The sequence below is a fragment of the Nymphaea colorata genome, chromosome 9 (genome assembly GCF_008831285.2).
Source record: "Nymphaea colorata isolate Beijing-Zhang1983 chromosome 9, ASM883128v2, whole genome shotgun sequence".
Lineage (NCBI taxonomy): Eukaryota > Viridiplantae > Streptophyta > Magnoliopsida > Nymphaeales > Nymphaeaceae > Nymphaea > Nymphaea colorata.
The window spans coordinates 8,846,047-8,900,016 of record NC_045146.1 but is presented as its reverse complement, the minus strand read 5'-3'; the positions used below and the strand labels follow the sequence as shown (position 1 = coordinate 8,900,016).

General features: G+C 37.5%; 1 protein-coding gene and 2 long non-coding RNA genes across 7 annotated transcripts; 2 read left to right on the top strand and 1 right to left on the bottom strand.

Annotated features, from left to right (window-relative positions):
• Nucleotides 1-12,431: 12,431 nt before the first annotated feature.
• LOC116261020 (uncharacterized) lies at nucleotides 12,432-25,211 on the top strand. 4 transcript variants are annotated; one of them, XR_004174227.2, is made up of 4 exons: nucleotides 12,432-12,901; nucleotides 13,554-13,628; nucleotides 17,897-18,014; nucleotides 20,731-25,211. It is a non-coding gene; the product is annotated as an uncharacterized LOC116261020 (long non-coding RNA). The 4 variants fall into 4 exon arrangements; XR_004174226.2 differs by having other exon boundaries at nucleotides 12,432-13,188; nucleotides 17,892-18,014; XR_007574199.1 differs by lacking the exon at nucleotides 20,731-25,211 and adding an exon at nucleotides 18,126-18,941.
• Nucleotides 25,212-25,222: 11 nt separating this feature from the next.
• Nucleotides 25,223-26,408, top strand: LOC126410357 (uncharacterized). The gene is made up of 3 exons (XR_007574201.1): nucleotides 25,223-26,122; nucleotides 26,195-26,267; nucleotides 26,363-26,408. It is a non-coding gene; the product is annotated as an uncharacterized LOC126410357 (long non-coding RNA).
• A 7,456-nt stretch (nucleotides 26,409-33,864) lies between these two features.
• LOC116260295 (probable apyrase 2) lies at nucleotides 33,865-48,123 on the bottom strand. 2 transcript variants are annotated; one of them, XM_031638522.2, is made up of 9 exons: nucleotides 47,304-48,123; nucleotides 46,760-46,888; nucleotides 46,506-46,562; nucleotides 46,272-46,364; nucleotides 36,211-36,416; nucleotides 35,444-35,535; nucleotides 34,722-34,936; nucleotides 34,431-34,620; nucleotides 33,865-34,340 (listed from the first exon to the last, which is right to left on the bottom strand). In XM_031638522.2, exons 1-9 carry the CDS (start codon nucleotides 47,883-47,885, stop codon nucleotides 34,228-34,230), a joined length of 1,677 nt encoding a protein of 558 aa, XP_031494382.1. In that variant the 5' UTR covers nucleotides 47,886-48,123; the 3' UTR covers nucleotides 33,865-34,227. The 2 variants fall into 2 exon arrangements, with proteins under 2 accessions (XP_031494382.1, XP_031494383.1); XM_031638523.2 differs by lacking the exon at nucleotides 46,272-46,364.
• Between the last annotated feature and the right edge of the window lie 5,847 nt (nucleotides 48,124-53,970).

Sequence of the window (53,970 nt, the reverse complement as noted above, 5' to 3'; positions counted from 1 at the left end):
AAGAATTAAAAAATAAATAATCTGCAAAAATGAGAAAAATAGAAGATACCGTTAAAAAAGGTAAAATGTTGCCCTATTATTGGTTTTCACAACCTTTAAAATCAATAAAGGTCTGCCAAATTCTACTGCTTGTATAGTTAGTTTTGTAAACGTCCATATATTATGAAAACCTTTTTAATAAGTAGTAAAGGTCTGGGCATCCTCTTTTTGAAACGGCTAGCTTTATCGATTTTTGTGAAAACTTTTCAATTGTCCAGTAGCGATGTGCGTAGTTTTCGCTAACAAAGCTAGAAGAGAAAAGCCTGAAAGAAATTACCTGAAACACGGGTGCAGAATTGGTTGGGTGATCCAAGTTGAATCGCTATTTTCACCCAATCTGACCGATTCTTGAAAACTCAAGCGACTTTCTACACAACTCGAATCGGCTCTTGTAGCGAACAGATAGAAGACCGATTCGATTCCGATTGGCGGATTCTCATCAATTTTATAACGCTGCAAATACCCATAGTTTTATCTTCGTCCATATGAGCGGCTTTGTGATGCGATAAGCATAGTCCCATGAAAAGCAGTTGGTTTATTAATTTAGAAAGAAAAGCTGAAAGAAGAAAGACTTTTTGCTTTATAAATACATCTATACACAACCCTCGCTCATTTTCAATGGCAGAGGCAGAAAAATTGGCTGCAGGGACACTTGTTTAAAAATACTTATATTTTGTGCGACATATATATATATATATATATATATATATTTTAAAAGACTTGTGTGGGCAACAGTCACCATGTGACTGAGTCACTGCTCGTTCCCCCTTTTGTGTTCAGGTAAACCTCGCCTAACCTTTAGCACTATTGTTTTTCTTTAACCCTCACTCGTTTATCATCCATGTACCTTCTTTTCTTCTTTTGGTTTGCCTTTGTGTTTATCATGTTTTTTAACCTTGTGTTTTTTGTTTATTATGATCGATTCTTTAACCTTGCATGTTGTCATTTTGTTTATTGACAGCCTTGTGAATCACAGAGAAGGGGTCATGCTCGATCAAGTTTTTTTTACCTTGCTCAAAACAGGTTTTTATAGTCACAAGCAGCAGATTCTTTTACCTTGTTTCATCTCATCCATCTGTTCTTTTTTAACCTTGCATTTTTTGTTTATCGTGATCGATTCTTTAACTTTGGCATGTCGTCATGCTTGTTTATTGCAGCCTTGTGAATCACAGAGGAAGAGCCATGCTGAAACATGTTTCTTTACCATGCTCAAACAGGTTTTTCTAGTCACAGGCGGCACTTGAAATATGTTGTTGTTTTTGAATTGCTGGAATCATTTTTTTCTTGCTTTTGAATACAATGTGTTGCACTTCCACTTTCTGTACTGCTGTCATATTGTTTCGTTTTTTATTTTCTCTGTTTGTTAGTCCATGCGTTAGAGAACTTGACCTAATGTTGCAAAAACATCAAATTTACATGTGCTAAAAATACAAATGAATTTGGTTTTGATTGGAAGTACAGCAGAGGGAAACTTAAAAACCCAAACAGATTAAGGTGTTGTAATTTTTCAGGTGATGAAGTCGACCACCTCACATTCAAGTGAGCTCCATATCTATGTTGTTCTTTGTTCTGAAAGATTATTTAAGTAGAGAAACTTCCTCATCGTATTCAAGTGTGCTCCGCAGGACCAGCCAAATATCCAAACAATACTTCTTATCAATTTGTAACCTAAATCTTATGACGTATTTGGCTTCCTCATAACCAAAGAATATTGAATAAGGGATAGTGGAAAATATAGCGTGTCATTACTGAGAACCAAAGAATACCTGTCAAAGGGATAGTTACTAGTGGTAGCTTTACCATGCGTTTTTTTTAAATGTTGGCTGTTATAAGTTGACTTTCACATTGGTTCTCTCTCTCTCTCTCTCTCTCTCTCTCTCTCTCTCTCTCTCTCTCTCTCTCTCTATGTGTGTGTGTGTGTGTGTGTGTGTGTGTTCATAATTCTTTTCATGAATTTGAATGCTCGTGCTATCGGTGTAACTGTGGATCAATTCATCAATATGTATAGTAAAATATGGCACAAATGCTAGGAGACATTTTTACTAGTGTGAAATTATGTAATTAATGTTAATATTCTTCTTCGAATGTATGAATGTGTGACTCATCACTATTAATTTGTTTGTTTATCTTATAAGGAACAACAAAATTTTGCCATTTTTCGATGATGTTATAAAATGGATGGTTCATGTGTCATGAAGGAAGACAATCTGCGTTTTTTGCTCAACAAATTGGAGGATGCATGAAAGAGATTATATATACGCAATGGTGAAGTTAGTCATGCATGGAACCATGATGAAGAGATAACCGAGTGCTGAAATCATTTACATATTTTAAATATGAATTTAAATATGAACGAGTTAGTGTACTTTTATGTCTAACATAGACAACTATTATGTAATTTTGAAATGAATAGCCGAGTATGCAACTCAAAATTTTATATGCTCTGATTGTTATTTGATATCTATTTTTCTCTACAACTGGAATGAGCTCGTGCTTCTCTTCATTTGACCCTTCAAGATGTTGACAATTCGTCCACAACAGCTCCAATAATGTTTCCTATTCAATATTGCCATTAGTAAAATGCTCCCTTTTATGTTTGGAATATTACTGTTTCCATCCCTAGTAGTTTACTATGGAAACGCAACTCAAAATTTTATATGCTCTAGTTGTTATTTGATATCTATTTTTCTCTACAACTGGAATGAGCTCGTGCTTCTCTTCATTTGACACTTCAAGATGTTGGCAATTCATCCACAACAGCTAAATAATGTTTCCTATTCAATATTGATATCAGTGAAATGCTCCCTTTTATGTTTGGAATACCACCGTTTCCATCCCTAGTATTTTACTATAGAAAGTTGAAGACATTACTGTTGATTATACAAGTTACTCATGTTTGATATTTCAGCTGGTCAGGCGAATGATTGTTAGGAGATTAACATGTCTTTCCTTGAGATAGAAGTCCCATGGGGATCAACTTCTTCATTATTTGTGGCCTTTTAACAATAACCATAAGATTTTGAACAAATAACTCTTAATCAAACATTATGTATCCAAACTGGAAGTGAGATGTGGATAAATGTCTCATGCGAATGATAGTTAGGAGCTATTTTGATTTGTCAAAGTGTAAATGAATCATCGATCTGGATTTTTGTTATATATCAATTGAAAAGCATATTGGTTTTACAAACTGGACAATGACAAAGTATTTACCAAATCAACGTTGAAGTGCTTCTTAAACATCTTTGGTGTGAAAATATGTCACAAAAGTCTCATAGGATGTCATGTCATCGTAGATATGGTTTCATAGTCAAGGCCTATCTTGATTTATCAAAGTAGATTGACGTCTCTTTCCATGTTAGTTAGGTGCTATCAAGTTAGGAGATTAACATCTCTTCCATGATAGTTAGGAGCTATCATGGTTGAAGCTATAAACTGTAAAATTACAAATGTTAGACACCTTATTGTCTACATATAAAATTTAATTTACATCTATTGTTGAGAAGAAAAGAAATTAATCAAGCTTTTTAAACTCAACAAGAAACACATTCTTCATATTCTTCAAGCCCTACAACCAAATGGTTAAGTTTTGTAAAAACAACATAGTAACTGAATAGCATGTAGTTCAAAAAAAAAGAACACAAGTATGTTTACCTTCTTTACCTTTGTAGGAGTGAAACTATGTGGTTTAGAAAATAGCAAAACCAATGTCATGGAAGACCACTGATTCCTATAGGTATAAAAACATACAGTTCAAAAATATCAAAACCAATATCATGGTGTAAAAACATGTAGTACAGAAAATAGCAAAACAAATGTCAATTAAGTACCTATTTCATTTTGAACTTCATTACACATGTTGTTGTCTGCTACAGATTTCAATTGCAGGTAATTCCTTTTATCATTGTCAGTTCCTTTACATGAATGACATACCTATCATTTCGCAATCTCCCCGTTAGTTGAAGTAGTCTTATAAAGACATCAAATAAGTCTACAAGATCACTTGCATAAAGTATATAAATATGAAGTATAAAACTTTACCTTGATTTCATGCTTAATGGACATGTACGAAAATCATGTCCAGTTCCATTGCAAGCCAGACAACGTCTGTACAGCTTACTTTATGGATCCTTAATTCAAGTTGCTTAGAACATCCTATTGATTTCCCAACCAGGATCTTGCATTATATTCACACTTTCATGTTCACTTTGAGCACACATATCACTGTCATGGACCTCCACACATTGATCATTAACTTTGTTGTGAATTGATTCTAGGTAATCAATTTTTAAATTTTCCAAATGTGCAATCATCTAATCCAATCCATCCACTGCTTCCTCATAACATGCATCAGATGACAATGTCTTTGTAATGCCCCTATTTGCCTTCAAGTGAATGATATTTTTCTTCATTATAAATGATGGTTTTGCATCTTCAATGCTTGCATAGAATCTTCACACTCTTATTTGTATCTCTCGTCCATCTTTTAAGTATCTAAGTAGGTTGGTAGTCTATATATCTTTTTTGCAATAAGTACTGTAAGCATATGACAACATGTAACGCCCACAAATTTCCATAATTTACATCGAGAAGTAGTGAAAAATTTTGGTTTATTGGAACAACTAAACTTCTCTATCTATATGTTTACCTTCATTACTTGGGTAACAACTTATACTTTAACTTCACCATCAAGTTGATTAAGTGAAGTAATGCAATACGCAGTAGCTGCCAACTCTTCTTGGAAGTGCTTCTTAAACATCTCTCGTGTGAAAGTATCTTGCAAAAGTTTCATAGGATATCATGTCTTCATAAATATGATTTCATTGCTCATTTTGAAATTCAATTATTTTTCATAGTATTAGTGTCTACCAATGGCCTCAACATATGTTAGAACAAATTAATTTAAAGTTGTATGTTCATTTACCCAATTCCTAAAGTAGTTGTTTATGCTTTCATTACATTGTGTCGTAGATATTCCCATCATAAAAACATCACTTGAATATGGTAGATTTTTCCTTTTACAAATTCATAGCTCAATACTTTCCAATTTGGAAAATAAGTGGATTATCTTGTTCTATCTATTTTCAAAATTTTCAATTGATTTTGATTTAAAAAGCCATGTATCCCACAGTTGTTTGAACTAACAATTATGTTTATACAAATCACTCATATATGTTGGCACTTTCTAGAATATATGCCAATTGCAACATCTATTCATCGTAGATGGAAACACTTCCTTCACTACAGCTCTTGTTACAAGATCTTGATCGGTTAGAATTGAAATGAGAGGTTTATCACCTGTTGCATGTACCCATTGTTCAAAAGCCACTTGAATGTTTCTACATTCTTATCAGCTATAAATGCACAATGAAAAATAATGTTTTGCCTATGATGATGTACACCTATGAATAGTGAAAATGACATGTGATATTTGTTCTTCTTATATGTCATGTCAAAAGTCAATACATTCCCAAAATAATAACAATCTTCATAAATTATTGCATTTAATAATCTTCACAAACTGTTGCATCTACTCAAAAATAGTTCTTTAGAATTCCAATTTCAACAGCTTGGAAAGCATAAAAAAATTAGGATTTTCATCAATCCTTTTCTCGAAATAATTAAACAATCTCACAATCTTTAACCATGATAAGTGTTTGTCATTTTCCTTAGATGTTCATACAACTGATTTTAGGTGAATTTCATGTGTTCCAAGCCTCAGCCTCATGTGCAAGCACATCTATAACTTTTGATGGTCTCATTCCATATTACATAATTGTGTTTATAACATTCTTCTAAGGGGTGTTAACCTGTTTGCATTCCAAAATTTAATTTGATTTCTGGAGTGCTTTAGAAAAATAAATCTTTATAGGAAAAAAAAGGGACTCGCTCGTCGATACGATGATAGCCATTTTCGGCGCTTTTACCAGGGTAACTAATCTAATGGCTATATTTATTCTTGTTGCATTTTATTTTTACTTAAATATCTTCTTTACCCTAACTACGGTGTGGTGCTTGGCAATAGTTTTTAAACATTGATATCTCAAAAACTTTTGGATGAAAAAATTTTGAAGAACCATTTGAGGGAATAAACCATTTTGATTTGAGAGATTTTACAATCAAGAAGTCTTTGCATGTAGTATTTGACAATCTTTGAAAGCTAATGTTCAACATTTATTTTGGAGTCAATTGAGTGTTCCTTTGAAAGTTTAAGTAGGTTCTAGATATTGTTATAATTCAGGTATTACCTAGCTAGAGTTCCACCTCGTCTTGCTTAAGTTCTTTAGAGAAGTGTTTGTCATCATTCATGAAATTCATATGTGATTGTAAATTCATAAACGCATTGATTCTATATGATTGGAAGTAAATTGTTCATTTTTACTAAAATATTCATCTAAAAGCATTCCCACCATTACATAAATCTAGATTTTCCTATAATTGTTTATGTGTCTTCTATCATTTTATCAAAATATTTTTGTAAAAAGAAAAATTAAAAGTAGAGTGAGATTGTAGACCATCAACCATGACTTCAACATTAAATGCATTACTTGAGTTTTGGTCTTAATGAATTTGATAAATGAAAATTAAAACTTTTTATGTCTTAGAAGAGAGACAATAGGAAGAGTGAAAGAGAGAAAACGAAAGAGAGAATGTAATTTTAGAGAAAGATATATATATATATATATATATATATATATAGATGAACATTCGTAAAAGAACATTTTAAGTCAAAAGAGAGAGAAGAGATACACGCACACACACACACATATATATATATACAAGAAAGTTTATAAAAAGTAGATTTAAAGTAAAAAAAGAGAGAAAAGAAGATTTAGAAAGAGAGAGAAAGATAGAGTTTTTAGATATATATATATATATATATATATATATATATATATATATATATATATATATATATATATAGATATATATATATATATATATATATATATATATATAGATATATATATATATATATATATATATATATATAAGAACATTTTAAATCAAATACAGTAAGAGAGGGAGAGAAAGATTTTAGAAAGAGAGAGAGATAGAAAAAGATATAAATTTTAAAAAGAGAGAGATATACACATGTATTTATATATATACATATATGAAAATTTATAAAAGAAGATTTTAAATCAAAAAGAAAGAGAGAGAGAAAGATATTTTAGATATATATATATATATACATTATATATATATATATATATAAATGAAAATTTATAAATAGAGACTTTAAGCAAAGAGATATATAAGTATGTAACGACGATAGTTATTTTTACTTGTTTTCATCTATTACAAGGAAACTTATTTCTTCCACCATTGAGTATAGGAGAAAATAGTATACATGTCATCGAAAGTTAATAACATAAGAGATGTCTTTGGGATCCTTAATGGGGTGAGTAAGAAAAATAACCAATGCTAATGTAGGAATGTCATAAACATAGACAATGCACACATTCAATAAGCAAAGAAAAGAAAGAAACGTATTTCAGGCTTAGAGGGAGAAATGAAATTTTATTTCACCTTGCTCATGTTTCGGTGCACTCAAGAGTAGCTTTTAACTTTGAATAGAAGACTTTAGAAATTTCTTTTATGGCCATGGGGAGATGACGAAGGAGAAAAAGAATGAGAAGTTGACTCCATGCCTCTAAGTAGAGTGTTTTAAGAAAATGAATCTTCTTTCTCAGATGATGCCGAAGCCTTTCAAGTGACACTCTAAGAGGTCGTTTGAATACATTGGACCACCATGGAATAGAATAAACGCATTCTGTTTAAACAAAGTCGACGTAAATGTCAAACAGAAAACGATTGAGACACGCAGAACAGAGAACAATGAGTATAAAAGGCTGAAGCGTTCCAATGTGTTCTGTCGTTTACCATGGAACAACACCAAAAGAATACTCTCCTTGCAGTCTTTCCTGACCCCGAGCTCTCCCTTTCTCTTTCTTTCCTTCTCTTCCGTCTCCACCCCAAGCTACCCCATCTCCTCCGTCTTCGGCCCCGAGCTGCCCTCACCCTTTCTCTTTCTCTCCTTGTCCTCCGTCCGAGCTGCCATCGCCCTTCCACTCTTATGAAACACCAATGAAAAGCTAATGAAAAGTGATCCATAGTAAGAGTTGATGAGCAGTTATATAGGAGTTTAGTTGAAAAATTAATGTACCTCACATAGACACACTCATATGTCATGCTCTCACTTGGTTTGATATTAAGGTTTATGCATTTCCCATCAACATATCATTTTGGAGCTGCAAAAAGGATCCTCAAACTATGAGATTTGGTACTAACCTAATTCCAATAAGTTAGTTGGTTTTCTTTCTACGCTTAGGTTGGTTTTGTTAACAACAAAAGCACAAGTGAGTTTGTTTTTACCCTTGTCTTGGAGGTTGCAATGTGGATGTCAAAAAAACAAGAAACTGCAACTCTATCATCTTCTGAAGTAGAGTATGCTGCTACAACTGCAAGTGTATGTTAGGAAATCTGGATTCAAAAAAAATTTGTAGTAAAAAGCAAGTCAATGCAATAGAATTATTCCGTGATGATTTGACATGACAAAAAATCCAGTATTTCATGGAAGATGTAAACACATTGAGTTACATCATCACTTTATCCATGAACTTGTTCCTGATAGAATAATAATAATGAAATATTGTTCAACAAATGATGGAAGTTGCAAATGTATTTACAAAAACAATCAACCATTCAAAGTTCTTAAAATTCAGATTAGCTCTTGGAATATCAAATTTTGCATTGAAGGGTAGTATTAGAATATGATGCAAATGCTTGGGCATGCAATGAGTCCAAAACTAATGCTATAGTAACACACAATACTACATAAGGAAGTAAAAAATTAAGTACAACATTATTGTGTGGCAATTTTATTTGTTAATATGGTCTAGTTATGTCAATATGAGTTACCAAGGGTAATGGCCATTATGGTTTATATTTAATTCATGTTTTAATGTTATTTTAATTTTTTTAATATCATGAATGTAATGTAGTTTATATCATGAGGTATACCATCAGTAGGATGGAAGTTATGGATCATGAGTTATGACCATAAAGGTCATATAAATAGGTGTTTGGGAGTGTGCATCCATGTATACCAAGTGTAGACTGCACCAAGGTGGTCATGTGTGTGTTGTGAGTTATATGAGTGCCTTCTTTCTTCAACACAAAAGTTGTTTTGCAAGTTTATTTTGTGCCACATAAAGTACGATATTTCCATTATTATTTATTTTCTAACATATGTCTATGTTATACTAACCCAATTTGTCAACTCCTGTCCATGACTTTACACTATCTCCTTTTGTTGATTTCCTACTTTGGCATTACCATTCAGATGTAATCCTTGGTCAACATCTCCCACCCTGCCCTTGCTGGTCTTGATTAACTCCAAGTTTTCATCTGAGATGGACAATCTAAGCACATCCTAAGGTCTTCTTACATATTTTTGTCACATGCTTAGACAGTGGAGTGTGTAGGTCTAACAATCATGAGGCCATCTGATCACCTATATAGTGGTAATGAAGATGTGCTTAGAGAGACTTTGACGAATCATATTTGTTCTCAAATGACGAATCATATTTGTTGTCAAATGTAAAGCCAATAAATTGTCACAATATATCACATGCATTTGACATGAAGTCATTCCAATATCCCTTAAAGTATATGATATCCACCTCATTTTTGTTGCTCCTGAAGCTAAGGCACAATGTTCCTCTTTGAAGCTTGATCATGCTACCGTGGTCTGTTTGTTAGCTTCCCATGAACTGCAATTTGGCCCAAGAAAGATGATATACCCTATACTCAATCAATGTGTGTTTGGACAGCTCACCCAATATGCATATGGAAATCCTTGGAGAAACAAAGAATTTGTAGATTGAATTTGAATACAAAATGTACGGTGGCCTTTATATATCTTAAGATATGTGTTACCAATTGGAAGTAGAACTCCATAGGCACTTGCCTATGTTGGTAGAGGAAATTAGCAATGTGCACGATATTTGGTCTTGCGAAAGTTTAGTACTGTAAACTCCCAACTATGTTTCCATAATAATTTGGATCTAAAAAAGCATACCATAGCTGCTTACTATACGGTGAGCCCCTCAAAGGCTTTCTGCTTGATCTGCAATTTTCCATATTTGCTTTATTAAGTATCTCCTTGGCATACCATGCCTGGTTTAAAAACATGGTGTTGCTTTTTTCTGTTCACCTCTACACTGAGGCAATGATGTAATCCAATGTCTTTTATAGCAAAAGTGTCATTGGTGGAAATGAACACCTTTAAAACATCATTTTTGTCACTTGTAATAAGTATGTCGACCTGCAATAATAAAAGTTATGCCCCTTTGGTTGTTTTTGTAAATTAAAAACAGTGAATTTGCATGGCTGCAAAAGAACCCGAAAGTTAATAGGAAATCAGTAAATTGGTCAAACCACAATCTTGAATATTGTCGGAGACCATATAAACCCTTCTTCAATTTGCAAAAATAGTTGGATTTGGATGAGTCCACAAACCCGAGTTGTTAATCCATAAAATTGGGTTCGATTAGAATCTCATGAGGGAATGCATTTTTAATATCCATTTGATGTATTGACCATCCTTCAATTAGAGCAATTGTGAACACAACTCTAATTATTGTAGGTTTAATTACCAGTAGAAAGCTTCAGCAACATGAAGGCTTGGTACCTCGTTGTAGCTTTTGGCTGGAAGGTATGCCTTCAAGCAATATAGTGTCCAATGTGCTTTAACTTTTGCTTTGAAGACCCATCAGCAAGCCTATAACATGCATGTCTCATTTTTGGGGCACAAGATCCCTTGTTTGTGTTGCATGTAATGCAGTCATTTCTTCTCTAATTTTAGCCAGCCACCTCTCATCACCAAGAACCTCTTCAACTAAGAATGGTTCTTGTGGAAAATTCGTAGTAGAAAGCAAATGTTTGTAATTCGATTTTACTATCCTATGCATCAACCTGGTCTCAATTAATCTAACATGAGCTTGATTTGAACTTGCTGCCTCATTGCCTTGTTCACCATGATTTAAATCTGTTATCCCGTATTCTTGTTCTCCATTTTCATTGTTGTGCCTTCATCAACATTTGAAGAAATACTGTGTAAACATCCTAAATTTTCTGTGATACATCTAATTGATAGGGGCAAAGTGTTTTTTTTTTTTAATGTTTCTGAAAGCTTGCTTCAAAAGGGTTTGCAATCCCCTTTCAAAAGTCTCCTGAATAGTAAGGCTAGTTGGCTATGTATGAGCATCCAATGCCTCACCCTTCATCCTCTTTCTAATGATACCCATTCCTTCTTCTCACTCTTATCCATGCTAATTTGACAAAGCTTTATCTCTCACATCCAAAATGGAGAAAAGGGTGGATGCACTATGAGAGATCTGATTTAGTGTCAAATTCAATCGAATCGAACTCAGGTTTGAAGAGTCAAACTTCATATTGATTGAAATGACTCATAAGTCGGCCAAATCTACTTTAATTTGGATGAATTAGTTGCCAAATCAACCCAACCGGCTATGAAATGTCCTGGTTTAGTCTAAGAACTGGTAGAACAGCCTCAGAATCGGTCAAACTGGCTTTGTGTCAACTGAACCGGTTTTGAAACGGTCGAACTGCCTTGAACCGAGCACTGGACTAGACAACCCGTCTCCTAACCAATCGAATCGGCCCTTGAAACAAGAGAGAGAGAGAGACCTGTTTCTCAATGGGGCCTCCCGCTGTTCATTGACGTATCCATTTGGATGCTGGTGTCCTCTAAGGCTGGGCGTCGGGCCGGGTCGCCGCCGGCCCTGCCCGGCCTGGTATGGGCTGGGTTTGGGCCGAGAAAATCCCAGCCCGGGCTGGGCTCGGGCCCGATTGCCAGGCCCGGGTCGATCCGGCCCGTTTAGGCCCGGTAAGTTAAAAAATATATATTTTTTTTAAATTTTTTTGTTTTAATAATATTTTTTATTCTTAATAAATATATTTTATATTAAAAAATGTTATGTTATAATTAAAATTATATTTTTTTAATTTAAATGGGCCGGGCCGGACCGGCCCGGCCCGATACCCACCCTTAGTGTCCTCCCATTCTCTTCTGCTATTTGCTAGCATCTGCTTGGTGTCCAATTCTATTTGATGTCTACTTTTGTGTTGTCGTACCGTCGTCTCTCCCATCAGTTGACATTCCTATGAAAGTGGCTCGCCAATAGGGTTCCACTTTTAAGGGGTGGCATCATCGACAACCGTGGATGGCCATCTCTCCATACAATACTTGCTAGTATAGGCCCCTCTTGAATCTCCTAACATTAGCCCTTGGCTCTAGCTCTTGCCTATAAATAGGCACATCTTGGTGAGCCTCTCCCGGGAGAGAGAGAGGGAGAGGGATTTTTAGCTTTGGCCTTCTTTGATCTTACTTGGCTTCCTTTTCTCTCCTTCTTTGACTATGGTCATCATTGGATTCCATCGATCGTTGCTACTTTTCCAGCATCATCCCCTCATTGATTATAAAGTTTGTTTGGATAGAAGGGAAAGAATTTCTAAAATCATGTTTATTTAGACTACATAAAGGAAAGGAAATGATAGAATTTATATTATTTTACAATAATGCTCCTAACATTCAATTGTAGAGGTGTATTGGGAACACAATGAACAGCGGCAGCCCACTGTCCAACGGCGGCGATGGTGACCCCGGTGATGGTCGGTATGGTCTGAATGAGAAAAATTACCATCCAAGTCTTGATCAGTGGCGGGAAGGGAGAGACAGACAGACTCGGCACCCATCGTAGTCTTGACCAACGGCGGGGAGGGAGAGAAAGAGCCACGCAAGGTCAAGGGTATACACGGCAAAAATAAATAGGTTTTTCCTTTCCTTCCCAATCCCTCCAATTTTGAAGGGATTGGATTTACATTAGAACATTCTTTCCATTCCCTCCCTTTCTTTTCCTTACCTTTGCAACCAAACAAATTTTTTACTTTTCTTTCCTTTCCCTTCTTTTTAATTAATCAACCAAACAAATGATTAATTGTTCAATCTTTTCCTTTCCCTCCATCCAAACAAGAAGTTTAGTTCCCTTATTTGCTTTTCCAATGCCCCTACTACTTCTTTGGCATTGTCTCCTACCAACCAGGACCCTCAACACATAGGTAAGCCTCGGTCCTTCTGTGATCTATTATGTGTTCATTTTTTTTTTTAGGATTTTCTTTTTTTCTATGCCCTCTTTTTTGCTATCACTATTGTCAATTTCCCGACGATTATTTTCATTCTTTTAGTTTTATATTTTAATTGATCCATCGAGTTATCTGCTATGTTACCTTTCTTTTGTGTTGATGTCATCAGTTGATTGCAATGCTCCGACCTCTTGGTGTGGTGTGTCCTTTCGTATTTTCTGCTTTTTATTCTTCAGTTGTATGTCGGCTTTAATTTTTCCGAGTTCGCTATCCTATCGGAATTCATTCTTTTCATTATTTGGTGTCATATTCCTTACTAATATTTGCTAATGTCATTGCAGGCTCTCTAATTACCAGAAAAACTCATGTCATTTTAAATCTTAATATTCGTTTCAAAAGAGCATGCGACGTTTTATGTAAGTCCTTTGATTTGGCTTGACAACCAAGTACTTATCAGTTTTCTTACGTTGATGTTGCTTATTTTAGGACATATCAAAGCAGAATGTTCGCTATGTTTTTTTGTTTCCTATGATTATTTCTGTTATTTTATTTTAATGCACCGATTATCTTATTTTTGCTGCTTGTGGTTTGGCCCACGTGTCACTTTCGATTCTCTTGATTAGGAGGATGTTCTTTTCTTTTGTACATGTTTGCTAATCTTGTGCAAAACTCTGATCTTATTTTATCAATTTTCTGAACACACATGGTGTCACATGTTTTGTGGTAGCTTATGGAACCTTTGGTCATTCATGATGTATGTGTATCCCTCGTGTTGCCAATCTTTATATGTGTTCTGTATTGCAAATGGGGTATATGAATTTGTGGAACAAGGTTTAATTTGGGGCTAACTAAGCCGGGGACATGTTTGGCAGAACTTGTTTTTTTGTATTTATTAAGCCTAATCAGTTGCATGTCTTTGGTTGCTCATGCTTTAAGTAAAATATCGGATATTAAATCCATAAATCCGATACAGACTCTATGGTGTGCATGTTTATGTCTATTCGTGTGAGCGAGTGTATATGCTGCAAATCCTAGAATTCAACCCATTAGGTAGAGGGGTGTGCAATGAACTAGCTTGCATAGCCTTGACCTGTTATTCCTGGACGGCTGGACCGTAGTTTTGAATAGAGCGCTAGTCTGAGTGCATTCTCCATTGTATGCATGCAAAATTTGAACTTCCTCCACCCGCAATAGGGGAGGACATCTTATTACAAAATGGAGGGAGTTTAAAAAGAGAGCGAGAGAGAGAGAGAGAGAGAGAGTGGATGAAAGGTTTTAAAGAAGTAATTCGCCTGAAATTTTCAAAATGCATGACCAAAACAAAGGAGATGGGATCTGCATCTTGATATGAGGTCAAACCATTTTTTATGCCTTTACCAAGGATAATCAGTTCGAGGGTTAAGTTATGCCTCTTAACATTTAAAATTATCTAAACATCCATGAGCAATCAACCAAATACAGATGAAATTTTGAAAAAAATGAGTTTTCAAACCCATGAATTTATAAATAATTTTTTAATCCATGATAAAAAAATAAAAAAAAAACTTTTGGAATTGCACTATCAGTAGAAATACAAGGGTCGTGATATTTTTACTACAGTTGGATTAATGACTCATTCAGTGATGCAGAAATCAATCACAAAGCTTCCTAGGAGAAGGTGTTGTGTGCGGCCATTCATGTTGAACATGAGGGTAAGAAGCGTGTTTTGTAAACCTATGTGGCCCATGAATGAAAAGTGATCTGCGAGTCATTAATAGGGTGTATTGGATTTGGTTCAAATTTCAGATTTGAACCAGAAATTTTGATTGATTCAGACTAGAGACATTGGATGTGAATTTGAATCTAGGATAATGAACCAAAACATCTGATCTGTCCTACTCTTGAGTGATGGATTAGGTTCAGAATTAGAGATCTAATATGATCTGGTCTAAGATGTTGGATTTGGATATAGATGAAAAGTCTAATATGATCCGGTCTAAGATGTTGGATTTGGATATAGATCAAAAGTTTAATATGATCTCGTCTAAGATGTTGGATTTGGATAAGAATCTGGATCAGCAAACTAATCTGATCTAGTAAAAAATGTTGACTTAGGATATGGGATTTGGATCAGATGTCTAATATGATCATGTTCGGGATGAGATTTTAATAGTTGGATTAAATGTCCGGTTTGATCAGACTTATAATGTTGGATTGGGATCTTAATCATAGGTCTAATCTGATCCGATCTAGGATGTTTGGTTAAACTGGTTTCAAATAATTCCCATAATTTTGAAGGTTTGCTAAAATTCAAGGGTAAAATGGTCATTTGGTAGAGTGGTGACAACCTAGGTGAGCCCAGTCTAAGTTTAGGTGCCTATGTTAGATGGGTCTAGCTTTGGTTCAAGTGGATGGCCCCTATGGTTGAAATGTTTTTGGTAAAATTGGTTTAAAATCAAATTGTGAAGAGTAAAATGGTCAATTGGATATGATGGAAAATTTGAGATGCTTACATATTTCTTCTCTGATACTAAGCCGGTGAAAGTTGTACTTAGTGACAAAGATCAAACATGCCAATTTTTGGGGAAAAAAATTCTAATTTTGTATGTGATGTTCAGATGCACAAGGACAAGGCCTCCGTTGCAGAAAAATAAAAAGATATCTCAATGTGAGCACTGGTGTAACATAGTCAAAGATGCTTGTTCTGAAACATTTGTTCAACGCCTTGTTTGAAATGAAAGATGCCCCCATGTGAGCAATGGTGCAACGTTGTAAGAGATGCTTATTAAGACATTGTTCAAAAGGTGCCCCTCTATCATCTGATGAAAATTTTTGCCAACTCCAATTCCCCTCGAGAGTTAGAATCTTCCCTTATCATTATCATCAAGCTTTCTAGAATGAATTTCTCTCTGTTTCCAAAATATAAGTTTAGGAGCCATTCTCAATGTCATGGAGAATCTCATAAAGGAGCAGACACTAACTTGGTTGCCTCATAGTCATAGCAGACCTTGCCATCTTTATGTGAGAGCTTTGATCCAAATGATTCTTGCCTTCTATGGAGACACTATTTCCTTTCATTTTTGCAGTTTATCCTTTGCTCCTTTTCTTCTCATTTCACATTTTAGCTCTTGATCTTTTTTTTTTTTTTCCTTTCTTTTATCTCTGACCTTCACCGTGTGGAGGAAACACCTCACCATCCCACAAGCTACTAGAAAGCGCATTGCTTTGGTAATTCTGTGTAACTTTGTTGACCTTTCAACCCATTTAATTTCATGGGTTCGCAATGAACAAAATGTTCAGAAGTCAATTATTTGTACACCTTGTACTCTGGATTTGTGATTTAGAGGAATTACTGTACTTGCCCCGAGCCCAAATATAGCATTCATTTTGCAGTGCATAGCATGTTATGCTCAGGTCAATTTTGAGCTTTGTTCTCATCTAGATTCTGCTAGGTCCCTGCTTATACTTGGCTATCAAAGTTAGTGACATTTCCTAAATTTTGATTCCCTCAATTTCATTGATAGCTACTTGTAGCTTATATTATGATCTTATTGAGACCTTCATTATTCATTTATTATCGATCACTAATCAGAAAAGATTTAAAAAAAATATTGACATCACATTGGCACTTTCTTGACCTGGATACAAAAATGTGATAGATTTGTAAAGACCTTTTAGCAAATGATGAAACCAGATTTGAAACTCTTGGAAATTTTGTATGCTTGTTGCATGAGTTATTTTGTGCTTGTAGGTACTATGATGCTTGTGATATTTGTGTGCACCGAAGCATGAAATTCACACATTGAAGTGTGTGTGCCTATGTGAAACAACACGAAATTAATGCACTACAGTGCATGTTCATGTACATGTCCTAATTGTTGTTCTATAAGCCTATAAAGCATCATAATTGTTTCATGCCAGTCAGCCTGTTTTCATAGTTCTTTCTATGATTTAGATAAAGATTGCATTTGTGGCTTCAGTCTGGCCATTTTCTTGTGTATAATGTGGGGTAGAGAAATGGTACTTAATTCTGAACTTAACACAAACATCTTGTATTCTTTTGTTCTTGAAATGGGTGGCACTGTCAACACAATGTTATATGGTAGTCCAAGCCTGCATAGGATGTCCTTGTGAACGAAAGACATGATGTGTTTCTCTTCTACCATTCTGAGAGTGGCTACCTCAACCCATTTTGTAAAATATTTTGTTGCAAAAAGGAAGTATTTGTGACAGTTAAATGCAAATGGATTAATTGGACCCACTATATCAAATTCGCACATAAAAAGGGCTATGGTGAAAATAAAAAGTGTAAGTACGCGGGTGGAGCATGGATCGAGCCAGCGTGTGTCTGACACTTGAGGTACCATTTGATATGCTTATAATAGTCTTGTTTTATGGTTTGCCAACAATAGTATGCTCGAACTTGCTGCTTAACTAAGGTTTGGCAGCCAACATGGATGGCCACTCCAGATCATTTCATGTGCTTCCTCGCCTACTCGTTGTGCCTCCTCTTTGTTGTCTCTCCTATATATGACTTCTATTAAAATGAAATATATCTTCTTCACATCCTTTGAATGGTCTTTTGCTCTTCCTTTGGTATGTCTAGAGGGAATTCTCCTGATTCCATGTAGCTCTTGAAATTTTGGTGCTAAGGTATTTCTTCTAACACAACCTTGTTAACATGTTCATGTGTTTCGTAGGTCAGCCAACTAAGTCTCCCAACCTTAAAGGCCCTACATGGCTATGCTCTCTTAATTGTGATGATCAAGTCTAAGCTGGTCATACCACCTGCAAACTAGTTGAACTCTCTTTTGATATGAAAGGTTTGGAATTCCTCTAACTGTGCAACTAGCATCCTAGCAGCTTTATGGTATGACATTAACTTTGGATGTGTTTACTTTCCTCTCCTGATTGACTTGGTTTATGATCAGCAGAGAGTCACAATATGAATGCACCCTCTTGACTTTGAAGTCCAACAGCCTCTTTAACTCATACCATGTTATGAGTGCAAGTTTTAACTTGAGATAATAGAGGATCATCTCGCTTTCCAGTATGAGAAGGAGAATGTATGTACTTGTTCCAGCCATGTTTTTAGATCCACCAAAGAAAAGAGTCCATACTATACTTGGGTTCACAAATACGACATTTTATATAGGAAACTGTCCTCAGCTTTTAACTCTTCTGCTAGAACAAACTCTATTAACTGATTGGCTAATGTTTGTCCCTTAATGAATTTCTATGAGATGTACTCCAAGTCGTATTGCATAAGGAGTACTTGCCATTTGGTGATTCTGCTGCTAAGAAATAATGGTTACAAAACATCCTTGAAAGGCCTTAACTGAGAAATTACTTTGACTTGTAATGCAAATTGATAATGTCGAAGCTTCTAACACACCAGATGAGAGCCAGACAAGTCTTCTCCTATATGCAGGTCTTGTTAACATAATATAACATGTTCAATCTTGCAGCCTGCTTTGTATTGTATCATCATCGACGAGCAAAATTATTTACGGATATATAACAGAAGTTGTGTTCCCAACACTGGCGGCAAAAAGACTAGAGGGTTAATTTTGAGGGCAAGGTTAAGAAATGAACAGCCTAATAACGTGTATTCTACCTTGTAAGCTGCATAGCTCTTTGAGATTAGTTGGGACTGGCATGTGTATATGACATTGGTTTTGGCTCAATCTACTTCTACCCTTTTCTTTGTGACGATGAACTAGAGAAGTTGGTTGACTCGATACCAAAGACATTTTTTGTGGACTTAACCTCATCTTATATTGTAGTAACTTGTTAAAAGCTAGTGTCAACACCCCAACATGATTTTCACAGGTCTTGGATTGACCAAGATGTCATCTGCATAAGTGTTCATGAATTTATGCTTATGGTCATAGAAGATAGTGGTCCTTGCCCTTTGATACAATGGTCCTCAATTTTGTAGCCCAAATAGCATCACTGTATAGCAGAAAGTCTCTTATGGTTTGCGGAAACAAGTCTCAAGCTGGTCCCTTGTTGACAACTTCATATGATTGTACCCAGCATAGCCAACCACATCCACAAAGGAGGATTTTTCATGGCCAATAGTACTGTCCACCAGCATATCAATGTTCAGCAATGGGTGGTCATCTTTTGGTGTGACCTTATTAAAACTAATATTTACAAAGAAATTACATGAGAAAGATAGCACTAGAGACACTTTTTTTTTACTGAAAATGAAAAATCCAACAACACAATAAAATTTGAGTTTTTAGTGGGTCAGGTCTCAAAAAATTTATGATAAATTATATATGACTCAAAGATTCTCTAGTTTGGAGCATAAACTCTAGACCTAAAATCTAACTACTCAACAGAAATGGAGGCAAAAATCAAAATATTGCTATAAAATGCCGTGTGCATTGCTATAAAGAACAAAATCCTACAGACTCTGGTTAGATCTGAAAAATAAGCGAAACAGAGGCTAAACTAGTGAACTGACACAAAAAAAAAAAAAAACGTACACGTTCTAGAGATTACTCGGACCAAAGTTTCTATTCTTCTTAAATCATTTAATAATGAAATCAATTTAAAAAGCGAAAAATGAAAACAGGTAACACTGATGAATAGGTTTTCAGAGATATATAGAATGAGCCCTCTTCCAAGAATTGTTATAAATCATGGGCAGCTCGAATTTCACAAAATTTAATCCATAGGCTCTTGCCATATAAAACGACTTTGGTCTGAAATTTGGACAGAAGATTCTACTTGATACCTCAGAAAACAACAATTTGAAGTTCAGCGTTTTAGTGAAGGTCCTGGAGGTGAATCAAGGCGCAAGAAGGTGCTTTAGCTATGCTATCAATTTCTTGAGACATCCTCCAGATTGTTTTCTTGGCTACCAGCTTGTGGGGGTCGTATCTCCCTGCTCATAGTTCTGTTATGCCCATACTTGGACAGCCAGCCCAAGCCGGAGGGAGTTCACACTCAACTTTGGTTGCTCATGAGCAAACTACTATAGACCCAGATCTTGGCTGGCAATGAATAACATAGTTTCTCGGTCAATGGCTGTTATGCAGCAGCTATATTTTGTGGATCTTGGGGATCGATCATTGAAGGGTAAAATTCTACAACCATAAGCGAATTGTGATAATCTTGGGTTTGATCATAATTCTTATTGGTGTTAGAAGGGTTCTTGGGATGACTCACGTTGGGGTTCATTAAGTCCCGGTTTCATGTCCAGCAGATAGTTCTTGCTGATTTTTAGCCAAAACGGGCTGGGGTTACCCCTGATCCATTAAAGCTGAAAGAATTACAAAGATCAAAGAATAAAAGAATGAGGCCTCATGGCCCAAATGCCAACATGCTAAACATCAATCACTTCCTGCTCCACGAGCAAGGAGACCACCTGGAGGGAAAGAGCATCATTATCAACATACAAAAAATTGTAAACCATTGCCAAAACAGGAACTTCTTGGTTCCGTCAATATAAGCAGCAATCCTTTTCCGTAACCATGAAGTCCATCGATCTGAGTTGGCTTTGACAGCAATTCTTGTATCCAGCAGGGAGTCCAACAACAAAACTTCATTCTCGCCCCTACGACCAGCAGACCAGCAAAGCCCTCTTCAAGCACATGATTTACCATTTTTGTTCTCCACAAAGACCAGCTCAATCAGCCGTCTGGGAGGGTCTTCGATCTGCCACAATGGAGTCAAAATTTTTGTGCAAAGCCACAATTTGATTGCAGTCGCAATAGGAGAAGGCCACTGTTGTTTATAAAATACCTCAGTACATGAATTCCAAACTTCATGTTTGGCATCTCTAAGGCGTCTGACAACTCCTTGGTGTTTAGCTTGGTGCCTAAAGCACCAGAGTTTCCAAATGACTATATTGAATACTAGATGCCAACATTTCCATAATTCTTTGCATCTCATCTTCCTATGGAACTACCATGTCAGTTCAGCACAAACATCTGAAGAGGGAGTCCTTGAGATGTTAAACCAGCTAGTCACAAACTTCCAAATATTGGCAGAAAAAGGACAAGAAAACAAATTGAGCATACAAATGGAGGCTAAGGCGAACCTCCGCAATCTAGCATCTATCGGGAGCCTACCAAAGCTGCTGACATTGGTGAAACGGTAGTCACTGAGAATGGAGCCAGAGGTCCAAATCAATCTCCTCCAATTCAGAACTGTACTTTCCTTTCTAATGTATCCCCAAATTTGATTTCTTGATTTAATAGCAATGTGGCTTAGCTTCCAACATAGAAGATCTGCGCCATGACTAAGCTCAAGATCACAGCTTTCTTGAATTATTGGAACTGTTCCATCTAGGATTAGATTTATATTAGAGATTGGAGTATGAACTGTCATATTAAGATCTGCATCAACATATGGAACATCATTGGCATCGATGCATTGAATTAAAGGTAAATCCTTCCAAGGATCTACCCAGAATTTTGCTTTCCTACCATTTCCAATTTGCCAGTTAACTTTGTTACATATTCTTCTCAATGCAGCCATGATGTCTTTCCATAATGGTGACCATCTCTGGCCATAGGATTTAGTCCAGGCACTCCTTTTTGTTTAAGCACTTGGCCTTGCACATGTTATCCCATAAAGAATACTCAGTTAATGCAACACAACCCAGGAAGACCAGACATGATACATTTCGCTCATAAAGGTTGACATTACCTATGCCTTCTCTATTGAATGGTTTCGAAAGGATAGTCCAGGAGACCAAATGAGGCAGCAAGTTGATTCTGCATCTCCCCATAGAAATGAGCACATGACATTTTCCATCTTTTTAATCACTGAAGTGGGGCATTTTAGGACTAACATCCAGGAAAGAGGGAGCATAGAAGTATTGACTTTATGAGATAAACTCTGCCTGTGTAGGACAAAAGTCGTCCTTTCCAGCTAGAGAGTTTATTTTGAAACTCAAGGATCGTTGGATCCCATACGCCATTGCATAATCTGTCAGGCGATAGGAGCAACCCCAAATATCTAGTTGGAAATTGACCTTCATTCCATCCTCTTTGGATTAGCATATCAAGTATCCGCTGTCCTGAACCTGATATTAAAAGGAATAGAGATTTTTCAGCATTGATTTTCATGCCTGACCCGACCTCAAATTCTGATAGAAGCTGGAACAATTTCCATATTGATTTCTTATTGGATCTTACGAAAAACAGGACATCATCCGCATAAAACAAGGAGCTGACCTTGCCAACTGTCTTCCAAAAAGTAGAACTTCAATTTTCTATATATTAGCTACAAATTGAAGACTTCTCGAGAATATTTCCATAACCACCAAAAATAAGCAGGCAGATAATGGATCTCCCTGTCTTAGTCCCTGACTGCTGGTCAAATAATTTTCATGCCTGCCATTAATGATTAGTGCATATGCAGCATTAGTGACACATATCATAATTCTTGAAATCCAATCAGGGTGAAAACAGAGATGACCCAAGGCAGCTTCTAGAAAAGCCAGTTGACCCTGTCGTATGCTTTAGACAGATCAACTTTAATGCATACAATTTCAGCCTTGCTGGTCCACATTGAATGTAGCATTTCATGAGCCAACATGTAATTCTGATGCATTAGTCCTATTGACCAAAAAGACACCTTGATTATCAGCAATGAATCTGCATAGAATTGATTTCAAATGGAGAACCATAATACAAGTAATAAACTTCATTATGCTATTTTCAAGAGCAATCGGCCATAGATTGGAAATATGCTTAGAACCACCTTTCTTTGGGATTAGCACAAGAGAACTCCTGCCAATTCTTTTGAATAATTTGCATTTGTTAAAGAAATCATTAATAGCATTGCTGACCAAATTACCTACTAACAATGTTTCTGAAAAATCCCATTGGGAAAGCCATCTGGCCCCAGCAAGCTTCCAGCTTTTGCTCTCATAACAACACTGGCGAAATTCCTCATTAGAAACAGGTTTTAAAAGTTCCTGATTCTCTTGTTGAAGAACTTTTGGTCCAGCATGTAATTCAGTTGGAAGAGCTCCTGTAGAATCATCCTTATAAAAGAAGTGCTGAAAATATTCCCAACACCTAATATGGATTTGAGCAGGATAAGAAATGGCGCCCTCATTAGTATCAATTTCCATAATCTTCTTCAAATCTCTTCCTTTAACCATGTTATGGAAAAACTTAGTGTTACCATCACCTTCACTGAGCCACATAGCCCTAGCTCTACGTATAGAAAGAAATGTCTTCCTCTTCAAGAGCTTCAACCAGTTTTTGACAGATTTGATTTTCTTCGCAGTAGGTTGTTTTAAAATCATTTTGTTGATGAAGATTTTCTAATTGAAGCTGAAGTCGGTTAACTTTCAGCTCAACTTTCTCTAGCATATTTTTGCTCCATTCCTTCAATCTTTTTCTTACGCTTCCTAATTTGGAGCAGAGTTGAACCATTGGGCAGCCTTGGTCTTTCAATATCCAGATTGTGGCAATCATTTGTCTGCATTCGGGATATTTCTCCCAATGTCTGGAGTATCTAAAGATCCCCTTTCCCACCATATAAGTTCTTTGAGAGGTGTGAGAATATACAAGTGCAGAGTGATTAGAAGGTCTGATTAACACTTTAAGGTGTGAAAGACCGCAAAATTTTTCCAACCACTTTTGCAGAAACATTGGTCGATTTTGCTCATTATCAAATCAACTCCTTTAAGATGGTTCGACCAAGTAATAGAGTTCTGTTCATCAGCAATTTCCTGCAGCCCAACATAATGAATAATGTATTGAATGCTAAGCAAGCTTGAAGGGTTGGGGCCCTCCCCAGTTTCTCAAAGTTTTGCCGAACAGAATTAAGGTCCCCTATTGTCAGAACTGGTTTATCCTTCAGTGCTAAAGTAGCTCCCAACATAACAAACTGATCTCTTCTCAATCTGAAATCTGTATGAAGGTATGTTCCAACAACATCAAATTCAGCTTTTTGATCAGCCAAAAAAAAACTACAATCTATCCAGTAATTGTTATATCTACAACTTATTAAAGTAATTTCTTGCTTTTTCCAAGCAAGAACGATCCATGTCCAATTTCTATCTGCTTCCAGGTTAGATTTAATCTCATAGCAATTAAGTCTCCCACTGAAAATCTTCATACGATCCTCACTCAGCATGGTGTCTAGCAAGAAAATAATGTCAGGCATCTGTTAACTTATCAAGTTCAAACAGTCACGCTGGCCCGCTTGATTGGCAAGTCCCCTAACATTCCAGCTGCACACTTTCATTTCAAATTTGAAGATACAGACTTTCCACTGGGTTCCAAACTGGCAGCCGATGAATTCTCCTTACCATGAGCCTTTCCTATACGAACTGCTTTTTCTTTTTTCTTTTGGACAATCAATAATATCAACATTCTCTTTGATTCCAGATTGTGAACTAGAGGTGCCACCGTTTTTCTTTATCAAGCTCACCTCTTTGTTCTTAAGTGTCCTTTTCCAACTGACATTCGAAGGCTGGAAATTCTTTTCTAGTAGTTGCTCTTTGTCTAGCACCATCTCCATGCTACCGTCTTCCCCAAGGCATAGTAATCAAGGCTAGAGGGAGCACCTTGATCCAGTAACTCCATCACTTGACCAAGATTAGAAGGAGGATGGTTGTCAAGATCCTCTCCAGCACTAGATAGGATCCTTTTAGAATCACCAGACTACACCTTCAGTAATCTCCATGTCCCGATTGTGGCAGGATCTTCTTGACCATCATGGTCTTCCATTTCAAGAACCGAAAATTGGTTTCCATTAAGCATTGGTTTAACATTCTGATTACTGTTGATCTAGGTTTCCTTCGTGTGATATTAACTTGAGACCAGCCATCATTGGACATAGGCTTATCCTCTTTAGTGACTGGTACTTCCACCATCGGACAAGCATTCATCCCATGAGAGGTGAGACCACAGTTGTGAGAGAACTTGATTTTGTGCCCATATTCCACAGTTTGTTCAAACACATAATCACCATCCATAATGCACACCAAACTATCTGGAACAAAATCAAGGGGAACAGAAATGAGAAGCCGTGCATATCCATACCTGGTCAGCGATTTTGTGTAGGCATCGGCGTCAATGAGGCATCCAACAAGCAGCTTTGCAATCCCTGCAAATATCTTCCGATTCCATGTGTGCATCGGCACGTCTGGAAGCCGAATCCAAAGGGGAACTCTAGAGACGCCTCGATTTTCAAGGATTTTCCATGCTCCCACTTACATGCCACCAAAAACTTCCCACTGACACGCCATCGCCCTGAGATCAAAATTTCTTCCAATGCTGCTTCCGAAGAGGCAGGAATCAAGAAGAGTCCCTTCTGTAACATGGTGAATCTTATTATAATCCCCAAATCGCTCCATTGATTACGCAGATCCTTGAATCTATCTGCCATCTCAATTCGAACCCTAAGATTGCCCCCAATAAGAGAACCAATAGCTGACCAACGAAAGGGGTGAACAAGCCTTTCGTGTTCTTCCATTGGTATCACCAGTGCTCTCTTGCCATTGATTTCATGAACGCCAAGGTTCGGCAAATCCAAAGCATATTCCCATTCCAGGTCGTTTTTACCTTCAGCAATTGACGCCCAAGATTTCTTGGGGGCAGAATCAGTTTTTCATCTTGCAGTCGATCCTCCTCCTTCAACACCTGCAACTCCTGGAGATCTCCATTTGCTGGATCGATCAACAGTAGTTGGTGACGAGGATGGCAGATGTCCAAAACCCTCATCAAGCACGCAATCGTTCACCCAAGCCCTTCCCAAAGGTTCAAACATTCTCTCTCTTTCGTGTTCCACCAAATAAGTTTCAGCGGATGTTCTTGCTAAAGTCTGAATTTTGGTTCTTTGTTTTAGAAGCGACTTATATGCGACAAGTGAGGATCCATACCAGGGACGGTGTCAACCTGTACTACACCAGGAAGCTTTGTCGACCCAGCCATAACCACTGGATTGAGTATGTTCAAGAAGGCCTTTGGCGGCCCTCAATTTCCCTCCTGAGCTTCATCTATCTCATCCATGCATGCAGGTCCACGTAAAACGAAGAAAGGAATTACTTGCCACCATTCAAGATGCAAGATCCTAAGAGAGTGGAGTCATTGGTACAGTCATTTCATGATATGTTTACTAGGGGGATAAAAGGTGTCTGGCAACTCATTCATGGTTTTTGATTTGGTCTTCCGTTTTACTCAAACAGACGAAGAAGGATTGGAACGAGCACTCACAGCGCAAGTAACGTGCCATGCATACGTGTGACGAAATGAGGTAAGAGATCCCTCAGAAAATAATAAAGGGGGCGAAGAGAATTTGTGAGTCCGTCCTGATTATCTTTCATTCTTCAACTGTTTGTCTCTACAAATGAATTCCAATCTTAAATTTCTCACTCCTTCCCCAGTTAATCATCAAGGTACATTACGAGGATATGTAGGAAGAAACAGAAGTGCTAGGATGCTTTCCAAAAACTTATCTGCAGCTTGAAAGGATAATTGTATAAGAAAAGATATCTCTAAAAAGAATCAACTTAAAAAAAAAAAAAAACAAGACATTATACCCACCTAATGATTTGAAATGCCAAATAGATCATATCGTGATAGATGAAAAAACTGCGTTTAACGAGCAAACCTTCAAATGGGCAACTCTCCACAAACACTTTTCCCTTTGGAGCCATCACACTTCCAAAGTTATGTAATGTCTCATAGTTTTAAATTTCGAGGAAATTCTTTTAACACCAGTGGGCAATAATTTAGTTTCTGGCTAGTGACGCCTAAAGAAATCATTTAAAAAAATTAAAGAGCAGTTGTGTGCTCAGTTCCTAGCCATTCAAGAAGGAAAACATTGGCAGGCCCTACAGCCTACACTGACAAAAGAATGAGCCTAATCTCAAAGAAGAAAGATTGGCGTTTCGGGGCGTTGGGCATGGAGCAGGGTTCAGATTCGGACCCGTAGTGCACCCGCGCGTGAAGAGCCGTGACGTCGAACCGTCGTTGCTGTTTCGGTGTTCGATGCATAAGAACAGGAGGCGGAAGAAGAACAGGCGGAGGTCGATGGCAGCAGAGGGACGGAGGCGACGCGACTCACCCTGCCTCTTCTCGTTTTCCTTTTTCTGTCTCTCCTTCTCATCGTTCTCTGTTCTCTCTGGCTCTCTCCCCCTCTATCCCGTGTTCTCCCTAGTCCTCTGCTCTGTCTCTCCCGCCAGCTTTCTGCCGCCCTCACCGTCTCTCGCGCTCGCTCTCACGCTGTACAATCTTCGCCCACTCATTCGCTTCACTAACCCTCTCGAGTTGTCTCTCAACTGAACCCTCTCTCACGGACTCTCTTTGGTCTCCCGCATTCTTCCCGTCGTCTTTTTTGTATTTTCTTTGCCCTCATTCTCACCCTTTTGTCTTTTTTATCGTCATACATTTCTCTCACTCTCTTTGAGTGCCGTTGAGGTAGATTGGAACGGGGATTACATCTTTCCCCTCCTACCAACCAGCAAATGGAGGGTGTTAGAGACGACCCATATAATCTTTTTTGTGTATCTTTGTATTTGTGTAAGATCATTTGGTGGGCCGGCATATGCTTATGAGAAATTTCAAACATTATGACTGTTTTAAGGTAAATATCCGCTTAAGTGATTGCGTTTTGGGATATTACGTCATTTTAGATAGTGTGGAGTAATTTTGAAATATATAGATACTTGTATGTAATTACGGACGCTTTGATGGGTTTAATCCGTAATTACCTTTAATATAAAATGGTAGTAGTCGTGCAATGGTTGCTTGAAATGTTGGTTTCTAGGGTTGTCTCTTCTCCATCTGAGAGAAATCTCACGTGCGCCGCAAAGACCCTGGAAGATCCTACCACGATCTATCGTCCAGTTCCTCAAATGGATTCAAGTACGCTTCCGCTTCAGTTTAAGATTTTGTTTTTTCAATGATTTAACATGAACATGATCCTGTTTAAGGTATATACGTTTGGTTTTGTATATGCACGAGGGAGAAATCCCAACAATTGGTATCAAAACCAATGTTCATTGTTCAATCGTTGATTTTGGATGATTTTTGTGTGTTCTTCGCGTTCGGATATTCCCCATTTGGTTCTTCGACTGCAAGTTTTTCAAAAAAAAAAAAAATTGGCGAACAACGGAAGTCGTCGGGCTTCCATTGCAGCCACCTAAGGAAAAGGGAAGGGGACGCACGGATCGGCGGGCGTCGGTCGCCGTTTGGCAATGGCGGACCTCCAGCCGTTGGGGCGCGTCCCTGCCGGCAGCCACCCATGTCGTTGGGTGGCCTGTGGTGCCCTCGACGCCTCTGTTGCAGTCGCAGAAAAGTGAAAGGGACGACAGGGAGGAGCGACGGGGTGGGGGGGGAGGGGGTAACGGCTGGCGAAGGGCGATTGCCGGCGACATTGCTGTCACCGGACGGGCCCATCAGACCCGCCAGCGCCCACCCAAGGTTTTCGATGGCCTGCCGGTGGCTTTTTGGCCGCCGTTGTAGCCGCCCAAAGTCAGAAGCGGGCGAAAATTAGGCAAGGACCAAAACCGGCCAATTATGGCTGGTTTTGGGTGCGCGATGGCCGGCCATCGCAGCGGGCGACGGTCGGTTGTCCTGGCGGCACCCTCCGGTGGCCACCTACGGAGTTGGGTGGCCTGCCGGTGGAAGACCATTGCCCGCCTGCCGTTCGGCGGGTGCACGGTGGAGACGACGCCCGTGACCGCGCGCGCGGCCGAGCGGGTGGGTCGGACCGGGTCGGGTCTTGACAGACCCGATCCGATCCGATCCATCAGGCTTTTTTAAAAAAAAAAAATTTGTCCGCCCGCCCGCCCGCCAGCCCGCTTTAAGTTTTTCAGACCGGGTCGGGTTCGATAGGACCCGACCCGTACCCATACAGTTTGTTTTCATTAAGTTTAGAACCGATTCCGCTTGATTTAGAACCGGTTCCCACCTTTCTGAATCGATTCGGACTCTTTTTTAGACCGGTTCAATTGTTTTTCAGATCGGTTCAATTGATTTTCAAACCGGTTCATGATTTTCAGAACCGATTCAGTTAATTTTCAAACCGATTCAGGGCATTGAGGACTGGTTCATTCAGTTTTTAAACCGATTCTAGCCATTTCCAAACCGGTTCAGTGGGTTTTGGAACCAATACGGTCTAATTTTGTATGGTTCGTTTAATTTCTAAACCTGTCCAGGCCTATTTAGGGCCATGTGAGTGGTTTAGTTGCGGTTTAAGAACGATACGGGCCATTTTAAGGCTGATTCAGTGGTTCTTGACCCATTTAAACACAATTATTGTACCAGTTCATAAAATTTTGGACTTTTTTAGGTCTATTTTATTGAATCATTTGGTTTTGGATTCAATGTAAGACAATTTTGTATGTAAATTTTAATGTATGTATCATATTTTGCATGTTATTAAAATTGTGGGTGTACCATAGATGAATATTTGGATTATGAATTTGATATTTGGCAATGTCTATTGTTTTAAATGAATAGGTTTGTACTTTATGTCGCCAAAATAACCTCTGTTGTACGAATTTGCCTGTTTTGAACATTAGATGATAGTATGCTTGATTCATGCGAGCAATGATCAACCCAAAGAAGGATTGTTGCTTGGTCAGGTTTAAGTATACAAGGCAATGAATATGTAATAATTTTTTAGGTTTCCATGCGAATAATGAGTCAATCCAAAATGGACTCGTTGTTTGACAGGGTTAATTATCTATATTCATTGTTGACCAAGAATACCAGTTGCATAGTTAATATTTCAATCCAAAGATTGAATATTAGCGTTGCACCGGTACCTTGTGAAGAGATTTAGGCCATTGTATTTAAATTCATTTATATTTGTTATTTCATCTTTGTACATGTTTTGATTGTGAGCATGTTTGGTATTTTTGTTCTTTGTACAGTGAGTTCTGCCTCTATGATACTTGCAAATTTGAGTACTATTCCTGAGTTAAATGATTCGATTTTTATAAGAAAAGAAATACTATTAAAGAAGTTGTAGTCGACCAGTCACTCATTAAGAAGCAGAAGAAGCATGAGAAAAGCCAATTAGGCTGCTTTTTTTGTAAGGGTGAAGGTCATATAAAGAAGAATTGTACTAAGTTTTACGCATGGCGTGAAAAGAAAGGTACACTTCTCACTTTAGTTTGTTTTGAGGTTAATTTAACTTCAGTACCCAGAAACACTTGGTGGGTAGATTCAGGTGCTACTACTCACATAAGTATCTCTATATAAGGCTGTCTAAATTGTCGAACGTCAAATGATGCTGAAAGATTCATTTATATGGGCGATGGCAAAAAGGCGAAAGTTGAAGCCATAGTAGATTTTTGGTTATTGTTAAAGACTGGTTGTTATTTGAATTTGACAGAAACTTATGTGGTACCGTCTTTTAAACGGAATTTGGTTTATATTTCCTCATTGGACAAATTTAGTTATTATTATTTATTTGGAGGAAGTATATTTAAATTGTTTCTGCACTCAAATTTAATAATCACTGGTTCGTTATCTGGTAGCGATAACTTTTATTTGCTTGATACGGTTGCTTCATATCATGAAACCTTGCATGTGTTTAGTGGTATTAAAAGAAAAATGGCCAATAAGAATTCTGCTATGTTGTGACATAGGATTTTGTTTAAGATTTTGTTTTTTCAATGATTTAGCATGAACATGATCCTGTTTAAGGTATATACATTTGGTTTTGTATATGCATGAGGGAGAAATCCCAACAACTTGGTCATTGATCGAGCGTTTGGGGTGGCTACCGGAGACATAGTAGCCAGGGACACCTACAACCATGCCTAATTTTACTAGTTTTTTGTCTTACGAATGTGTATAATAATTATCTTTTTTAGCATGATGGGTTAATATTTAAAGCAGATAGAGAGCAAGGAAGAGATTTTGATAATGTAGAAAAGGTTTAGGACTCTTTTAACAAGCTCTTGATGCATATTATTTTTTATATGAATATTACATCGCTAGTGGGGAAAGAACATTTGTGTTGGGTAGCATGTAAAATTACGATTTGATATGACGATGGAAAACAAGTTATTAGGGTTCAGACGTGCGACAATAATGTTTGTTTCATATGGATTCAAATTAATTTTATGATCTTACAATGAGTTAATGTTGTTGTCATTGAATTGACAAAGGAGAAACATAATTGTTGTGATGATGTCTCATATAAGAAACAAATAGAGAAACATACTACTCATAGGTTGCATTGAAGTCTAGGAATCTAAATCTATTGGTCATGACTTCGAAAAAATGGGAAAAACTTCTTAGAGGGTTCTATAAGTTGATTCTACCTTTCGTCACTCTCTTCAGAAGATAGCCTATGCATCAATGGTCTTACTTCTTACCTTAATAGATTTTAAAGTGAAGTTAATAGAAAAACTTATCGTTTTTAGTTTTTGCAATTGGACTAAGCACATCGAATAGACCTTGAGCAACATGATACGGAGCTCGAGGTGATTTTGGATTTTCGTGGAGACGCGTGATAGATATGACGGCATTCTAAGCAAATCTCTTTCTATGGCCAAATATCAAGTGTGTGTTATGTTTTCAAATGTTTTTTAGGATCGATGAGTCCTATGATTATGTTTTGTTTGAATGATGTATGATATAACTTGTTTATTGTTATATGCAGGGGCAGAACTAGGATTTTTTTAAGGAGCGGGCCAAACGGTCCGAGGGTCGGGCCAAACTAAAAAAAATTAATTTTTTCAATATAATTTTTTTTTCATGCCCTCACCCGGGCCATGGCCTAGGCTGGCCACCTCGTCCCTCCGCCCTTGGTTATATAAATGCATATGTGATATTGGTTGATTGACTGTTTTAAAAATATTACGCGATGATATATGCATGCAAGTAATTATAATTGTTTAAGATAGATTAGGTGAGGTATTTGCATATGATAGCTACGAGCTAATCATGGGTCAAGACTACCCTTCATAATTCGGCTAAGTTTTCGTATGAAGTGATTGTTATAGTTTGACTGTTGTATATGTTATGAGATTTTGTTTCGTGGCCATTGAACAATGATTCAATTGAATAGACTTAATGAGTCTAAGTTTTTATAAAGTATGATCTGACTAGCTAAGAACATTGATTGAATGTGTGACTCTTTTATAGAGACATTTAAAGTATAAGTGTGCTTGTGAAGTGAACTAATCTCATGTGTTAGATTGTCCTATTGTGAATATGCTCTCATAATGATAAGTTCAGAAAGAATAATTGATTTGAGGCTAATGGGTGATGGCAATATGTTTGGGATACATCTTGCCCTCACTACTGATCTTGCCTGTTCGAAACGCAGATATTGCAAGACCCCATGATATCGTTATGTGATGTGCTTGAAGCGTTGGGCTCCCGCCTTTTTAAGATGTCCTAGGGAAGACTGAACAACTCTTATTGGAATTCACACATCTATGGTTGATTGTTCTACCACCGTAGCATGAACAGATCCGTATAATTTCAAGCCACCACGAGGGTTGTCTCCCCACTGTAGGTTACTCGTGGTATGCATGCGCCTATGTTTTGCACACATAAGTTGTCAATTCACTAAATCGTATATAAATTAAATGAATGCAAATGAAATGAATATGAATAAAATGAATGTGCAAGAAATGAATATGACAATAAGTGTGTCTATTGTGGCTATTAAGTGGTCCTTATGTATTGGAGAATATGTGAGGGACTCCTATGACAAATTGTATGATTGCGTGCATATATCGTAATATCATAGTGATTACGTTTCTTTATATGTTAGACTCTGAATTTGAGCCTTTACATTAAAAGATTTAGGGATTTATCTACTTTATTGTCATATTACGAAGGCTGAGCCTTTTGTTTATTTTTTTCAAGTTTTGATGGACTCGAGACTGCAAGTTGTTTATTTTTTTCAAGTTTTGATGGACTCGAGACTGCAAGTTGATCAGAAGGTTCCGTTCATATTCTACTGAAGATATTTTGGGTCTATTGTCATGTAGGCATGTCATGTTTTGTGTCATTGATGTTTTCTTTTTTGTCTAGACATCAATGTCATATATGTCATTTTGTATGAACTATTTGTCAATTTGAAAGGGTAATTGTATAAGAGAAAGATATCTCTAAAAAGAATCCACACAACAAAAAACAAGACATGATACCCACCTAACGATTTTGAAATGCCAAATAGGATCATATCGTGATAGATGCAAAAACTGCATTTAACGAGCGAACCTTCAAATGGACAACTCCCAAACAATTTTCCCCTTGAAGCCATCACACTCCCAAAGAAATGTAATGTCCCATACTTTTAAATTTCGACAAAATTATTTTAACACCAGTCGGCAATAATTTAGTTTCTGGCTAATGACGTCTAAAGAAATCATTTTAAAAAGTTAAAAAGCAATTATGTGCTCAGTTCCTAGCCATTCAGGAAGAAGAACATTGGTAGACCCTACACTGACAAAAGAATGAGCCTAATCTCAAAGAAGCAACGAGCCTTAGACAGTCAACCTTCAAAAAGCCAAAGACATTTCGGAGGTCCTCCCTATTGATTTTCATGAGAAAAAAACCTCATACGTTCGCTTATGTATGCCAATTTTATAACCAATACACATTTCAAGTGGATATCTATATTCAGGTCTTGAAGAAAGAATTGGAAGAATAGACGTATCCGTTTATGGACAAAAGAAAAAGAAAAGATTAATCAGTCCACAAGATAGTGTAGGCCTTGAATTTTCCTTCTTTTTTCTCTCAAATGTTTGCTCTGCAAGTATTAAGCCCAAGTTTTCTCAGCATCAAAATTACAGAAGGCTGCAAAGGATCAAGTCAGATTCCTCGCTCAGCAGCCATAAGTATGTAAACTTCTAACACTATTAGCAAGCTAAAAAATAAAAGATGGATTACCCAACGGAAGGCACTTTATTTTACCCTCACATGCACGCTGCAGGTTAATGGAGGAGAAAGAATATCGCTCTCCAATGTGAGCAACATTTTCCACCCACAGCCATGCCCAATATACACAGATCCCAAAATTAGTTCAACGCAAACAAATATTTCCAAGAAGGTACGAGCCAGAGTGTGTAGCTCAGGATGCTGACATGACTTCTATGGCACTACCTAATGGCCATGCAGCTTCTACCAATGAGTCTTTATACTTCACCTTCTTCACCAATGTTATCTCTGTTGATGGATGCAAGCCTGTGTAAGCAAGCAGCAAAATAATTTAGCACTTGGAGGTTCCATAGGACAACATACATTTTATAGAATCGAGGAATTTTGGAAGATTACCAAAGCCATCAACAAGCAGCGTGTATTGGTACGCTAGATCCATACATAAATAAGGCAGGTGGTTCTCATCAACCTTTGTATACTCATCCGCAGCATCTTTAAGAGTGGTTTTGCATACTTTTTTAGCTGCAACTTCAAAATCTTCAGGTTTAACCATTGAAATAGGATGATTAGCATCAACAAAGCCTGCCTGCATGGGGAAGTCTCATAATGAGTTCATTAACAAAAGAAACAGCTCTAAAAATTGAATTGATGTCCTTTGGAGAAGGTGAACAGTTTGTGTGATACAACCTCCACAGCCCTATCAAAGAAAAATGATGCAACAAAAAGACTCTTTTGGCCATCTCCACCACCACCATTCCATATGCCACCAAAACTGCACTTCAGATGAGTACATGTTTCATTGACCCTAAGGGCTGCCTTAGCAGCTAACCTGCAGTCCTGGTAACTTGATCCAGATGGCAATGCGGATGCCTTCAAGCTAACTCCACCATAGTTGTATGATCCTGCAGAAAATATTACAACCTTGCATAATCACAATGACTTACACAATTGGAGATCTACAAATTGTTTGCTAAACAGAGTCTTTCCTAGAACAGTTGGTTGGACTAAAATTGCACCTAGTGATCTACCAAGACTTTACCCAGAGAAACCGACTAGAAATTTCATGTGCACAAAGTGCACCTTATGTATATTCAACTCTTAACATCCAAATTGTAGTCTAAGTCCAAGGGGGAATGGAGCTCATGTTACCTCAAGAATATCACATTACAAGAATAGCACTAATATTACAAAAGAATCATACACATACGAATAGATATCCCTATATGAGATACGTAGACTGTTTTGATTCATCTAAGTATTTGTTTTAGGAGTAGAAGATAACTCCCACACAAAGATCTAGTTTGTCATTCGGTTTCAGGTTATCTGCAACAGAAGCATTTGATGTGGAAACAACAAGGTGGGTATAGAGTATGTATGTGTGCCTATGTATCTTAGCTTCTGCAACATACCATCAAAACCTTTCAGAACACATGGATGCCCAGTGCTTTTCACAGATTTCAAAATCTCTGCCCGAGCTGCCAATAATCCATAATGCAAGTAGCTGCAAAATCATACACATGAAGGATCAACATAGTGACTAATTCCTGAAAGACCACGATTTTTTTCTGTGAAGTTTTCTTTCTCACATTTATAAATCCATAAAAGCAAATAACTTAGGCAGTAAATGCAATTTAAGTAATTGGGCATGCCAAAACTATGTCACATGTGTGCGGGGTGCGGGTGCTGGTGCCAGCGCCGGATGTGGAAAGTTCCAAAAAAAAAAATTGGGTGAGGATATATATATATATATATATATATATATATATATATATATATATTATCTGTTATATAAGTAATTTTATTCGTCTATATTTTTAAACTTTTTTTATCAAGGTTACCTTAATCTCATACAAAATTCAAAGTTTTATTAAATAAAATAAGGGAGAAGAGAGAGAAGAAGGAAAAAGGAAGAGTAAAAGATAGGAGAAGGAAAAACAATGAAAAAAAAGTGAAAAGAAGAACGGGTGCGGTCAGCAGCACGCGATTCCGTTAGACTAAGTCGGGTGCCGTGTCGGGCTGCACCCGCACGGACGCGGGTGCACCACCATATTTGGCACACCAGTGTGACTTAGTGCCAAAACTATGTTCACATCTGGTCCACTCAGGAAAGCACAAAGTATCTCACACGAATTCACATTATTAGGACTAACATCCAACAAGAGTATGGAGAGAGAACCTGTGAACATAAAGATAATATTTGGTTCCTTTAAGAAAGAGCTCCTTGACATAAGAATACTGCCCATCCGAGCTTTTTGGAGAACTCAGAGCTTCCTTCTTTGGGATAGCATATGCCATTTGGACAGATCCACCTCCAAGATCAACGATTCCAACTGTATTTGCATAGTCCTTTCCCAAATTATCCATCAGATAATTTATGGTAACCTGCATAACAAGTCAGACCAATTTAAAATCTCAGTACTTGCAGGGAGGGGAAGGGGAAGAAGAAAGAACCAAAGCATGCTTTAATTGTTCTTTGACCAATAGAATAGTGGTCTGTGATTATAAGGGTGGCTTTCCCCATGTGGAAATCCTTATTGGTATAAATCTTATGTATCCATTCACAGACCAAAGGTTAAAGGTCCTCGAGTTGCCTAATCTTTTACTAATATCCTAATTAATTAGTTATCTACCTATCTTGTGCATCCAATTGCAAGATAACTTGAATAACAAGCTCCTGTTCCAAATTTATTGTAAAAGGGAAGTCATTAAAACAATCAAAGTAGAAAGAGCTGTCGGTAGTCACGTTATCAACAGTGTACAAAAAACATAATATCCATTATAAAATAAAAATAAGGGTTCATGGCAGCCCCTTTTCGAAACTTTCCCCATTGGTGCTTTGCAAGAATAAAATTAAGTTCATGGAACCTACCCTTTAAATATAGGAGATATCACACTGATCCGAACAGATCAGCTTCAGCAAAACCTACAAATTGCCCCATAACAATTTGTTCTTTTAGGACACCATGCGACATCATCATTTTATAGCTCCTAACTGATACAACTTTCAACCTTTTGCAACCCTCAAACTATGTTACACAGACTCTTCAAAAAGGGTGCAGCCCCCTCATCGCGTCCGGGTGCAGATGCGGCTCCAACTCGCACCCCAACCGCATCCTATGTCTCTCCCTTTAAAATAATTTTTCCTTCTTCTTTTTTTTTCTTCTCTCTCCCACTCTCTTTCTTTATTTACAGTAATAAAAGTAAAAAATGACAAATTAAGCTAAGAAACAACCATATAATTATATATATACTATGAATACCCATACGCACTCTTGCACCCGATGGGATGTGCCGCACCGGCACCCTACATCCATGTGACATAGGTCTCAAAATAGATTACATGCTTTCCTCACAAGCGTATAGTACAATTTCCAATACTTGTAAGATTTTAATATCTAATACCGAACCACCGAATGAAGTTAGATGCAAGAGGAGGAAGAAAGAAGTGGGCTGAATGTCCAAGCAAGAGAGAGATGAAAGAGAGTAGCAACAAATGACGTCTGCCTCTTGTTATCATTATATACTAATCATGATTTAGGGTACATCATAAAATACACAAAATAACAATAAGATTTACAAGTATGCCGCCGCCTATGATGTGTTGGGCGTGTGGATCAAATGGGTCGGGTCTGGGTGACCCGATCCATAACAAACTTAGCAGCCCCCCCTCAAATTGTGCATGGTGTTTGAACATGCGCAACTTATTCTTCAATTCCCAGAAATGGTGCCCTGTGAGTCCCTTGGTAAAAAGGTCAGCCACTTGTTCAGACGTAGATATATAAGTGGGAACAATCTCGTCTTCTGCAACCTTTTAACGAATGAACTGTTGATCAATCTCTATATGCTTAGTGCGATTATGTAGAACAGGATTGAAGGCAATCTTAATCGCGCTTTGGTTGTCAGAAAATAGAGATGACTGAGCAATGGGAAGAGAAAGTTCCCCAAGTAGATGATGTAACCATGAAGCTTCAGTTGTGCCTGCAGCCATTGCCCTATATTCTGCTTCAGTGCTAGATCTGACAACTGCACGTTGTTTCTTGCTACTCCAACAAATAAGATTGGAATCAAGGAAGAGACAATAACCGAAAACTGATCGTCTATCGTCTGGATCACCTGCTCAATCTGCATCAGTATCAGTGGAAATGTTGTGGCCATGCAAAACAGTTGACTGCCTTGTGTAGATGAGTCCATCCCCAAGAGTAGCCTTAAGATAACGCAAAATACGTTTGGTAGCATCCATATGCCTTCTGTGGGTGCATGCATAAACTGAAAGACTTGATTCACAGCATATACTATGTCTGGGCGTGTAAAAGTGAGATATTGTAACATGCCAACTATACTCTGATAGAAACTAGGATTTGGCTAGGCATCAGTCCCATCAGATGCATTTAATTTTGTGTTGAGAACATTAGGTGTATTTATGGGCTTGCAACTTGTCATACCTGTCCTATCCAAAATATCAAGAGTGTATTTATGTTGTGTAAGAGTTAATGTGCCACCTTTTCTATCAAGCTCAACACCCAAGAAATACCGTAGTTCGTTGAGATCCTTCATCTTGAATTCTTGTTGCAATACCTCCTTAACATGGGATATATGACATGAAGAGTTCCCAGTAAGAACTATGTCATCTACATATATAAGTAGCCAAGTGGTAACTTCACCTGAATGATAGATGAATAAGGAATGATCAAGCGAACTTCTGATGAAATCAACCTACTGTATATGGAGGGAAAATCTATCGAACCATAAACGAGATGCTTGCTTAAGCCCATACAGTAATTTTTGTAATTTGCACACCCATTTGGTTGGATCATTGGAAACATATCTTGGAGGTTGTTCCATATAAACTTCTTCTTTTAGAAGCCATGAAAAACATTTTTAACATCCAACTGATATAAATTTCAACTATATGAGACGGCAAGAGAGATGATAACCCAGATCGCTCCCCATCTTGATGACTGGACTGAAAGTCTCATCATAATCTTCCCCATACTGCTGAGTGAAGCCTTCAACCACGAGTCGAGCCTTATATCTATCAATGCTTCCATCAAGTTTATACTTGAGTTTGTAAACTCATTTTGAGCCCACTACATTCTTACTATCTGGACGAGGAACAATCTCCCATGTTTGACATTCATTTAAGGCAGCCATTTCTTCATTCATGGCCTCGATCCAATGTTTGCTTTTGCACGCTTGATCATAGCATTTTGGCTCCACCTTTTTGTTCAATTCTGTCATGAAGAGCTGAAAATCCAAAGAGAAATTACCATAACTTACTCATCTATCAATAGGGTGCCGCACACGTTCTGATCTACATGGACAAGTAGTGGCAGTTTCTGGATCAGCTGGAACTGATCATCCATTATACACCACTCCTGAAAACCGATTAGGTGAAAGTCATGCTTATGTTATTGGTCTGAGTAGATGAAGGTATGCTGTCCATCTGAGTGTTTATGGCTGTCTCGAGCTCATCAACTGTCACTTTGTGCGTGGTGTGTATCAGCTCATTGGTCTAATATTTTAGCATTCAGCCATGAGTCATATACATCATTTCTAACATTAAGTGCTGCATGTGGCTCCTTTAAATCCTTCAACCTGAGCTCATAAAAAACATGTCGTGAAATATGCACACGTCCAGTTTTTGGATTGTAGCAGCGATAGCCTGTATAATTTTCTGTATAACCCACAAATCTACACATGACAGCTCGATCTTGAAACTTATTTCTCAAAGAAACATCAACATGAACATAACAGATGCATCAAGAAACACGTAGCTCATCATAATTTGGTTGTTCTTGATGTAAAATAAAAAATGGAGATTTTCCTTCAAGCATGGATAGTGGCAGTCGATTAATAACATGAACAGCAGTATGGAAGGCTCCAGTCCACAAAGTCATGGGCACATCAGTGTTATTCATCATACTAAAAGCACTTTCAACTATGTGCCTATGTTTTCTTTCAGCAATACCATTCTGTTGTGGTGTGTGTGGACGGAAAATCTGTCTAGTGATCCCATGATTAGTAAGTACTCAGTAAATTCATTTGAAATGAACTCACCACCACTATTACTAGAGTATATTTGTTTTGGACCAAGGCGTGGAATTGAGTGAACAAGCGGAAAACTTCTGATTTGCTTTTCATGAAGTGGATCCAAGTGTAACGAGAATAAGAATCAATGAAAACAACACAATATTTACTTCCGAAAGAGGAAGAAATAGGAGCAAGCCCCCAAACATCAGAATAAATGGTGTCAAATAACTTCGAAGCTTGCTTATTTATTGATTGAAAAGGAAGAGCATGACTCTTACAAATATGACAACTTGAGCACATGTTAGACACACTGACAAGACTTAGACTGGACTTTTGTAATAGTTCGTCTGCAACAAGACTTTGAATGAAAGACCGACTACAATGTGCTAAACAACTGTGCCAAAGAGATGACATATCATACTCTGTGATATTGACTTCACTATGACTGGGAAAGCATGAATCTGAAATACAAGACTTGTACACTTTTGAAGCTTATTCGATGGCGTACATGTCTCCTTTGCGAACACCCTCAGTGAATGTCTTCTTGGTTCGAGCATCCTTAACATAAACAGGAGGAGTAAACTCAACAAGGAATGAGTATCATCAATAAGCTTTGACACTGAAATGATATTTTTCTTGACATTTGGAACAACAAGAACATTCTTTAAGAGTATTGAGGAATGAGCCATGGATAAGTGTGCATTTCCAATATGTGATATTTTGTGATGGGAACCATCTCTTGTGATGACTGAGCCTTTAGCTAAATAAAGGAGAACACTAGAAAGCTTACCTGCGTAACCAGTTACATGAATTGCAACAACCATTGCCCTTCCTCATTTTGCTTGAGATTGACTTTAGACAACGCTGTCATTAGAATCTGCTGCACATCAAGGGAAATGTTCGATGTCGCAGTCGTGTTCAAAACAGATGACCCTGCTGCCTTATTGTCACGCCTGACCTGTTTTCCCTTGTTCTATGGGTTATGCCAACATTCTGACTTCACATAACCTCTCTTATTGCAATAAAAACAAGTAGGTATCCGTGGTACATTTGGCCTGTGCATTTGTGTTAGGTGACCAATACATTGTGTCCGCCAGAATGAACTAATTCATGTCGCTGTACATTGCTGAATCAATTTTGCTTTCAAGTCTTCAAAAGAGGGAAGAACAGGCAATACCTCTAAAGCAGTGCAGAAAACATCAAATTCTGACCCCAATCCACTAAAAGCCTGCTATACCTTGTCCTTGTCACTGATTGGATGTCCTATGATGGCAAGCTGATCGCTGACATTTTTTATCTCATGTATATATATTCCAAGACTGAACGTGTGCCTCACTTGATATCCTGAAATTGCCTCTTGAGTTGTAGAAATCTCGCTTCTGATACTTGAGAATACGTGGTAGCAAGTACATTCCACAACTCCAGTGCTGAAAGATCATCATCAACACCTGCCAAAACTTCCTCTGATAGTATGGAGGTGATATAAGCAATGAGAGATTGATCATGAGCCATCCACATCTCATATTCAGGATTGATTTCTGCAATGGTCTCTTGAACTTGCCCTACAGCATTCTTCACATCTCGCATAATCCATTCAAGTGGCGCAGGTGTGGTGCCATTGAGATGTCCATAGAGACGGTGACTCTTGATGAACGAGACTATTTGACGTTTCCATGTCAAATAATTAGTATGATTTAGCTTTTGTGAGATGAGTTGGGAGAGGAAATTGGACGACAAGATGCTAGAATTGCGGTGGGGATCTATAAATGCAATAATCAGAAAATAGGGGGAAAATAGAAATTTTGAGATTAGGGTTAGGTGGCTGACGGTAGGGCAGATTAGGACAGATCAGGGCAGACAGTAGGATTTGGGAAGATGGTAGGGTTAGGGCAGATTAGGGTAGACGATAGGATTAGGGAAGATTAGGGCAGAAAATTTGGGAATTAGGGTTAGGGCAAAAATTTGGGGATTAGGGTTGGGGCAGAAATTTGGGGATTAGGGCAGAAAATAGAGATTTGAGGATTAGGGCAGAAAAGAAACAAAGATGAGGACAGAAATTGGAGATTCTTACCGAACATTCTCAGTGGCAAAACCCGCTCTGATACCATGTAAGATTTTGATATCTAATACTGAACCACCGAATGAAGTTAGATGCAAGAGGAGGAAGAGAGAAGTGGGCTGCACGTCCAAGCAAGAGAGAAATGAAAGAAAGCAGCAACAAATGACGTCTGTCTCTTGTTATCATTATATACTAATCACTATTTATGGTACATCATAAAATACACAAAATAACAATAAGATTTACAAGTATGCCACCACCCATGATGTGTTGGGCGTGTGGATCAAATGGGTCCGGTCTGGGTGACCCTATCCATATGTACAAACTTAACAATACTCCCATCTAATTTTACCTTATCACTGTAGATACATCTTGCATCCAACTGTTCTTTCTTCCTAGGATCTGCAAAGTTATGCTATAAGGCATAACTTGGATCTCATCATTCGATGCATCCATTCTAGAACCTTCATTATATTTATCCATTCATGACATTTTAAACACCATTTATGAACATCTAGTGTCCATTTTCCGAAGGGACCATCTTCCTACAATGTGGCACCTACAGATTCACTTCCCAAATCCTATAAGTTTTTAATTTTTTTGAGGTTTATTGTAATATATTATTAAATATTTTTAATTTTTAGTAGGATGCTCAAGTTTTTCATATTTAATTCTGCAGTTTATACTTTTATTTGAATTCCTAAAAGTTGGCCAAGAGAAATAAATTTGCCTATCAATACCCAGAACCTTATTGATAAAAACTAGAGAAGCTATTTGTGACAGTGATAGATAGATTCATCAAAAAGTGTACAAATGCACATATATATCTATATTCAGAATACATATATATAATATATATATAGACAAGACAGGAATTAGCCAGCTGACCAAAAACTAGGCTGCCTAATCAGATAGTTTGACTAAGTAGTCACTGGTTCTGCAGAAGTTGGTTGATAACCGACTCAACCATTTGGCTGGATTAGACAAGATTTTGACTACTGACGTATGTGTGTGTTTTACTTTGCGTGGGCCAGTGGCAAAAAACATGGATCATGGAATTAAACTCTAAAAGCTAAAAAGTTTCATATATCATATAAAAATGAATCGAAAACTTAAGAGGGAATTTCAAGATTGAAGCATCATCTAGCTGATATTAACCATGGTGAAAAACTTGTTGTGATGTGAGGGTCTTCTGCAAGATGGATTTAAGGAGGGTAAACTGAAGAAAGAGAAGCTATCTGAAATAAGAAATTCCACGTATGGTTCAGTAACAGTAGATGAGCATGACGTAGAAGCATGTGCTAGTGGTGCTAGTAAAAAGAGAAACTCAGTAGGGCAGATGGATGAATTTGTTAGCAAAGAATCACAATAATCTACAATCAATAGCACATTTGAAAGAGAAGACGGGGTAGATGAACCCCATGTTACAAGTTTTTTTGTTTTTAGTACAAATGTTTTACCTTTCAACCTTTGCAAGAGTACTTATTTTGGCTCTACGTTGGATGTTAAGTAATATGGTCAAGGACTAAAACCAGTGTCTTACCATGAGATGAGAATGGATATAGAAAGATGAAATGGAGCAACACACACCAAATGCTAAAATTTAAAAATAGGGTTTGTTGTACAATTGCAGCTGATGGTTGAACTGACAATAGGTAAAGACATTGTTTAATTTTCTTCTCAATAGTTCATATGGATTTGTGCTTTCAAAGCCTATCAATGTTAGTATGTAAAGTCTACCTGAAAATATTTGAATAGCTTGGACCCAAAAAAGTAGTTCGATCAACACAAACAAGCAACGTGATTTTGTTGCTGGTGGAAAGAAGTTAGAGGTCAAGAAAACATTCTACAGGTTGCCATGTCTGGTCCACTTTATAGATTTTGTGCTCCGGCATACATGCAAAATGAATATTTATAAAGATACAATTGAAAATTTAAAAAGGAAAAACATCAGAAGGCAAACATATTATTAATTTTCAAACCAATAGTTGCTTCAAGAAGCTTGAAGGTTTTTCGTATTATTCTTGAAAATGATAACTTTGGAATGCAATCATAAATGCAATCAAGCAATGATGCTTCTTGTGCAATTCTTAAGAATAGTAATTGGTGATGAGCAACCACCACTGCTCTCCTGTATGACGCAAAGGCAAGAGAGCAAATAGTTAACTGAGATCTTAAAAAAGGAAAATACAAGACCATATGAGACATAATTCATAGAAAATAGTATCAACCTTCGCATGTAACAGATATTATTTGAACTCACTTCCATGATGATGACAGTTTCAATGCTGATGGACATTACACATAGATTATATAATTGTACCGACAAATTAGTGGCGAATCCCCATGTTCAATTAATTATTGTCAAACTGGACACATTTAGTAAAGCATATGGATTTTTTGGTAGAAGATAGGCCAGTAGAACAAGAAAAGAGAAACATTCTGGTCGATTTGCAAATATTCCTTCTTGTCGCTTAATTATTTTTTGACCCATTTATAATGCAACTTACAAGATATGTTCTATACATTTTTTTGTAGTTGATTGGTGGAACTCATTTAGAGAAGAAATTCCCAAATTTATGAATTTTGCAATACAAAATTAAATATCACATAGAGTATATCAAGTTGCGAAAATAACTCAAGCATTTTCCCACAGGTATATATTTTGATACATGTTTACATTTATAAGTACTTCTAATTGTATATTAATAATTTTGAAGTTCATACTGTATTATCAAAGATTCAGAAATGCATAAATAAGCTTGAACTAGGAAAAATGGACATATTGTTATGCACAACATGAAGCGAAGAGAGGTACACTAATGACAGGAGGGCTTCAAAAGGTATAACACATTTGGAGAACAATAATTTCGAAGACAAGTTGATTATGTAGAAGGAAGACATGGTGCTGCACAAGAATCACATATGGCTGGAGGATTCATGGTTAGATCTGGATTTGGATAAAAATTTAATTTCCCATACCAAGTGTCCAAGGCACCACTCTTTAGTGGTAAAACAAGAATTGGTTTCTTTAGTTTTACAGTTGTATATGACATAGTTTAGTGTTTGTTTTTAAGTAAAGGAAAAAGGAAAGTCAAACAAGTCATTGATGTTGAGAAGAGTGTACATCAACTGTCAAGAAGATGAAGAGCCAGAATACATGGATGAGTGGAATGCTGCTGATATTGATGATTTGGACATTGACAATGATGAGATTCAAGAGCAACGTAAAAGAATTTAGCTTTAAAACAGGGCAAGGTTATCATCTTTTGAATGGAACTTTTTTGTTTCACTAAATCAACATTCAAATTATCATGGCATCTTCAATCTGAATAGGCGCATCCCACTGACATAGTTTAGTGTTTGTTTTTAAGTAAAGGAAAAAGGAAAGTCAAACAAGTCATTGATGTTGAGAAGAGTGTACATCAACTGTCAAGAAGATGAAGAGCCAGAATACATGGATGAGTGGAATGCTGATGATATTGATGATTTGGACATTGACAATGATGAGATTCAAGAGCAACGTAAAAGAATTTAGCTTTAAAACATGGCAAGGTTATCATCTTTTGAATGGAACTTTTTTGTTTCACTAAATCAACATTCAAATTATCATGGCATCTTCAATCTGAATAGGTGCATCCCACTTTTCATGTTAATTGTTATGCTAACTAGCTTTAGTTCCTCTCTGCTATTGTTTGTCAAAAATAGATAAGATACTTGTTTACTTTCAATTTCTTTAACTTAAGAAAAAAAAGTTGCTTTTTTTGCTTCGAGGCTTACATCTCAAAGCTCAATTTTGTGCTTTGCTACACCTCAGTGGTTTTGCAAACACAGGTTACTTACTGGAGAATATTTTGTTCAATTAAATGCTATCCCACATGATATCACTTGATATATTAACAGAGAACATTTTTGTACACGGCAATGCACAATGCCATACTGGGGCATGATAGACCAAAAACCTACCGGAGTTTGTAAAAAATATAACTCGTTCATAGTCCAGAAAGGACGAAAAGAAGTTAAATCTGTATCTTACTTAGAAAAGGGAACAAGGGTAACATATGTCATAATCAGACAGAAATTATTCAAACTATGGTAACATGGGCAAAGGATTTATAAAAAGAGAATGTATTAAAGTGAAAATATACCCACTGAAATGAACCTTCCTGGGTTCCATCAATAACAGTGACCCAGTCGTGCTTAAACTTGAACGAACTTTCAGCTGCTAGGAAATCACGGACCTGCACACGCTAGCATCGTTGAGGCTCTAACACAAAAAATGTGACGAAATAATTATCGCCCCTCTGGTGCCAGTTCAGATTTATTTCTCTGATCGCCGTTATTCTTGGAAAAGGAATGTTAGAAGGAAACAAATAACTCACGGCTTGTAAAATCTTGTCAGCTGCATCACCTGGCAATGCTCTCAGCCCAGCAGTCGCCTGAGATCAAGGAAAAGATAGGAGTAAGCGAAATAAAGCAGCTTTAACAACATCGTCATCGCTCAAAAATGTACTTGAAGCAGCTAGGTAAAAAATGAAGCTCTTCTCCTCGAATAACAAAGGCAAATAACTACGCAACCAACAATCTAATAAGTAGCAACGAGAACATGAAATTTCCAGATCATATAGGAACCTACCCCAACTCTGACTGGAGTATTCTTCAAGAGTGACTTAGGGATCACATTTTGAGCTTTCTCCAAGAGGGACTTCAAGGAATCTGCTGCTTCCTTTGGGTTACTTGCGTATGAGCTTAAGCCTGGTTTTTTCTGAAGGCAACAAAAAAGAAAATTAACGCAAACAAGACAGACCGAACGAATTCCTAACAAGCTATCTTCATCAAGGGCACAACTTCTTTGCGTCAAGGTTTAGGAATTTAGATGATAATTATATTAGCATGGCCAAATGAGCTAGGAAAACAAATGAACACGTTTAGACTTTAGAGGATGTGGCCTAACTTTTGGCAGAAAAAAGGCAACAATTTCCCGACTGGAGAAAAGAAAGTCCTTGGCGTCCTCGGCGCCAAGATGAGTAATGGGAGGAGATACAAGTAGCATTAAGGTCATTGATGCCTCAGATTTGATATTACAAGATTTGCAGGCAGAGGAAATGGATTCCAGAGAACGTGCAATTAATTTTCGTTTTGGAGGATTCCACGAATCGGAGAAGATGGAGGCCCTTTACCTGAACAAAGAGCTCGAGATCCTTGCCGATGGGAACGAGATCTAGACTTTCATCGAAGCAATAGACGTGCACCCTACTTCCAGAACTTCCGGCGTCAAAGATGACGGCATAACGCTTAGATCCCCCTCCCCACTTCGACGATGGTTGCACTTTCCTAGCGTCCCGCACGGTCCGAGAAGAGAAGTCGGAATCTACATCCACCATGTCGATGGCATTGGGGACGCGCGGCATAAAGAGAAGAACAAGGGAGACTAGGAGAAGCGGGACGGAGATGACGAGAATGACGCCTCTGAATCTGTACATCTTGTCCATCAAGGACTCCTGCCTTGTCCTCTTCATCTTTTCCTCCTGGCCGTTGTTGTTGAAGACGCTGGTGCTGCCACTAGGGCTCGTCTGATTCTGACCTTCAAGTTCCACCGAGGAAGGGGATCGGTACCGGATCTGTCCTCCGTTCACGGGCGCTTTGAGTGACTGCAATTCTTGTAAGGGCTCCAGCTTGGGCAGATCCAAGTAGAGGCTTTGCAAAGGCTCTTGCAGATGCGCAGATGGACTCTCTCTCTCTCTCTCTCTCTGTGTGTTCATTCAGTCGGCGCTCACGAGCAGTAGCAACCACGCGATCGGTCCACCGAGAACGGGTTAAAGAGCAGGGACAGCAGAATCAGCGTTAGATTGAGTAAGGAAGCAGGGGAATCCGCACGATCCCTGCCCCCACCCTTCCTCCCTCTGCTGCTGCTGCTGCAGCACCAACCCGATCACCGGCAGAGTGGTCGAGGCTGGTTGCTCCGATTGGGCTCCCCCTCCCCGCCACGCCCCTGCTCTGTAAAAGGAATATATAGCCCAAGCCACACAGCCTCCGCATCGTCGCGTTTTTAGAAATCGTTAAAACTCGTCACTTCTATAATTTACGGCATTTTACAAGGGGGTCTCTCAAATTCTTCTCGCCGTCTCTCCTTACATTTCAAGTTCTTCAAGTGCTCCATCTTTATAAATGTAACTAAAAAATGATTGTAAAATTATTAAACTGAAGACAAATCGTGCAATAGAATGTGTCATTTAGATTATACAAAGTTTAAAAATAAACCATTATAGCTTTTCTAGTTCACAAAATGTAATTTAGACATCAAATTTTCATATACTTTACTTTTGTATTTGTATATATTCTACAGTATCTATGTAACTTAGATTTATGAAACAGACTCCTAATAATTAGCCCTTTAACCCTCATCGAACAATCACTCCCCTTTGTTCTGAACTCTCATAAGAGCCGTCCCTACAAAGAAAATGTGAAAAACGATGGTTAAATGACATAAATAGTCTTCAATAATAGTCATTTTAACTTTATTCTTTAAAGCATAGCCCTCATCGGACGGTGACGATCGTTCCTTCTCGCCATCCGATGAGGGCCAACGGCTACCTGCTGAATGACAAGCCGACTCTCACCAGTCACCATCTAGCGATGGTCCCAGCGAGGTTCGCAGGACCTGACAATCAATTTCCCAGTCATCAGCCCTCGCATTGTTGGAGCCATCGTGATTTTGGCTTGGCCCCAACCAAACGGTCGTGGTAGCCCGGAGTACCCAGGGGGAAGACAACACCAATGGTGAATGTTTGGAATCTAGACAACCTGGAGGGGATGAGGAACTGATGAATGCTTGGCCTTTGACTTCATTAATATCACATTCTTCAAGCTTTCACTGAAAAACTACCACCAAACCGGCCATTGGTGACCGATGACCTACTAACATAACACCCTACAAGGCACCATAACAGGGTGACATGTTTGTTCGATTATTCATTTTCCTTTTAGTGGTTTCAGTATTACTATGACGCCCTGGATTTAATCACAGTTTAAACTATTCTTTGTCTATGCGCAACTAGGATAAAGATGAAATAAATAAAAATGACACGGTCTCTCTTAAGCAGATAATGGAATCTAAAGATGCTGATTATCCAAGTCAAAAGATGTTTTGATATAAATCACAATCCAATCAAATGTTTACAAATGTAGGGTCCCAAAATACTCTAAACTAGCTATGGAAAACATAATGTGCACAGTCAAAGTAAGAGCAAGCCAAACATGCAAAAGAGAGAGAGAGAGAGTGTGTGTGTAGGCCACTTATCTCCATGTCGCTCATCCAGACTTGACGACAACTAGAATTTACTAGAGTTACCTAAAAATTAAAGATAAAAGCTAAGTATATTTTTCTATGCTCAGTAGCGCACACATGATGAATATCCCATTTAGTGTATATTTTTCTATGCTCAGTAGCACACACATGATGAATATCCCATTTAGTGTCCCATAATTAGGTAACAGGTTTATTTTAAAGAAAGTCTACGTAATACCCAAAAAAAAAAAGGACATTCCTATACCGGTGGATTTTTTTCACCGGCATGGATAAGCGACTACAGCAGCGGTCCTCTGTCACCGGTAATGTGAGACATGCCGGTGATGCTTTCCACAGGCACGAACTTTGGAGGAAATTTGGGCCGTCAGATCTATACCGGTGTTTCAAAGCACCGCTATAGAGAGCAAGTTTGGCCGCATCCTTCGAAATTAGTAATGGCAATTCTATTTCAGTGAAAAAATCACCGCTATAGTAGATAATTTTACGCCGGTAGCTTCTTTGACCCATGTCAGTCCTCCTTGTGATTTCCAACGAGGAAATCAAAAAGTCTTGAAGAGGGACTTTGGCCCTTTGGGTTTAGAAGAGCTCTTGTGTGTTGCTCACAGGAAGGTAGGACCAGCTGCTGTCCTTGCCTTCTTGGAAGAAGGATTGAAGAGCATGCCAAGGCTGGGCAGCTCTTGATTCAAATCTTTCTTTTTCTTTTTGTTTTTTGATAGCTTACTTTTAAAGAAAAGAGGGAAGAGAATGCACTCTTGCTGCTGCTACCCCTCTAACGAACTACTGAAAAGGGGATTAGCTTCTAATTTGGCTAATCCTCTTTTCTGATTTGGAGCTTTTCCAAGAGGAGCATGTCTGTTGTAGCTGCTCCCTTAATCTTTTTCTTGGAAACAGGTCATTTTACGTGTGCTGATTTGTTTAGAATTTCGATTTTCATTTTAAGAAGGCTTTTGGTAACGAGAAGAGCACCCCCAATTTGGGCGGCTCTTTGGACGGTGCTTTTAGAGAAACTGGATTAGCTTCCCAATGCCGATACAGTCCCTTGTAAGAGGGTATAAATATGAAAAGCACGCCTAGGTTGGGCATCTCTTAGCTTAGAGAAGGATTCAGCTTTGACTTGACTCTTCTTTAGTTTCCAAAGTCTTTTCAAACAGATCAGCTTAATTAAGCTGGTCTATATATTTTTTTTCAAGAGAGATTTTGGCGAGGAGCACGGCCATTTGGGTGGCTCCTTTGATTACTTGAATCCTAACTTTTACAACCCATTTCTAGAATTTCCAAAGCTTAAAACTTGAGCTTTCATCTTTAGAAAGCCTCAATTCTTAAGTTAACTTTAAAATTGTCCAGAATAATTTTAAAAGTAAGGAAGACCTTGCTCCAAGCATGTTGTTCCTAGATTACCTTGATTCATATTATTTTTCTTTCGTTGGAGCTTCCTAAAATAATTCTAAGCAAGAAAGGGAGAAACACATTGCATTAGCTTCTCCCTAATTGACTTGAATTCGTTTTGAAATGAAATGGAGAATTTAAATTCTCTCCAATTATTCTTTTAGCTGGATTTTAACCTACTAAGGAGAATTTGATTCTTGGATTGGAGATATAGTATAAGAATCAAATTCTCTTAAAACTTTTGAAGTTGGTGGGGCCTACCTAGCCTATTTAAGTGTGAGATCGGTGAGTTTAGTCAAAGTCCATCGACTTATTCTAGAATATAGATCTAATTCTAGTTTGAATCACGTTTTGGATGCTGCGCCAAATTGATTGATTCCTCCCTGAATGCAAGTTGATTTCTTAGTAAATCAATTTTTTTTGACTTTGTTTGATTCAATTAATGAGACCACATTCTCGTAAAATTATACAAATTGACTTGAGTTAACCTTGAATTTAAGGTTCTAGTTATCCAAAATTATCATGGATATTTTAGTGCCCAATTCTAGTATGGATAAGTTAAAATTTCAACCTAGCTTGGGTTAAGATTCAAATCCACATTGAAATTGAATTCCAGAATCAGTTTCTTGGCCTTGTTTCGATAAGAAATTTGATCTTGTAATCCAAGATTTGTAGTCAAAGTTGAAACTGTGCTTGATTCCTAGTCTTAGACCTAGGATTGGATTGGCTAGGCATCGAAGTGGATTGCTTTAGACTGATGTTTTGGAAAAAATTTCAAAATTTCCATTGGTAAAATTGTAAGAAAATTTGGGGTGTTAACACACTCTCAAGGAGCATTCTATTCCCTCATCTTCCAAAATTGAGAACGTGAGGATCTATACTAAAAGTAAGAGATTAGTCATGGTTTTCATCATTTCATTGTCGACAAATCTGAACAAACCCATATAATGAGTAAGAAACCTTTTGGTTAAAAAGTGATACACATTTCTGATTCATCCATTATAATTTTGATTCACACTAAACCCTTAATCCTGTATCAAGTGCACTACTATCAATTAACCACTTTGATAAACCCTCATATTGCCTACAACTTGTATGGTGCAAAATCTACTTTCGACTTTTAATAGCCCCATCTAATCCACATGAACCTGAATTTGGGTTCTCTTAAACAAATCCCTAACTGGTCAACTAACCCATATGAAGGCTGCATTAAATTAAATGAAATCCCCAAAACTCTCATGGCAAAACTCAATACACTTGTCTTCTATCCTTAATCAATCTCAGATTTAGTGGCATGTTTGGTAGATCTAACTATCCTTGGCCAGCCCATATAAACCTCTCTATATTTAACCATGACCTGACATTGAGTTTGCTGCAAGGAACCATGATTTGATCAAACCTACCTAGGTTGATTGAACTCTAATCCAATCAGTTGATCCCTAATATGAAACCCTCATTAAAATATAGATCCATATCAATCAAACCTCAAACAAGTATTATTGGACTTTAAGTTTTTGGATCTCACAGTGAATTGAATTCAGGATTTGAACAAAGATGATATCAAACCCTAAATTTAGATTCAGATTTCATTATAGTATTAAACTAGATATGGATTTCAAACATTAGATTCAATTTCTAGATCTTCACTTAAATGATTTGGATCAAACTTTAAGGATTTGGATTTTGCATTCTGAAACTTGGATCTTGGATATCATTTTATAAGTTTGAACCATAAATCTGAATCTAAAATCAAGTCGGCCCTGAAGTGAAGCTTGAATCTTAGATCCATATTACAAGTTTGGATAAAGAAGTCTGGATTTTAAATCAAGCTGACCATGAGGTAAGTTTGGACTTGACTTTGGATCCCTTTAGGATAACATCCCTTATTTCATAAACTTTAGAGGCAAAATCTTGACTATGCATAATATAGTTGCATGCATAAATGTTAGACTTTAGTTTGTTTGCATGGAACAATGTTGAACTAGATATGAACCAAGTCTCATTTTGAGTTTTTTTCAGTTCACAAGTACTATTTCTGATGATCCAATTAGATTTTAAAAACCACATTATTTCAAATTTACTGCATGTTTGCTTTCTTAGAATTTGGATGATATATAATTCTTCGATATTATAACATAAAGTATAGTCCTTGGTCAAAAGGTGTAAGGAATGGTCAGAATTCTTATGGACAAGTTGGATCCCATCTTTCGGATTCCGGCACATGGAAAATGAAGGCAAGTACAAACAATTAAATCTCATTTATATTGTCTACATGTAGAGCAAAAAATTTCACATGTAAATATAAGTGGTGACTATGATGTGACCTATCCCTATCTGGCTAGACTACGTGCCCTAAAATGGTAAGTCTTAAATGTCATCTCACCTTTGGAGCCACCTCGGTGTCACATGATTTGATTATGTTAAGATCTAGAATTGAATGGAGTTCACTCATAATCACCTAGATTCAGAAATACATGCAACCCCTCTCAATTTAGGCATTGACAGAAAATAATGTTTGCCCCTCCCTTACTTTTAACCCCCATCTTAGTTAACATTGCATTAGAGCCAATTGATTGTGTATGTGCTCATGAATTTCCAAATTTTCCTTTACCCAAATGTTCCAATCATTGTATCATGAAATACTCCCTATATGCATTAACTTGGGGTAGTTCAATGGCTAGACCAACCTACTGGAGGCAGGTATTGGCCCTCCCCACACCCATACAAAGGCAATAGCCTAGTATATTGGTGAGTGATCAAAGAGAATGAAGGGTCCATAATTTTATAACCCATTTGGAGGAATCTATGCCACATACATTGGACTTTTCATCCAAATATATAGGCATATCTTGTATATGGAACTATTGATGATCTAAAATATTGGATGATTTGATTTAGGATTCTGTTTTTAAAAATTTACATGATAGGCTGTGTCATTAGGGAGTGCTATCTAAGCATTACTATGTGCACTATGTTTGCTTGATGCTCCTATTAAAATGCATGATACCTCCCTCAAAATTGGACATGGATTTCAAAGGAGACTTATGTTTTCTCTTGTCAAAACAAGGCCATATTTGTACAAATTTCAATCCTTTATATCATCCCTAGGATGTTCCATCTGGGTCAAACTTGTCTCCCATATTATTCATACC

What these genes read in the sequence shown, in the direction of transcription:
- LOC116260295 (XM_031638522.2), bottom strand. Translation starts at nt 47,885, where the DNA reads ATGAACACACAGAGAGAGAGAGAGAGAGAGAGTCCATCTGCGCATCTG. An exon ending in TATTATCTTTATGTTCACAG is followed by an intron (nt 35,536 to 36,210) that starts GTTCTCTCTCCA and finishes ATGATTTTGCAG; the next exon opens with CTACTTGCATTATGGATTAT. An exon ending in TCTTTGATAGGGCTGTGGAG is followed by an intron (nt 34,621 to 34,721) that starts GTTGTATCACAC and finishes TTCCCCATGCAG; the next exon opens with GCAGGCTTTGTTGATGCTAA.